Source organism: Chanodichthys erythropterus, chromosome 23 (genome assembly GCF_024489055.1).
Source record: "Chanodichthys erythropterus isolate Z2021 chromosome 23, ASM2448905v1, whole genome shotgun sequence".
Classification (NCBI taxonomy): domain Eukaryota; kingdom Metazoa; phylum Chordata; class Actinopteri; order Cypriniformes; family Xenocyprididae; genus Chanodichthys; species Chanodichthys erythropterus.
In genome coordinates, this window is record NC_090243.1 from 21,913 (window position 1) to 82,860 (window position 60,948).

General features: G+C 40.2%; 1 protein-coding gene across 2 annotated transcripts; it reads left to right on the forward strand.

The window, feature by feature from the left end:
* The first annotated feature begins 48,098 nt into the window (after positions 1-48,098).
* Positions 48,099-52,832, forward strand: ccr9b (chemokine (C-C motif) receptor 9b). Of its 2 annotated transcripts, XM_067377917.1 has the most exons (4): positions 48,099-48,174; positions 48,861-49,057; positions 49,411-49,451; positions 51,181-52,832. In XM_067377917.1, the coding sequence occupies exons 2-4, from the start codon at positions 49,033-49,035 to the stop codon at positions 52,216-52,218; spliced, it is 1,104 nt and encodes a 367-aa protein (XP_067234018.1). In that variant the 5' UTR covers positions 48,099-48,174; positions 48,861-49,032; the 3' UTR covers positions 52,219-52,832. The 2 variants fall into 2 exon arrangements, with proteins under 2 accessions (XP_067234018.1, XP_067234019.1); XM_067377918.1 differs by lacking the exon at positions 49,411-49,451.
* Positions 52,833-60,948: the final 8,116 nt, after the last annotated feature.

A 60,948-nucleotide genomic window follows, 5' to 3' on the forward strand; every position in this document is an offset into this window, starting at 1 on the left:
GTGACTGTAGGAAAAACTAACCCCCACTTTTGTCAAAAGGTGGCGCTACTGAGCCCCTCCACCACGCCCATTTCTATGGCTTTGTCCATGTCTACTGGTTGACAATATTGATGTGTGTGTCGAGTTTCATGCAATTTGAAGCATGTTAAGAGCCTCAAAAACACTCAAGAATATTATTACAGTTTGACCTGTTGCCATGGCAACAATATTTCAAATATCAAAAATCCTGTCATAGGTCTACATCTGCTGTGTATTGACATTACACTGATGAAGTTTGAAGCAAATCAGGTAAAAATAAGAGGGTGATCTCAAAACATTTCAAAAAGTGATACACTTCCTGCTGCCAGTTGGTGGCGCTATAACTTTGACTCACAATAGTCACATCCATGTGATCAGACTCCTATAACGAACACACTCGTGAAGTTTCATAAAGATCAATATATGTATTAAGACGTTATAACACATTTCCTGTTTCCTTTTTCTCGCCATAAATTCGTTGCCTCGCCACGGCCAAACCGTTCGAGATATCAAAAATCCCCTGGCAATTTTTAATCATCAGTGTCTTGACTTCATGCTGACCGAGTTTGGTGGCGATCGGATTAATCGTCTAGGAGGAGTATATCAAATTCCAGAGCATGCGTTTTTCAAACAACCCTTAATAGCTGACTTCCTGTTGGCGTGGCGATTAACTTAGAGCGCGAAAGTTGTTCGGCCCGATGAGGTCTATATGTGTACCGAGTTTCATACTAATACGTGCAAGCATGTTTAATATATGGACCAAATTTTCAGACTTTTTTCAAGGGGCGCTGTCGAGCCCCTGCCACGCCCGGGTACCAGCCTCTCCGGCGTCCTAATGGCCGCGGATTCCAATGTGTGTGCCAATTTTCAAGAGTTTTTGAGCATGTTAAGGCCCCCAAAAAGCCCCGGAAGACGGAAAAAAATAAAAAATAAAAAAAAATAAATAATAATAATAAATATAGCTGCGAGCAGCGATGGCGGGCCCAAGCCCGGTGGCACCGCCACCCCGGTGGCTTCAGGGCAACTGTGCACAGCGGGCAATAGGCACTTAAAACGGTTAAACATCAAAGGACTATGTCAAATTCACTCCACATTTACTGCACTACAAGGTGCCGTTATAGAGCCCCTCCTCCCTGCCCATTTTCAAAGGATTACATGTGCCAAGTTTTAACATTATTCTGATGAATTTTGAAGCAAATCAGGTAAAAATAAGAGGGTGATCTCAATGTATGCTGAAAGTGACACATTTTCTGCTTCCAGTTGGTGGCGCTATGACTTTGAATCACAATAGTCAAATCCATGTGATCAGCCTTGTACAACGAAGACTAAGCCAAAGTTTCATCAAAATCAATTAATGTATGCAGAAGTTATAACACTTTGTTTCCCTTTTCTTGCCATAAATTCGTTGCCTCGCCACGGCCAAACCGTTTGAGATATCCAAAATCCGTTTGCAATTAAACAACTTCAATGTGTTAGCAACAAGTTAAAAAAGCTTGGTGTAAATTGGATAAACCCTGTAGGAGTAGTAGTATAAAATTCATAGCCTGTTTTTCAAAAAATTAACATTCAAACCAAAATAGCTGACTTCCTGTTGGTCGGAGCTAATGAATGTAAATTAGAAAATTGTCCGGCTTGATGAGAATAATATGTGTACCGAGTTTGGTGACTGTAGGAAAAACTAACCCCCACTTTTGTCAAAAGGTGGCGCTACTGAGCCCCTCCACCACGCCCATTTCTATGGCTTTGTCCATGTCTACTGGTTGACAATATTGATGTGTGTGTCGAGTTTCATGCAATTTGAAGCATGTTAAGAGCCTCAAAAACACTCAAGAATATTATTACAGTTTGACCTGTTGCCATGGCAACAATATTTCAAATATCAAAAATCCTGTCATAGGTCTACATCTGCTGTGTATTGACATTACACTGATGAAGTTTGAAGCAAATCAGGTAAAAATAAGAGGGTGATCTCAAAGCATTTTAAAAGTGATACACTTCTTGCTGCCATTTGGTGGCGCTATAACTTTGACTCACAATAGTTACATCCATGTGATCAGACTACTACAACCAACACACTCCTGAAGTTTCATAAACATCAATCAATGTATGCAGAAGTTATAACACATTTCCTGTTTCCCTTTTCTCGCCATAAATTCGTTGCCTCGCCACGGCCAAACCGTTTGAGATATCCAAAATCCGTTTGCAATTAAACAACTTCAATGTGTTCGCAACAAGTTAAAAAAAGCTTGGTGTAAATTGGATAAACCCTGTAGGAGTAGTAGTATAAAATTCATAGCCTGTTTTTCAAAAAATTAACATTCAAACCAAAATAGCTGACTTCCTGTTGGTCGGAGCTAATGAATGTAAATTAGAAAATTGTCCGGCTTGATGAGAATAATATGTGTACCGAGTTTGGTGACTGTAGGAAAAACTAACCCCCCCACTTTTGTCAAAAGGTGGCGCTACTGAGCCCCTCCACCACGCCCATTTCTATGGCTTTGTCCATGTCTACTGGTTGACAATATTGATGTGTGTGTCGAGTTTCATGCAATTTGAAGCATGTTAAGAGCCTCAAAAACACTCAAGAATATTATTACAGTTTGACCTGTTGCCATGGCAACAATATTTCAAATATCAAAAATCCTGTCATAGGTCTACATCTGCTGTGTATTGACATTACACTGATGAAGTTTGAAGCAAATCAGGTAAAAATAAGAGGGTGATCTCAAAACATTTCAAAAAGTGATACACTTCCTGCTGCCAGTTGGTGGCGCTATAACTTTGACTCACAATAGTCACATCCATGTGATCAGACTCCTATAACGAACACACTCGTGAAGTTTCATAAAGATCAATATATGTATTAAGACGTTATAACACATTTCCTGTTTCCTTTTTCTCGCCATAAATTCGTTGCCTCGCCACGGCCAAACCGTTCGAGATATCAAAAATCCCCTGGCAATTTTTAATCATCAGTGTCTTGACTTCATGCTGACCGAGTTTGGTGGCGATCGGATTAATCGTCTAGGAGGAGTATATCAAATTCCAGAGCATGCGTTTTTCAAACAACCCTTAATAGCTGACTTCCTGTTGGCGTGGCGATTAACTTAGAGCGCGAAAGTTGTTCGGCCCGATGAGGTCTATATGTGTACCGAGTTTCATACTAATACGTGCAAGCATGTTTAATATATGGACCAAATTTTCAGACTTTTTTCAAGGGGCGCTGTCGAGCCCCCCTGCCACGCCCGGGTACCAGCCTCTCCGGCGTCCTAATGGCCGCGGATTCCAATGTGTGTGCCAATTTTCAAGAGTTTTTGAGCATGTTAAGGCCCCCAAAAAGCCCCGGAAGACGGAAAAAAAAAAAAAAAAAAAAAAAAAAAAAAAAAAAAAAAATAATAATAATCCTTAGAAGAACAAGAGGGCCCTGCGGGTAGAAGAACAAGAGGGCCCTGCGCGAATTTTCGCTTGGGCCCTAAATATAGCTGCGAGCAGCGATGGCGGGCCCAAGCCCGGTGGCACCGCCACCCCGGTGGCTTCAGGGCAACTGTGCACAGCGGGCAATAGGCACTTAAAACGGTTAAACATCAAAGGACTATGTCAAATTCACTCCACATTTACTGCACTACAAGGTGCCGTTATAGAGCCCCTCCTCCCTGCCCATTTTCAAAGGATTACATGTGCCAAGTTTTAACATTATTCTGATGAATTTTGAAGCAAATCAGGTAAAAATAAGAGGGTGATCTCAATGTATGCTGAAAGTGACACATTTTCTGCTTCCAGTTGGTGGCGCTATGACTTTGAATCACAATAGTCAAATCCATGTGATCAGCCTTGTACAACGAAGACTAAGCCAAAGTTTCATCAAAATCAATTAATGTATGCAGAAGTTATAACACTTTGTTTCCCTTTTCTTGCCATAAATTCGTTGCCTCGCCACGGCCAAACCGTTTGAGATATCCAAAATCCGTTTGCAATTAAACAACTTCAATGTGTTAGCAACAAGTTAAAAAAAGCTTGGTGTAAATTGGATAAACCCTGTAGGAGTAGTAGTATAAAATTCATAGCCTGTTTTTCAAAAAATTAACATTCAAACCAAAATAGCTGACTTCCTGTTGGTCGGAGCTAATGAATGTAAATTAGAAAATTGTCCGGCTTGATGAGAATAATATGTGTACCGAGTTTGGTGACTGTAGGAAAAACTAACCCCCACTTTTGTCAAAAGGTGGCGCTACTGAGCCCCTCCACCACGCCCATTTCTATGGCTTTGTCCATGTCTACTGGTTGACAATATTGATGTGTGTGTCGAGTTTCATGCAATTTGAAGCATGTTAAGAGCCTCAAAAACACTCAAGAATATTATTACAGTTTGACCTGTTGCCATGGCAACAATATTTCAAATATCAAAAATCCTGTCATAGGTCTACATCTGCTGTGTATTGACATTACACTGATGAAGTTTGAAGCAAATCAGGTAAAAATAAGAGGGTGATCTCAAAACATTTCAAAAAGTGATACACTTCCTGCTGCCAGTTGGTGGCGCTATAACTTTGACTCACAATAGTCACATCCATGTGATCAGACTCCTATAACGAACACACTCGTGAAGTTTCATAAAGATCAATATATGTATTAAGACGTTATAACACATTTCCTGTTTCCTTTTTCTCGCCATAAATTCGTTGCCTCGCCACGGCCAAACCGTTCGAGATATCAAAAATCCCCTGGCAATTTTTAATCATCAGTGTCTTGACTTCATGCTGACCGAGTTTGGTGGCGATCGGATTAATCGTCTAGGAGGAGTATATCAAATTCCAGAGCATGCGTTTTTCAAACAACCCTTAATAGCTGACTTCCTGTTGGCGTGGCGATTAACTTAGAGCGCGAAAGTTGTTCGGCCCGATGAGGTCTATATGTGTACCGAGTTTCATACTAATACGTGCAAGCATGTTTAATATATGGACCAAATTTTCAGACTTTTTTCAAGGGGGCGCTGTCGAGCCCCCCTGCCACGCCCGGGTACCAGCCTCTCCGGCGTCCTAATGGCCGCGGATTCCAATGTGTGTGCCAATTTTCAAGAGTTTTTGAGCATGTTAAGGCCCCCAAAAAGCCCCGGAAGACGGAAAAAAAAAAAAATAAAAAAAAAAAATAAAAAAAATAATAATAAATATAGCTGCGAGCAGCGATGGCGGGCCCAAGCCCGGTGGCACCGCCACCCCGGTGGCTTCAGGGCAACTGTGCACAGCGGGCAATAGGCACTTAAAACGGTTAAACATCAAAGGACTATGTCAAATTCACTCCACATTTACTGCACTACAAGGTGCCGTTATAGAGCCCCTCCTCCCTGCCCATTTTCAAAGGATTACATGTGCCAAGTTTTAACATTATTCTGATGAATTTTGAAGCAAATCAGGTAAAAATAAGAGGGTGATCTCAATGTATGCTGAAAGTGACACATTTTCTGCTTCCAGTTGGTGGCGCTATGACTTTGAATCACAATAGTCAAATCCATGTGATCAGCCTTGTACAACGAAGACTAAGCCAAAGTTTCATCAAAATCAATTAATGTATGCAGAAGTTATAACACTTTGTTTCCCTTTTCTTGCCATAAATTCGTTGCCTCGCCACGGCCAAACCGTTTGAGATATCCAAAATCCGTTTGCAATTAAACAACTTCAATGTGTTAGCAACAAGTTAAAAAAAGCTTGGTGTAAATTGGATAAACCCTGTAGGAGTAGTAGTATAAAATTCATAGCCTGTTTTTCAAAAAATTAACATTCAAACCAAAATAGCTGACTTCCTGTTGGTCGGAGCTAATGAATGTAAATTAGAAAATTGTCCGGCTTGATGAGAATAATATGTGTACCGAGTTTGGTGACTGTAGGAAAAACTAACCCCCACTTTTGTCAAAAGGTGGCGCTACTGAGCCCCTCCACCACGCCCATTTCTATGGCTTTGTCCATGTCTACTGGTTGACAATATTGATGTGTGTGTCGAGTTTCATGCAATTTGAAGCATGTTAAGAGCCTCAAAAACACTCAAGAATATTATTACAGTTTGACCTGTTGCCATGGCAACAATATTTCAAATATCAAAAATCCTGTCATAGGTCTACATCTGCTGTGTATTGACATTACACTGATGAAGTTTGAAGCAAATCAGGTAAAAATAAGAGGGTGATCTCAAAGCATTTTAAAAGTGATACACTTCTTGCTGCCATTTGGTGGCGCTATAACTTTGACTCACAATAGTTACATCCATGTGATCAGACTACTACAACCAACACACTCCTGAAGTTTCATAAACATCAATCAATGTATGCAGAAGTTATAACACATTTCCTGTTTCCCTTTTCTCGCCATAAATTCGTTGCCTCGCCACGGCCAAACCGTTTGAGATATCCAAAATCCGTTTGCAATTAAACAACTTCAATGTGTTCGCAACAAGTTAAAAAAAGCTTGGTGTAAATTGGATAAACCCTGTAGGAGTAGTAGTATAAAATTCATAGCCTGTTTTTTCAAAAAATTAACATTCAAACCAAAATAGCTGACTTCCTGTTGGTCGGAGCTAATGAATGTAAATTAGAAAATTGTCCGGCTTGATGAGAATAATATGTGTACCGAGTTTGGTGACTGTAGGAAAAACTAACCCCCACTTTTGTCAAAAGGTGGCGCTACTGAGCCCCTCCACCACGCCCATTTCTATGGCTTTGTCCATGTCTACTGGTTGACAATATTGATGTGTGTGTCGAGTTTCATGCAATTTGAAGCATGTTAAGAGCCTCAAAAACACTCAAGAATATTATTACAGTTTGACCTGTTGCCATGGCAACAATATTTCAAATATCAAAAATCCTGTCATAGGTCTACATCTGCTGTGTATTGACATTACACTGATGAAGTTTGAAGCAAATCAGGTAAAAATAAGAGGGTGATCTCAAAACATTTCAAAAAGTGATACACTTCCTGCTGCCAGTTGGTGGCGCTATAACTTTGACTCACAATAGTCACATCCATGTGATCAGACTCCTATAACGAACACACTCGTGAAGTTTCATAAAGATCAATATATGTATTAAGACGTTATAACACATTTCCTGTTTCCTTTTTCTCGCCATAAATTCGTTGCCTCGCCACGGCCAAACCGTTCGAGATATCAAAAATCCCCTGGCAATTTTTAATCATCAGTGTCTTGACTTCATGCTGACCGAGTTTGGTGGCGATCGGATTAATCGTCTAGGAGGAGTATATCAAATTCCAGAGCATGCGTTTTTCAAACAACCCTTAATAGCTGACTTCCTGTTGGCGTGGCGATTAACTTAGAGCGCGAAAGTTGTTCGGCCCGATGAGGTCTATATGTGTACCGAGTTTCATACTAATACGTGCAAGCATGTTTAATATATGGACCAAATTTTCAGACTTTTTTCAAGGGGGCGCTGTCGAGCCCCCCTGCCACGCCCGGGTACCAGCCTCTCCGGCGTCCTAATGGCCGCGGATTCCAATGTGTGTGCCAATTTTCAAGAGTTTTTGAGCATGTTAAGGCCCCCAAAAAGCCCCGGAAGACGGAAAAAAAAAAAAAAAAAAAAAAAAAAAAAAAAATAATAATAATAAATATAGCTGCGAGCAGCGATGGCGGGCCCAAGCCCGGTGGCACCGCCACCCCGGTGGCTTCAGGGCAACTGTGCACAGCGGGCAATAGGCACTTAAAACGGTTAAACATCAAAGGACTATGTCAAATTCACTCCACATTTACTGCACTACAAGGTGCCGCTATAGAGCCCCTCCTCCCTGCCCATTTTCAAAGGATTACATGTGCCAAGTTTTAACATTATTCTGATGAATTTTGAAGCAAATCAGGTAAAAATAAGAGGGTGATCTCAATGTATGCTGAAAGTGACACATTTTCTGCTTCCAGTTGGTGGCGCTATGACTTTGAATCACAATAGTCAAATCCATGTGATCAGCCTTGTACAACGAAGACTAAGCCAAAGTTTCATCAAAATCAATTAATGTATGCAGAAGTTATAACACTTTGTTTCCCTTTTCTTGCCATAAATTCGTTGCCTCGCCACGGCCAAACCGTTTGAGATATCCAAAATCCGTTTGCAATTAAACAACTTCAATGTGTTAGCAACAAGTTAAAAAAAGCTTGGTGTAAATTGGATAAACCCTGTAGGAGTAGTAGTATAAAATTCATAGCCTGTTTTTTCAAAAAATTAACATTCAAACCAAAATAGCTGACTTCCTGTTGGTCGGAGCTAATGAATGTAAATTAGAAAATTGTCCGGCTTGATGAGAATAATATGTGTACCGAGTTTGGTGACTGTAGGAAAAACTAACCCCCACTTTTGTCAAAAGGTGGCGCTACTGAGCCCCTCCACCACGCCCATTTCTATGGCTTTGTCCATGTCTACTGGTTGACAATATTGATGTGTGTGTCGAGTTTCATGCAATTTGAAGCATGTTAAGAGCCTCAAAAACACTCAAGAATATTATTACAGTTTGACCTGTTGCCATGGCAACAATATTTCAAATATCAAAAATCCTGTCATAGGTCTACATCTGCTGTGTATTGACATTACACTGATGAAGTTTGAAGCAAATCAGGTAAAAATAAGAGGGTGATCTCAAAGCATTTTAAAAGTGATACACTTCTTGCTGCCATTTGGTGGCGCTATAACTTTGACTCACAATAGTTACATCCATGTGATCAGACTACTACAACCAACACACTCCTGAAGTTTCATAAACATCAATCAATGTATGCAGAAGTTATAACACATTTCCTGTTTCCCTTTTCTCGCCATAAATTCGTTGCCTCGCCACGGCCAAACCGTTTGAGATATCCAAAATCCGTTTGCAATTAAACAACTTCAATGTGTTCGCAACAAGTTAAAAAAAGCTTGGTGTAAATTGGATAAACCCTGTAGGAGTAGTAGTATAAAATTCATAGCCTGTTTTTTCAAAAAATTAACATTCAAACCAAAATAGCTGACTTCCTGTTGGTCGGAGCTAATGAATGTAAATTAGAAAATTGTCCGGCTTGATGAGAATAATATGTGTACCGAGTTTGGTGACTGTAGGAAAAACTAACCCCCACTTTTGTCAAAAGGTGGCGCTACTGAGCCCCTCCACCACGCCCATTTCTATGGCTTTGTCCATGTCTACTGGTTGACAATATTGATGTGTGTGTCGAGTTTCATGCAATTTGAAGCATGTTAAGAGCCTCAAAAACACTCAAGAATATTATTACAGTTTGACCTGTTGCCATGGCAACAATATTTCAAATATCAAAAATCCTGTCATAGGTCTACATCTGCTGTGTATTGACATTACACTGATGAAGTTTGAAGCAAATCAGGTAAAAATAAGAGGGTGATCTCAAAACATTTCAAAAAGTGATACACTTCCTGCTGCCAGTTGGTGGCGCTATAACTTTGACTCACAATAGTCACATCCATGTGATCAGACTCCTATAACGAACACACTCGTGAAGTTTCATAAAGATCAATATATGTATTAAGACGTTATAACACATTTCCTGTTTCCTTTTTCTCGCCATAAATTCGTTGCCTCGCCACGGCCAAACCGTTCGAGATATCAAAAATCCCCTGGCAATTTTTAATCATCAGTGTCTTGACTTCATGCTGACCGAGTTTGGTGGCGATCGGATTAATCGTCTAGGAGGAGTATATCAAATTCCAGAGCATGCGTTTTTCAAACAACCCTTAATAGCTGACTTCCTGTTGGCGTGGCGATTAACTTAGAGCGCGAAAGTTGTTCGGCCCGATGAGGTCTATATGTGTACCGAGTTTCATACTAATACGTGCAAGCATGTTTAATATATGGACCAAATTTTCAGACTTTTTTTCAAGGGGGCGCTGTCGAGCCCCCCTGCCACGCCCGGGTACCAGCCTCTCCGGCGTCCTAATGGCCGCGGATTCCAATGTGTGTGCCAATTTTCAAGAGTTTTTGAGCATGTTAAGGCCCCCAAAAAGCCCCGGAAGACGGAAAAAAAAAAAAAAAAAAAAAAAAAAATAATAATAATCCTTAGAAGAACAAGAGGGCCCTGCGCGAATTTTCGCTTGGGCCCTAAATATAGCTGCGAGCAGCGATGGCGGGCCCAAGCCCGGTGGCACCGCCACCCCGGTGGCTTCAGGGCAACTGTGCACAGCGGGCAATAGGCACTTAAAACGGTTAAACATCAAAGGACTATGTCAAATTCACTCCACATTTACTGCACTACAAGGTGCCGCTATAGAGCCCCTCCTCCCTGCCCATTTTCAAAGGATTACATGTGCCAAGTTTTAACATTATTCTGATGAATTTTGAAGCAAATCAGGTAAAAATAAGAGGGTGATCTCAATGTATGCTGAAAGTGACACATTTTCTGCTTCCAGTTGGTGGCGCTATGACTTTGAATCACAATAGTCAAATCCATGTGATCAGCCTTGTACAACGAAGACTAAGCCAAAGTTTCATCAAAATCAATTAATGTATGCAGAAGTTATAACACTTTGTTTCCCTTTTCTTGCCATAAATTCGTTGCCTCGCCACGGCCAAACCGTTTGAGATATCCAAAATCCGTTTGCAATTAAACAACTTCAATGTGTTAGCAACAAGTTAAAAAAAGCTTGGTGTAAATTGGATAAACCCTGTAGGAGTAGTAGTATAAAATTCATAGCCTGTTTTTTCAAAAAATTAACATTCAAACCAAAATAGCTGACTTCCTGTTGGTCGGAGCTAATGAATGTAAATTAGAAAATTGTCCGGCTTGATGAGAATAATATGTGTACCGAGTTTGGTGACTGTAGGAAAAACTAACCCCCACTTTTGTCAAAAGGTGGCGCTACTGAGCCCCTCCACCACGCCCATTTCTATGGCTTTGTCCATGTCTACTGGTTGACAATATTGATGTGTGTGTCGAGTTTCATGCAATTTGAAGCATGTTAAGAGCCTCAAAAACACTCAAGAATATTATTACAGTTTGACCTGTTGCCATGGCAACAATATTTCAAATATCAAAAATCCTGTCATAGGTCTACATCTGCTGTGTATTGACATTACACTGATGAAGTTTGAAGCAAATCAGGTAAAAATAAGAGGGTGATCTCAAAGCATTTTAAAAGTGATACACTTCTTGCTGCCATTTGGTGGCGCTATAACTTTGACTCACAATAGTTACATCCATGTGATCAGACTACTACAACCAACACACTCCTGAAGTTTCATAAACATCAATCAATGTATGCAGAAGTTATAACACATTTCCTGTTTCCCTTTTCTCGCCATAAATTCGTTGCCTCGCCACGGCCAAACCGTTTGAGATATCCAAAATCCGTTTGCAATTAAACAACTTCAATGTGTTCGCAACAAGTTAAAAAAAGCTTGGTGTAAATTGGATAAACCCTGTAGGAGTAGTAGTATAAAATTCATAGCCTGTTTTTTCAAAAAATTAACATTCAAACCAAAATAGCTGACTTCCTGTTGGTCGGAGCTAATGAATGTAAATTAGAAAATTGTCCGGCTTGATGAGAATAATATGTGTACCGAGTTTGGTGACTGTAGGAAAAACTAACCCCCACTTTTGTCAAAAGGTGGCGCTACTGAGCCCCTCCACCACGCCCATTTCTATGGCTTTGTCCATGTCTACTGGTTGACAATATTGATGTGTGTGTCGAGTTTCATGCAATTTGAAGCATGTTAAGAGCCTCAAAAACACTCAAGAATATTATTACAGTTTGACCTGTTGCCATGGCAACAATATTTCAAATATCAAAAATCCTGTCATAGGTCTACATCTGCTGTGTATTGACATTACACTGATGAAGTTTGAAGCAAATCAGGTAAAAATAAGAGGGTGATCTCAAAACATTTCAAAAAGTGATACACTTCCTGCTGCCAGTTGGTGGCGCTATAACTTTGACTCACAATAGTCACATCCATGTGATCAGACTCCTATAACGAACACACTCGTGAAGTTTCATAAAGATCAATATATGTATTAAGACGTTATAACACATTTCCTGTTTCCTTTTTCTCGCCATAAATTCGTTGCCTCGCCACGGCCAAACCGTTCGAGATATCAAAAATCCCCTGGCAATTTTTAATCATCAGTGTCTTGACTTCATGCTGACCGAGTTTGGTGGCGATCGGATTAATCGTCTAGGAGGAGTATATCAAATTCCAGAGCATGCGTTTTTCAAACAACCCTTAATAGCTGACTTCCTGTTGGCGTGGCGATTAACTTAGAGCGCGAAAGTTGTTCGGCCCGATGAGGTCTATATGTGTACCGAGTTTCATACTAATACGTGCAAGCATGTTTAATATATGGACCAAATTTTCAGACTTTTTTCAAGGGGGCGCTGTCGAGCCCCCCTGCCACGCCCGGGTACCAGCCTCTCCGGCGTCCTAATGGCCGCGGATTCCAATGTGTGTGCTAATTTTCAAGAGTTTTTGAGCATGTTAAGGCCCCAAAAAGCCCCGGAAGACGGAAAAAAAAAAAAATAAAAAAAATAAAAAAAATAATAATAATAATCCTTAGAAGAACAAGAGGGCCCTGCGCGAATTTTCGCTTGGGCCCTAATAATCCTTAGAAGAACAAGAGGGCCCTGCGCGAATTTTCGCTTGGGCCCTAATAATCCTTAGAAGAACAAGAGGGCCCTGCGCGAATTTTCGCTTGGGCCCTAAATATAGCTGCGAGCAGCGATGGCGGGCCCAAGCCCGGTGGCACCGCCACCCCGGTGGCTTCAGGGCAACTGTGCACAGCGGGCAATAGGCACTTAAAACGGTTAAACATCAAAGGACTATGTCAAATTCACTCCACATTTACTGCACTACAAGGTGCCGCTATAGAGCCCCTCCTCCCTGCCCATTTTCAAAGGATTACATGTGCCAAGTTTTAACATTATTCTGATGAATTTTGAAGCAAATCAGGTAAAAATAAGAGGGTGATCTCAATGTATGCTGAAAGTGACACATTTTCTGCTTCCAGTTGGTGGCGCTATGACTTTGAATCACAATAGTCAAATCCATGTGATCAGCCTTGTACAACGAAGACTAAGCCAAAGTTTCATCAAAATCAATTAATGTATGCAGAAGTTATAACACTTTGTTTCCCTTTTCTTGCCATAAATTCGTTGCCTCGCCACGGCCAAACCGTTTGAGATATCCAAAATCCGTTTGCAATTAAACAACTTCAATGTGTTAGCAACAAGTTAAAAAAAGCTTGGTGTAAATTGGATAAACCCTGTAGGAGTAGTAGTATAAAATTCATAGCCTGTTTTTTCAAAAAATTAACATTCAAACCAAAATAGCTGACTTCCTGTTGGTCGGAGCTAATGAATGTAAATTAGAAAATTGTCCGGCTTGATGAGAATAATATGTGTACCGAGTTTGGTGACTGTAGGAAAAACTAACCCCCACTTTTGTCAAAAGGTGGCGCTACTGAGCCCCTCCACCACGCCCATTTCTATGGCTTTGTCCATGTCTACTGGTTGACAATATTGATGTGTGTGTCGAGTTTCATGCAATTTGAAGCATGTTAAGAGCCTCAAAAACACTCAAGAATATTATTACAGTTTGACCTGTTGCCATGGCAACAATATTTCAAATATCAAAAATCCTGTCATAGGTCTACATCTGCTGTGTATTGACATTACACTGATGAAGTTTGAAGCAAATCAGGTAAAAATAAGAGGGTGATCTCAAAGCATTTTAAAAGTGATACACTTCTTGCTGCCATTTGGTGGCGCTATAACTTTGACTCACAATAGTTACATCCATGTGATCAGACTACTACAACCAACACACTCCTGAAGTTTCATAAACATCAATCAATGTATGCAGAAGTTATAACACATTTCCTGTTTCCCTTTTCTCGCCATAAATTCGTTGCCTCGCCACGGCCAAACCGTTTGAGATATCCAAAATCCGTTTGCAATTAAACAACTTCAATGTGTTCGCAACAAGTTAAAAAAAGCTTGGTGTAAATTGGATAAACCCTGTAGGAGTAGTAGTATAAAATTCATAGCCTGTTTTTTCAAAAAATTAACATTCAAACCAAAATAGCTGACTTCCTGTTGGTCGGAGCTAATGAATGTAAATTAGAAAATTGTCCGGCTTGATGAGAATAATATGTGTACCGAGTTTGGTGACTGTAGGAAAAACTAACCCCCACTTTTGTCAAAAGGTGGCGCTACTGAGCCCCTCCACCACGCCCATTTCTATGGCTTTGTCCATGTCTACTGGTTGACAATATTGATGTGTGTGTCGAGTTTCATGCAATTTGAAGCATGTTAAGAGCCTCAAAAACACTCAAGAATATTATTACAGTTTGACCTGTTGCCATGGCAACAATATTTCAAATATCAAAAATCCTGTCATAGGTCTACATCTGCTGTGTATTGACATTACACTGATGAAGTTTGAAGCAAATCAGGTAAAAATAAGAGGGTGATCTCAAAACATTTCAAAAAGTGATACACTTCCTGCTGCCAGTTGGTGGCGCTATAACTTTGACTCACAATAGTCACATCCATGTGATCAGACTCCTATAACGAACACACTCGTGAAGTTTCATAAAGATCAATATATGTATTAAGACGTTATAACACATTTCCTGTTTCCTTTTTCTCGCCATAAATTCGTTGCCTCGCCACGGCCAAACCGTTCGAGATATCAAAAATCCCCTGGCAATTTTTAATCATCAGTGTCTTGACTTCATGCTGACCGAGTTTGGTGGCGATCGGATTAATCGTCTAGGAGGAGTATATCAAATTCCAGAGCATGCGTTTTTCAAACAACCCTTAATAGCTGACTTCCTGTTGGCGTGGCGATTAACTTAGAGCGCGAAAGTTGTTCGGCCCGATGAGGTCTATATGTGTACCGAGTTTCATACTAATACGTGCAAGCATGTTTAATATATGGACCAAATTTTCAGACTTTTTTCAAGGGGGCGCTGTCGAGCCCCCCTGCCACGCCCGGGTACCAGCCTCTCCGGCGTCCTAATGGCCGCGGATTCCAATGTGTGTGCCAATTTTCAAGAGTTTTTGAGCATGTTAAGGCCCCCAAAAAGCCCCGGAAGACGGGAAAAAAAAAAAAAAAAAAAAAATAATAATAATCCTTAGAAGAACAAGAGGGCCCTGCGCGAATTTTCGCTTGGGCCCTAATAATCCTTAGAAGAACAAGAGGGCCCTGCGCGAATTTTCGCTTGGGCCCTAATAATCCTTAGAAGAACAAGAGGGCCCTGCGCGAATTTTCGCTTGGGCCCTAATAATCCTTAGAAGAACAAGAGGGCCCTGCGCGAATTTTCGCTTGGGCCCTAATAATAATAATCCTTAGAAGAACAAGAGGGCCCTGCGCAAATTTTCGCTTGGGCCCTAAATATAGCAGCGATGGCGGGCCCAAGCCCGGTGGCACCGCCACCCCGGTGGCTTCAGGGCAACTGTGCACGGCGGGCAATAGGCATTTAAAATGGTTAAACATCAAAGGACTATGTCAAATTCACTCCACATTTACTGCACTACAAGGTGCCGCTATAGAGCCCCTCCTCCCTGCTCATTTTCAAAGGTTTACATGTGCCAAGTTTTAACATCATTCTTATGAATTTTGAAGCAAATCAGGTAAAAATAAGAGGGTGATCTTAATGTATGCTGAAAGTGACACATTTTCTGCTTCCAGTTGGTGGCGCTATGACTTTGAATCACAATAGTCACATCCATGTGATCAGCCTTGTACAACGAAGACTAAGCCGAAGTGTCATCAAAATCAATTAATGTATGCAGAAGTTATAACACTTTGTTTCCCTTTTCTTGCCATAAATTCGTTGCCTCGCCACAGCCAAACTGTTTGATGTATCCAAAATCCGTTTGCAATTAAATAACTTCAATGTGTTAGCAACGAGTTAAAAAAAGTTTGCTGTAAATTGGATAAACCCTGTAGAAGTAGTAGTATAAAATTCATAGCCTGTTTTTTCAAAAAATTAACATTCAAACAAAAATAGCTGACTTCCTGTTGGTCGGAGCTAATGAATGTAAATTAGAAAATTGTCCGGCTTGATGAGAACAATATGTGTACCGAGTTTGGTGACTGTAGGAAAAACTAACCCCCCCACTTTTGTCAAAAGGTGGCGCTACTGAGCCCCTCCACCACACCCATTTCTATGACTTTGTCCATGTCTACTGGTTGACAATATTGATGTGTGTGTCGAGTTTCATGCAATTTGAAGCATGTTAAGAGCCTCAAAAACACTCAACAATATTATTACAGTTTGACCTGTTGCCATGGCAACAATATTTCAAATATCAAAAATCCTGTCATAGGTCTACATCTGCTGTGTATTGACATTACACTGATGAAGTTTGAAGCAAATCAGGTAAAAATAAGAGGGTGATCTCAAAGCATTTCAAAAAGTGATACACTTCCTGCTGCCATTTGGTGGCGCTATAACTTTGAATCACAATAGTCACATCCATGTGATCAGACTACTACAACCAACACACTCGTGAAGTTTCATAAAGATCAATATATGTCTGCAGACGTTATAACACATTTCCTGTTTCCTTTTTCTTGCCATAAATTTGTTGCCTCGCCATGGCCAAACCGTTTGAGATATCCAAAATCCGTTTGCAATTAAACAACTTCAATGTGTTAGCAACAAGTTAAAAAAAGCTTGGTGTAAATTAGATAAATCCTGTAGGAGTAGTAGTATAAAATTCATAGCCCATTTTTTCAAAAAATTAACATTCAAACCAAAATAGCCGACTTCCTGTTGGTCGGACGTAATGAATGTAAATTAGAAAATTGTCCGGCTTGATGAGAAAAATATGTGTACCGAGTTTGGTGACTGTAGGAAAAACTAACGCCCCCACTTTTGTCAAAAGGTGGCGCTACTGAGCCCCTCCACCACGCCCATTTCTATGGCTTTGTCCATGTCTACTGGTTGACAATATTGATGTGTGTGTCGAGTTTCATGCAATTTGAAGCATGTTAAGAGCCTCAAAAACACTCAAGAATATTATTACAGTTTGACCTGTTGCCATGGCAACAATATTTCAAATATCAAAAATCCTGTCATAGGTCTACATCTGCTGTGTATTGACATTACACTGATGAAGTTTGAAGCAAATCAGGTAAAAATAAGAGGGTGATCTCAAAGCATTTTAAAAGTGATACACTTCTTGCTGCCATTTGGTGGCGCTATAACTTTGACTCACAATAGTTACATCCATGTGATCAGACTACTACAACCAACACACTCCTGAAGTTTCATAAACATCAATCAATGTATGCAGAAGTTATAACACATTTCCTGTTTCCCTTTTCTCGCCATAAATTCGTTGCCTCGCCACGGCCAAACCGTTTGAGATATCCAAAATCCGTTTGCAATTAAACAACTTCAATGTGTTCGCAACAAGTTAAAAAAAGCTTGGTGTAAATTGGATAAACCCTGTAGGAGTAGTAGTATAAAATTCATAGCCTGTTTTTTCAAAAAATTAACATTCAAACCAAAATAGCTGACTTCCTGTTGGTCGGAGCTAATGAATGTAAATTAGAAAATTGTCCGGCTTGATGAGAATAATATGTGTACCGAGTTTGGTGACTGTAGGAAAAACTAACCCCCCCCCTTTTGTCAAAAGGTGGCGCTACTGAGCCCCTCCACCACGCCCATTTCTATGGCTTTGTCCATGTCTACTGGTTGACAATATTGATGTGTGTGTCGAGTTTCATGCAATTTGAAGCATGTTAAGAGCCTCAAAAACACTCAAGAATATTATTACAGTTTGACCTGTTGCCATGGCAACAATATTTCAAATATCAAAAATCCTGTCATAGGTCTACATCTGCTGTGTATTGACATTACACTGATGAAGTTTGAAGCAAATCAGGTAAAAATAAGAGGGTGATCTCAAAACATTTCAAAAAGTGATACACTTCCTGCTGCCAGTTGGTGGCGCTATAACTTTGACTCACAATAGTCACATCCATGTGATCAGACTCCTATAACGAACACACTCGTGAAGTTTCATAAAGATCAATATATGTATTAAGACGTTATAACACATTTCCTGTTTCCTTTTTCTCGCCATAAATTCGTTGCCTCGCCACGGCCAAACCGTTCGAGATATCAAAAATCCCCTGGCAATTTTTAATCATCAGTGTCTTGACTTCATGCTGACCGAGTTTGGTGGCGATCGGATTAATCGTCTAGGAGGAGTATATCAAATTCCAGAGCATGCGTTTTTCAAACAACCCTTAATAGCTGACTTCCTGTTGGCGTGGCGATTAACTTAGAGCGCGAAAGTTGTTCGGCCCGATGAGGTCTATATGTGTACCGAGTTTCATACTAATACGTGCAAGCATGTTTAATATATGGACCAAATTTTCAGACTTTTTTCAAGGGGGCGCTGTCGAGCCCCCCTGCCACGCCCGGGTACCAGCCTCTCCGGCGTCCTAATGGCCGCGGATTCCAATGTGTGTGCCAATTTTCAAGAGTTTTTGAGCATGTTAAGGCCCCCAAAAAGCCCCGGAAGACGGGAAAAAAAAATAAAAAATAAAAAAAAATAATAATCCTTAGAAGAACAAGAGGGCCCTGCGCGAATTTTCGCTTGGGCCCTAATAATCCTTAGAAGAACAAGAGGGCCCTGCGCGAATTTTCGCTTGGGCCCTAATAATCCTTAGAAGAACAAGAGGGCCCTGCGCGAATTTTCGCTTGGGCCCTAATAATCCTTAGAAGAACAAGAGGGCCCTGCGCGAATTTTCGCTTGGGCCCTAATAATAATAATCCTTAGAAGAACAAGAGGGCCCTGCGCAAATTTTCGCTTGGGCCCTAAATATAGCAGCGATGGCGGGCCCAAGCCCGGTGGCACCGCCACCCCGGTGGCTTCAGGGCAACTGTGCACGGCGGGCAATAGGCATTTAAAATGGTTAAACATCAAAGGACTATGTCAAATTCACTCCACATTTACTGCACTACAAGGTGCCGCTATAGAGCCCCTCCTCCCTGCTCATTTTCAAAGGTTTACATGTGCCAAGTTTTAACATCATTCTTATGAATTTTGAAGCAAATCAGGTAAAAATAAGAGGGTGATCTTAATGTATGCTGAAAGTGACACATTTTCTGCTTCCAGTTGGTGGCGCTATGACTTTGAATCACAATAGTCACATCCATGTGATCAGCCTTGTACAACGAAGACTAAGCCGAAGTGTCATCAAAATCAATTAATGTATGCAGAAGTTATAACACTTTGTTTCCCTTTTCTTGCCATAAATTCGTTGCCTCGCCACGGCCAAACCGTTTGAGATATCCAAAATCCGTTTGCAATTAAACAACTTCAATGTGTTAGCAACAAGTTAAAAAAAGCTTGGTGTAAATTGGATAAACCCTGTAGGAGTAGTAGTATAAAATTCATAGCCTGTTTTTTCAAAAAATTAACATTCAAACCAAAATAGCTGACTTCCTGTTGGTCGGAGCTAATGAATGTAAATTAGAAAATTGTCCGGCTTGATGAGAATAATATGTGTACCGAGTTTGGTGACTGTAGGAAAAACTAACCCCCCCACTTTTGTCAAAAGGTGGCGCTACTGAGCCCCTCCACCACGCCCAGTTCTATGGCTTTGTCCATGTCTACTGGTTGACAATATTGATGTGTGTGTCTAGTTTCATGCAATTTGAAGCATGTTAAGAGCCTCAAAAACACTCAAGAATATTATTACAGTTTGACCTGTTGCCATGGCAACAATATTTCAAATATCAAAAATCCTGTCATAGGTCTACATCTGCTGTGTATTGACATTACACTGATGAAGTTTGAAGCAAATCAGGTAAAAATAAGAGGGTGATCTCAAAGCATTTTAAAAGTGATACACTTCTTGCTGCCATTTGGTGGCGCTATAACTTTGACTCACAATAGTTACATCCATGTGATCAGACTACTACAACCAACACACTCCTGAAGTTTCATAAACATCAATCAATGTATGCAGAAGTTATAACACATTTCCTGTTTCCCTTTTCTCGCCATAAATTCGTTGCCTCGCCACGGCCAAACCGTTTGAGATATCCAAAATCCGTTTGCAATTAAACAACTTCAATGTGTTCGCAACAAGTTAAAAAAAGCTTGGTGTAAATTGGATAAACCCTGTAGGAGTAGTAGTATAAAATTCATAGCCTGTTTTTTCAAAAAATTAACATTCAAACCAAAATAGCTGACTTCCTGTTGGTCGGAGCTAATGAATGTAAATTAGAAAATTGTCCGGCTTGATGAGAATAATATGTGTACCGAGTTTGGTGACTGTAGGAAAAACTAACCCCCACTTTTGTCAAAAGGTGGCGCTACTGAGCCCCTCCACCACGCCCATTTCTATGGCTTTGTCCATGTCTACTGGTTGACAATATTGATGTGTGTGTCGAGTTTCATGCAATTTGAAGCATGTTAAGAGCCTCAAAAACACTCAAGAATATTATTACAGTTTGACCTGTTGCCATGGCAACAATATTTCAAATATCAAAAATCTTGTCATAGGTCTACATCTGCTGTGTATTGACATTACACTGATGAAGTTTGAAGCAAATCAGGTAAAAATAAGAGGGTGATCTCAAAACATTTCAAAAAGTGATACACTTCCTGCTGCCAGTTGGTGGCGCTATAACTTTGACTCACAATAGTCACATCCATGTGATCAGACTCCTATAACGAACACACTCGTGAAGTTTCATAAAGATCAATATATGTATTAAGACGTTATAACACATTTCCTGTTTCCTTTTTCTCGCCATAAATTCGTTGCCTCGCCACGGCCAAACCGTTCGAGATATCAAAAATCCCCTGGCAATTTTTAATCATCAGTGTCTTGACTTCATGCTGACCGAGTTTGGTGGCGATCGGATTAATCGTCTAGGAGGAGTATATCAAATTCCAGAGCATGCGTTTTTCAAACAACCCTTAATAGCTGACTTCCTGTTGGCGTGGCGATTAACTTAGAGCGCGAAAGTTGTTCGGCCCGATGAGGTCTATATGTGTACCGAGTTTCATACTAATACGTGCAAGCATGTTTAATATATGGACCAAATTTTCAGACTTTTTTCAAGGGGGCGCTGTCGAGCCCCCCTGCCACGCCCGGGTACCAGCCTCTCCGGCGTCCTAATGGCCGCGGATTCCAATGTGTGTGCTAATTTTCAAGAGTTTTTGAGCATGTTAAGGCCCCAAAAAGCCCCGGAAGACGGAAAAAAAAAAAAAAATAAAAAAATAAAAAAAATAATAATAATAATCCTTAGAAGAACAAGAGGGCCCTGCGCGAATTTTCGCTTGGGCCCTAATAATCCTTAGAAGAACAAGAGGGCCCTGCGCGAATTTTCGCTTGGGCCCTAAATATAGCAGCGATGGCGGGCCCAAGCCCGGTGGCACCGCCACCCCGGTGGCTTCAGGGCAACTGTGCACGGCGGGCAATAGGCATTTAAAATGGTTAAACATCAAAGGACTATGTCAAATTCACTCCACATTTACTGCACTACAAGGTGCCGCTATAGAGCCCCTCCTCCCTGCTCATTTTCAAAGGTTTACATGTGCCAAGTTTTAACATCATTCTTATGAATTTTGAAGCAAATCAGGTAAAAATAAGAGGGTGATCTTAATGTATGCTGAAAGTGACACATTTTCTGCTTCCAGTTGGTGGCGCTATGACTTTGAATCACAATAGTCACATCCATGTGATCAGCCTTGTACAACGAAGACTAAGCCGAAGTGTCATCAAAATCAATTAATGTATGCAGAAGTTATAACACTTTGTTTCCCTTTTCTTGCCATAAATTCGTTGCCTCGCCACAGCCAAACTGTTTGATGTATCCAAAATCCGTTTGCAATTAAATAACTTCAATGTGTTAGCAACGAGTTAAAAAAGTTTGCTGTAAATTGGATAAACCCTGTAGAAGTAGTAGTATAAAATTCATAGCCTGTTTTTTCAAAAAATTAACATTCAAACAAAAATAGCTGACTTCCTGTTGGTCGGAGCTAATGAATGTAAATTAGAAAATTGTCCGGCTTGATGAGAACAATATGTGTACCGAGTTTGGTGACTGTAGGAAAAACTAACCCCCCCACTTTTGTCAAAAGGTGGCGCTACTGAGCCCCTCCACCACGCCCATTTCTATGACTTTGTCCATGTCTACTGGTTGACAATATTGATGTGTGTGTCGAGTTTCATGCAATTTGAAGCATGTTAAGAGCCTCAAAAACACTCAACAATATTATTACAGTTTGACCTGTTGCCATGGCAACAATATTTCAAATATCAAAAATCCTGTCATAGGTCTACATCTGCTGTGTATTGACATTACACTGATGAAGTTTGAAGCAAATCAGGTAAAAATAAGAGGGTGATCTCAAAGCATTTCAAAAAGTGATACACTTCCTGCTGCCATTTGGTGGCGCTATAACTTTGAATCACAATAGTCACATCCATGTGATCAGACTACTACAACCAACACACTCGTGAAGTTTCATAAAGATCAATATATGTCTGCAGACGTTATAACACATTTCCTGTTTCCTTTTTCTTGCCATAAATTTGTTGCCTCGCCATGGCCAAACCGTTTGAGATATCCAAAATCCGTTTGCAATTAAACAACTTCAATGTGTTAGCAACAAGTTAAAAAAAGCTTGGTGTAAATTAGATAAATCCTGTAGGAGTAGTAGTATAAAATTCATAGCCTATTTTTTCAAAAAATTAACATTCAAACAAAAATAGCCGACTTCCTGTTGGTCGGACGTAATGAATGTAAATTAGAAAATTGTCCGGCTTGATGAGAAAAATATGTGTACCGAGTTTGGTGACTGTAGGAAAAACTAACCCCCCCACTTTTGACAAAAGGTGGCGCTACTGAGCCCCTCCACCACGCCCATTTCTATGGCTTTGTCCATGTCTACTGGTTGACAATATTGATGTGTGTGTCGAGTTTCATGCAATTTGAAGCATGTTAAGAGCCTCAAAAACACTCAAGAATATTATTACAGTTTGACCTGTTGCCATGGCAACAATATTTCAAATATCAAAAATCCTGTCATAGGTCTACATCTGCTGTGTATTGACATTACACTGATGAAGTTTGAAGCAAATCAGGTAAAAATAAGAGGGTGATCTCAAAGCATTTTAAAAGTGATACACTTCTTGCTGCCATTTGGTGGCGCTATAACTTTGACTCACAATAGTTACATCCATGTGATCAGACTACTACAACCAACACACTCCTGAAGTTTCATAAACATCAATCAATGTATGCAGAAGTTATAACACATTTCCTGTTTCCCTTTTCTCGCCATAAATTCGTTGCCTCGCCACGGCCAAACCGTTTGAGATATCCAAAATCCGTTTGCAATTAAACAACTTCAATGTGTTCGCAACAAGTTAAAAAAAGCTTGGTGTAAATTGGATAAACCCTGTAGGAGTAGTAGTATAAAATTCATAGCCTGTTTTTTCAAAAAATTAACATTCAAACCAAAATAGCTGACTTCCTGTTGGTCGGAGCTAATGAATGTAAATTAGAAAATTGTCCGGCTTGATGAGAATAATATGTGTACCGAGTTTGGTGACTGTAGGAAAAACTAACCCACCTTTTGTCAAAAGGTGGCGCTACTGAGCCCCTCCACCACGCCCATTTCTATGGCTTTGTCCATGTCTACTGGTTGACAATATTGATGTGTGTGTCGAGTTTCATGCAATTTGAAGCATGTTAAGAGCCTCAAAAACACTCAAGAATATTATTACAGTTTGACCTGTTGCCATGGCAACAATATTTCAAATATCAAAAATCCTGTCATAGGTCTACATCTGCTGTGTATTGACATTACACTGATGAAGTTTGAAGCAAATCAGGTAAAAATAAGAGGGTGATCTCAAAACATTTCAAAAAGTGATACACTTCCTGCTGCCAGTTGGTGGCGCTATAACTTTGACTCACAATAGTCACATCCATGTGATCAGACTCCTATAACGAACACACTCGTGAAGTTTCATAAAGATCAATATATGTATTAAGACGTTATAACACATTTCCTGTTTCCTTTTTCTCGCCATAAATTCGTTGCCTCGCCACGGCCAAACCGTTCGAGATATCAAAAATCCCCTGGCAATTTTTAATCATCAGTGTCTTGACTTCATGCTGACCGAGTTTGGTGGCGATCGGATTAATCGTCTAGGAGGAGTATATCAAATTCCAGAGCATGCGTTTTTCAAACAACCCTTAATAGCTGACTTCCTGTTGGCGTGGCGATTAACTTAGAGCGCGAAAGTTGTTCGGCCCGATGAGGTCTATATGTGTACCGAGTTTCATACTAATACGTGCAAGCATGTTTAATATATGGACCAAATTTTCAGACTTTTTTCAAGGGGGCGCTGTCGAGCCCCCCTGCCACGCCCGGGTACCAGCCTCTCCGGCGTCCTAATGGCCGCGGATTCCAATGTGTGTGCCAATTTTCAAGAGTTTTTGAGCATGTTAAGGCCCCCAAAAAGCCCCGGAAGACGGGAAAAAAAAAAAAAAAAAAAAAAAAAAATAATAATCCTTAGAAGAACAAGAGGGCCCTGCGCGAATTTTCGCTTGGGCCCTAATAATCCTTAGAAGAACAAGAGGGCCCTGCGCGAATTTTCGCTTGGGCCCTAATAATCCTTAGAAGAACAAGAGGGCCCTGCGCGAATTTTCGCTTGGGCCCTAATAATCCTTAGAAGAACAAGAGGGCCCTGCGCGAATTTTCGCTTGGGCCCTAATAATAATAATCCTTAGAAGAACAAGAGGGCCCTGCGCAAATTTTCGCTTGGGCCCTAAATATAGCAGCGATGGCGGGCCCAAGCCCGGTGGCACCGCCACCCCGGTGGCTTCAGGGCAACTGTGCACGGCGGGCAATAGGCATTTAAAATGGTTAAACATCAAAGGACTATGTCAAATTCACTCCACATTTACTGCACTACAAGGTGCCGCTATAGAGCCCCTCCTCCCTGCTCATTTTCAAAGGTTTACATGTGCCAAGTTTTAACATCATTCTTATGAATTTTGAAGCAAATCAGGTAAAAATAAGAGGGTGATCTTAATGTATGCTGAAAGTGACACATTTTCTGCTTCCAGTTGGTGGCGCTATGACTTTGAATCACAATAGTCACATCCATGTGATCAGCCTTGTACAACGAAGACTAAGCCGAAGTGTCATCAAAATCAATTAATGTATGCAGAAGTTATAACACTTTGTTTCCCTTTTCTTGCCATAAATTCGTTGCCTCGCCACGGCCAAACCGTTTGAGATATCCAAAATCCGTTTGCAATTAAACAACTTCAATGTGTTAGCAACAAGTTAAAAAAAGCTTGGTGTAAATTGGATAAACCCTGTAGGAGTAGTAGTATAAAATTCATAGCCTGTTTTTTCAAAAAATTAACATTCAAACCAAAATAGCTGACTTCCTGTTGGTCGGAGCTAATGAATGTAAATTAGAAAATTGTCCGGCTTGATGAGAATAATATGTGTACCGAGTTTGGTGACTGTAGGAAAAACTAACCCCCCCACTTTTGTCAAAAGGTGGCGCTACTGAGCCCCTCCACCACGCCCAGTTCTATGGCTTTGTCCATGTCTACTGGTTGACAATATTGATGTGTGTGTCTAGTTTCATGCAATTTGAAGCATGTTAAGAGCCTCAAAAACACTCAAGAATATTATTACAGTTTGACCTGTTGCCATGGCAACAATATTTCAAATATCAAAAATCCTGTCATAGGTCTACATCTGCTGTGTATTGACATTACACTGATGAAGTTTGAAGCAAATCAGGTAAAAATAAGAGGGTGATCTCAAAGCATTTTAAAAGTGATACACTTCTTGCTGCCATTTGGTGGCGCTATAACTTTGACTCACAATAGTTACATCCATGTGATCAGACTACTACAACCAACACACTCCTGAAGTTTCATAAACATCAATCAATGTATGCAGAAGTTATAACACATTTCCTGTTTCCCTTTTCTCGCCATAAATTCGTTGCCTCGCCACGGCCAAACCGTTTGAGATATCCAAAATCCGTTTGCAATTAAACAACTTCAATGTGTTCGCAACAAGTTAAAAAAAGCTTGGTGTAAATTGGATAAACCCTGTAGGAGTAGTAGTATAAAATTCATAGCCTGTTTTTTCAAAAAATTAACATTCAAACCAAAATAGCTGACTTCCTGTTGGTCGGAGCTAATGAATGTAAATTAGAAAATTGTCCGGCTTGATGAGAATAATATGTGTACCGAGTTTGGTGACTGTAGGAAAAACTAACCCCCACTTTTGTCAAAAGGTGGCGCTACTGAGCCCCTCCACCACGCCCATTTCTATGGCTTTGTCCATGTCTACTGGTTGACAATATTGATGTGTGTGTCGAGTTTCATGCAATTTGAAGCATGTTAAGAGCCTCAAAAACACTCAAGAATATTATTACAGTTTGACCTGTTGCCATGGCAACAATATTTCAAATATCAAAAATCTTGTCATAGGTCTACATCTGCTGTGTATTGACATTACACTGATGAAGTTTGAAGCAAATCAGGTAAAAATAAGAGGGTGATCTCAAAACATTTCAAAAAGTGATACACTTCCTGCTGCCAGTTGGTGGCGCTATAACTTTGACTCACAATAGTCACATCCATGTGATCAGACTCCTATAACGAACACACTCGTGAAGTTTCATAAAGATCAATATATGTATTAAGACGTTATAACACATTTCCTGTTTCCTTTTTCTCGCCATAAATTCGTTGCCTCGCCACGGCCAAACCGTTCGAGATATCAAAAATCCCCTGGCAATTTTTAATCATCAGTGTCTTGACTTCATGCTGACCGAGTTTGGTGGCGATCGGATTAATCGTCTAGGAGGAGTATATCAAATTCCAGAGCATGCGTTTTTCAAACAACCCTTAATAGCTGACTTCCTGTTGGCGTGGCGATTAACTTAGAGCGCGAAAGTTGTTCGGCCCGATGAGGTCTATATGTGTACCGAGTTTCATACTAATACGTGCAAGCATGTTTAATATATGGACCAAATTTTCAGACTTTTTTCAAGGGGGCGCTGTCGAGCCCCCCTGCCACGCCCGGGTACCAGCCTCTCCGGCGTCCTAATGGCCGCGGATTCCAATGTGTGTGCTAATTTTCAAGAGTTTTTGAGCATGTTAAGGCCCCAAAAAGCCCCGGAAGACGGAAAAAAAAAAAAAAAAAAAAAAAAAATAATAATAATAATCCTTAGAAGAACAAGAGGGCCCTGCGCGAATTTTCGCTTGGGCCCTAATAATCCTTAGAAGAACAAGAGGGCCCTGCGCGAATTTTCGCTTGGGCCCTAATAATCCTTAGAAGAACAAGAGGGCCCTGCGCGAATTTTCGCTTGGGCCCTAAATATAGCTGCGAGCAGCGATGGCGGGCCCAAGCCCGGTGGCACCGCCACCCCGGTGGCTTCAGGGCAACTGTGCACAGCGGGCAATAGGCACTTAAAACGGTTAAACATCAAAGGACTATGTCAAATTCACTCCACATTTACTGCACTACAAGGTGCCGCTATAGAGCCCCTCCTCCCTGCCCATTTTCAAAGGATTACATGTGCCAAGTTTTAACATTATTCTGATGAATTTTGAAGCAAATCAGGTAAAAATAAGAGGGTGATCTCAATGTATGCTGAAAGTGACACATTTTCTGCTTCCAGTTGGTGGCGCTATGACTTTGAATCACAATAGTCAAATCCATGTGATCAGCCTTGTACAACGAAGACTAAGCCAAAGTTTCATCAAAATCAATTAATGTATGCAGAAGTTATAACACTTTGTTTCCCTTTTCTTGCCATAAATTCGTTGCCTCGCCACGGCCAAACCGTTTGAGATATCCAAAATCCGTTTGCAATTAAACAACTTCAATGTGTTAGCAACAAGTTAAAAAAAGCTTGGTGTAAATTGGATAAACCCTGTAGGAGTAGTAGTATAAAATTCATAGCCTGTTTTTTCAAAAAATTAACATTCAAACCAAAATAGCTGACTTCCTGTTGGTCGGAGCTAATGAATGTAAATTAGAAAATTGTCCGGCTTGATGAGAATAATATGTGTACCGAGTTTGGTGACTGTAGGAAAAACTAACCCCCACTTTTGTCAAAAGGTGGCGCTACTGAGCCCCTCCACCACGCCCATTTCTATGGCTTTGTCCATGTCTACTGGTTGACAATATTGATGTGTGTGTCGAGTTTCATGCAATTTGAAGCATGTTAAGAGCCTCAAAAACACTCAAGAATATTATTACAGTTTGACCTGTTGCCATGGCAACAATATTTCAAATATCAAAAATCCTGTCATAGGTCTACATCTGCTGTGTATTGACATTACACTGATGAAGTTTGAAGCAAATCAGGTAAAAATAAGAGGGTGATCTCAAAGCATTTTAAAAGTGATACACTTCTTGCTGCCATTTGGTGGCGCTATAACTTTGACTCACAATAGTTACATCCATGTGATCAGACTACTACAACCAACACACTCCTGAAGTTTCATAAACATCAATCAATGTATGCAGAAGTTATAACACATTTCCTGTTTCCCTTTTCTCGCCATAAATTCGTTGCCTCGCCACGGCCAAACCGTTTGAGATATCCAAAATCCGTTTGCAATTAAACAACTTCAATGTGTTCGCAACAAGTTAAAAAAAGCTTGGTGTAAATTGGATAAACCCTGTAGGAGTAGTAGTATAAAATTCATAGCCTGTTTTTTCAAAAAAATTAACATTCAAACCAAAATAGCTGACTTCCTGTTGGTCGGAGCTAATGAATGTAAATTAGAAAATTGTCCGGCTTGATGAGAATAATATGTGTACCGAGTTTGGTGACTGTAGGAAAAACTAACCCCCACTTTTGTCAAAAGGTGGCGCTACTGAGCCCCTCCACCACGCCCATTTCTATGGCTTTGTCCATGTCTACTGGTTGACAATATTGATGTGTGTGTCGAGTTTCATGCAATTTGAAGCATGTTAAGAGCCTCAAAAACACTCAAGAATATTATTACAGTTTGACCTGTTGCCATGGCAACAATATTTCAAATATCAAAAATCCTGTCATAGGTCTACATCTGCTGTGTATTGACATTACACTGATGAAGTTTGAAGCAAATCAGGTAAAAATAAGAGGGTGATCTCAAAACATTTCAAAAAGTGATACACTTCCTGCTGCCAGTTGGTGGCGCTATAACTTTGACTCACAATAGTCACATCCATGTGATCAGACTCCTATAACGAACACACTCGTGAAGTTTCATAAAGATCAATATATGTATTAAGACGTTATAACACATTTCCTGTTTCCTTTTTCTCGCCATAAATTCGTTGCCTCGCCACGGCCAAACCGTTCGAGATATCAAAAATCCCCTGGCAATTTTTAATCATCAGTGTCTTGACTTCATGCTGACCGAGTTTGGTGGCGATCGGATTAATCGTCTAGGAGGAGTATATCAAATTCCAGAGCATGCGTTTTTCAAACAACCCTTAATAGCTGACTTCCTGTTGGCGTGGCGATTAACTTAGAGCGCGAAAGTTGTTCGGCCCGATGAGGTCTATATGTGTACCGAGTTTCATACTAATACGTGCAAGCATGTTTAATATATGGACCAAATTTTCAGACTTTTTTCAAGGGGGCGCTGTCGAGCCCCCCTGCCACGCCCGGGTACCAGCCTCTCCGGCGTCCTAATGGCCGCGGATTCCAATGTGTGTGCCAATTTTCAAGAGTTTTTGAGCATGTTAAGGCCCCCAAAAAGCCCCGGAAGACGGGAAAAAAAAAAAAAAAAAAAAAAAAAATAATAATCCTTAGAAGAACAAGAGGGCCCTGCGCGAATTTTCGCTTGGGCCCTAATAATCCTTAGAAGAACAAGAGGGCCCTGCGCGAATTTTCGCTTGGGCCCTAATAATCCTTAGAAGAACAAGAGGGCCCTGCGCGAATTTTCGCTTGGGCCCTAATAATCCTTAGAAGAACAAGAGGGCCCTGCGCGAATTTTCGCTTGGGCCCTAATAATAATAATCCTTAGAAGAACAAGAGGGCCCTGCGCAAATTTTCGCTTGGGCCCTAAATATAGCAGCGATGGCGGGCCCAAGCCCGGTGGCACCGCCACCCCGGTGGCTTCAGGGCAACTGTGCACGGCGGGCAATAGGCATTTAAAATGGTTAAACATCAAAGGACTATGTCAAATTCACTCCACATTTACTGCACTACAAGGTGCCGCTATAGAGCCCCTCCTCCCTGCTCATTTTCAAAGGTTTACATGTGCCAAGTTTTAACATCATTCTTATGAATTTTGAAGCAAATCAGGTAAAAATAAGAGGGTGATCTTAATGTATGCTGAAAGTGACACATTTTCTGCTTCCAGTTGGTGGCGCTATGACTTTGAATCACAATAGTCACATCCATGTGATCAGCCTTGTACAACGAAGACTAAGCCGAAGTGTCATCAAAATCAATTAATGTATGCAGAAGTTATAACACTTTGTTTCCCTTTTCTTGCCATAAATTCGTTGCCTCGCCACAGCCAAACTGTTTGATGTATCCAAAATCCGTTTGCAATTAAATAACTTCAATGTGTTAGCAACGAGTTAAAAAAAGTTTGCTGTAAATTGGATAAACCCTGTAGAAGTAGTAGTATAAAATTCATAGCCTGTTTTTTCAAAAAATTAACATTCAAACAAAAATAGCTGACTTCCTGTTGGTCGGAGCTAATGAATGTAAATTAGAAAATTGTCCGGCTTGATGAGAACAATATGTGTACCGAGTTTGGTGACTGTAGGAAAAACTAACCCCCACTTTTGTCAAAAGGTGGCGCTACTGAGCCCCTCCACCACGCCCATTTCTATGACTTTGTCCATGTCTACTGGTTGACAATATTGATGTGTGTGTCGAGTTTCATGCAATTTGAAGCATGTTAAGAGCCTCAAAAACACTCAACAATATTATTACAGTTTGACCTGTTGCCATGGCAACAATATTTCAAATATCAAAAATCCTGTCATAGGTCTACATCTGCTGTGTATTGACATTACACTGATGAAGTTTGAAGCAAATCAGGTAAAAATAAGAGGGTGATCTCAAAGCATTTCAAAAAGTGATACACTTCCTGCTGCCATTTGGTGGCGCTATAACTTTGAATCACAATAGTCACATCCATGTGATCAGACTACTACAACCAACACACTCGTGAAGTTTCATAAAGATCAATATATGTCTGCAGACGTTATAACACATTTCCTGTTTCCTTTTTCTTGCCATAAATTTGTTGCCTCGCCATGGCCAAACCGTTTGAGATATCCAAAATCCGTTTGCAATTAAACAACTTCAATGTGTTAGCAACAAGTTAAAAAAAGCTTGGTGTAAATTAGATAAATCCTGTAGGAGTAGTAGTATAAAATTCATAGCCTATTTTTTCAAAAAATTAACATTCAAACAAAAATAGCCGACTTCCTGTTGGTCGGACGTAATGAATGTAAATTAGAAAATTGTCCGGCTTGATGAGAAAAATATGTGTACCGAGTTTGGTGACTGTAGGAAAAACTAACCCCCCCACTTTTGACAAAAGGTGGCGCTACTGAGCCCCTCCACCACGCCCATTTCTATGGCTTTGTCCATGTCTACTGGTTGACAATATTGATGTGTGTGTCGAGTTTCATTCAATTTGAAGCATGTTAAGAGCCTCAAAAACACTCAAGAATATTATTACAGTTTGACCTGTTGCCATGGCAACAATATTTCAAATATCAAAAATCCTGTCATAGGTCTACATCTGCTGTGTATTGACATTACACTGATGAAGTTTGAAGCAAATCAGGTAAAAATAAGAGGGTGATCTCAAAGCATTTAAAAAAGTGATACACTTCCTGCTGCCAGTTGGTGGCGCTATAACTTTGACTCACAATAGTCACGTCCATGTGATCAGAATACTACAACCAACACACTTGTGAAGTTTCATAAAGATCAATATATGTATGCAGACGTTATAACACATTTCCTGTTTCCTTTTTCTCGCCATAAATTCGTTGCCTCGCCACGGCCAAACCGTTCGAGATATCAAAAAACCCCTGGCAATTTTTAATCATCAGTGTCTTGACTTCATGCTGACCGAGTTTGGTGGCGATCGGATTAATCGTCTAGGAGGAGTATATCAAATTCCAGAGCATGCGTTTTTCAAACAACCCTTAATAGCTGACTTCCTGTTTGCGTGGCGTTTAACTTAGAGCGCGAAAGTTGTTCGGCCCGATGAGGTCTATATGTGTACCGAGTTTCATACTAATACGTGCAAGCGTGTTTAATATATGGACCAAATTTTCAGACTTTTTTCAAGGGGGCCCTGTCGAGCCCCCCTGCCACGCCCGGGTACCAGCCTCTCCGGCATCCTAATGGCCGCGGATTCCAATGTGTGTGCCAATTTTCAAGAGTTTTTGAGTATGTTAAGGCCCCCAAAAAGCCCCGGAAGATGAAAAAAAAAAAAAAAAAAAAAAAAAATAATCCTTAGAAGAACAAGAGGGCCCTGCGCGCTTAATTCGCTTGGGCCCTAATAATAATCCTTAGAAGAACAAGAGGGCCCTGCGCGAATTTTCGCTTGGGCCCTAATAATCCTTAGAAGAACAAGAGGGCCCTGCGCGAATTTTCGCTTGGGCCCTAATAATAATAATAATAATAATAATAATAAACGGAGCAATTCCAATAGGGTCCTCACACCATCGGTGCTCGGGCCCTAATAACCTCTGCTTTCTGCCTTGTGATAGATGACAAGTGAGACACACCGAAGATGGCAACTATAGGACATGGGGATAAAGAAACATGCAAAGCCCTAGACATGAAGTCAAAAAAAGAAGCCCAAAATGAGGCCAGTTTTGGGCAGCTAAAGAATGTATGAGTGTGATCAGCGGGAGAGAAGGAGCATCTGGTACAAGAGTCTTCTGTTTGTGGGAACAATTTATGAAGTCTAGCTTTGGTCAAATAAATTCGATGCAAGACTTTTAACTGAATGAGACTTAGTCGAGCACATACAGTGGTAGAGTTAACTCTAGCAAGGGCCTCAGACCATAGCTCTTGCGATAACTTGATTTGCAACTCATTCTCCCAAGTTATCTTCAAGCAGTTAAGAGAGGATGTACGATATTGAGATATCTTTAATACTTTTATATTTACAGTCATGCAAACTTTGGAAAAATACTATTTATGGCACTCAGACAGGAATGTCCAATTGTGTTGATAGAAAAAAAACGAGATACATTTATAGTTTCAACATTATTTGTTCTTCAGAAAAATGTGTACCAATTTTCATTATTGGAGGTGCACTGAGATCCCTTTCTCTGGAAATTAACCATATTGGGACTTAAAAATTAAGAAAAGAAAAAAAGTCAAGAATTATAATCTAAAAGGATATCTGTAATATGAGTTATAGAAATGCAAACTTTGGGCGAAAAACACAAGTTTTTTGAACTGTTGGCATATAATGCAACAAAGATTGCTAACGTCCTACAGATTTAACTAACAGTCCTACCAATCTCTGTGTAAAATATGTTGTTCTAAAGTCATTTTACCCCCCCTGTAATCTGACTCCAAATCTCAGGTGAAAATTGTAATTCTGCTGTGTTGCACGATATACTGGTACTAGAAAGGTATCGCGATACCCTGCTTTTAAAAATGGTCCGGTTCTTAATTTTATTAGTACCGGTACTTTGAGTGCCAGCTGTATTTCCTAATGTGATCGTGCGCTGACAGCAGAAGTGATGTCTCACGCATATACTTAAGTATCGGTATCGTGATATTTAAGTTGGGTATCGTATCGAAGTCCAAATTTTGGTATCTTGACAACACTAGTAACTTGTATAACCAACATGTGTAACCTTTGGCTAAAAAAAAACAGACTACGCCACCTAGGTTATTTCTCTACCCAAGGAAAAATAAAATAAATATACCAAAACGAGAATTCAACCAAAAGGAAGTACAATAGGATGAAGGACCCTGCTGGTTCGGATGGAATCAAAGACAGAGATGTGACTTTACAAAAATAGTATAAATTTACTTATACAAAAATTACTTATACAAACAAAATAAAGAAAGAAAATAAAATAGATACACAACAACAGTAGATAAAAATCACAATTAATATTTAAAAATAATCCAAGCTACTTCACTTTAGCAGAACACTTATTCAAAACTTGTCGTACAGATAAATTGGGCAGATTAATCTTTAGAACACTGTAAATCAGCGGTTCGATCGGCAGTGGGCGTGTCACCCGAGTTGAGATATACACCATTAACAAATAAAGAAACAAATATTAAAGAAACTTAACCCGTCACATATGGTTGGTCTGCTAATATCACAAAACCCATCACAGTGAGTGCTGTTCACAGGAATGGATATCTTTTCCTAGGCACTTACAGTATATGCTCATAAATGGAGAGAGTTTATGAATTGGTGTGCAGCATGAAATGATGACCTGGTAAATTGTCCAATGTCAGCCATATTATAATTTTTACAAGAGTGCTTACACAGCGGGTGTGCGTCTTCCATGCTCGAAGTCTATGTCATTGTTTCCCAACCAGGGTCATGATGAAGAGGGCAAAAGTGTCTGAGAAAGCACTGAAGGCTAGCTCTTTTTTGGTAGAAATAGTAGCCAAGTCGAAAACATCACACACAATCACGAGACTTACCAGCAAGAAAAGCCATTGGGCTTCATTCATACATTGGGCTTCATTCATAAAACTTTCCTAAATATATGAGTAAATTTGGAGCAATTTACGTGTAAAATGGACCTTCCCGAAAACTCTCCTCCAGATTCACAAATGCTTAGTAAACATCAGATTTGATAGTTAAATGTTTTTATGTTAATGAATTCCAGACTAATAGGCCATATGCCTAACAAAGAAAATATTAATTTAACGTGTCCAACAAAGCGTTTTTAGCTAGCTGAAAAATTGCCAAGCACTCTTTTGAAAATGGCCAGCTGGTGGTGCTTGAGAGTGCTTTGGAAGCACAGCGTTTTTCCAGCTGTGACGCTTTGGTTGCTATGATTTTGGAATATCCACAGCAGTAATGTGTTTAGTGTCTCATTTTGAAGAATTACTGAATATAAAAATGCAGTAACCAACAATATTAACTTCTGTTGTTCAATCATTTGTACAATGAGGATGGTTGGTCACTGAAGTAATTTGTACTGCCCCTCCTCCACTGTGATTGGACGGCTGGGTAAAAGGTGACAGTGATGAGCTCTGCGTTTTACCCACTGTTCAACTCTCAGCTACAAAAAACAAAACAAAAAGGTAAACAAACACGTGAAATATTACTATGGTACATAGTGCATCAAAATGTAGTGTCATCAGTTTGCCTCAAAGAACACAGAACTTAACATAGCATAACAGGTTGCCCTTCGTCTGCCATGTTTATTTACTCTAAAGTCACATTTGACCGTTAGAGATTTGGCAAGATTTCCCATGTTCACAGTTGGGAATCTGGTTATTTGTGATAGGAATCTGTGTTAATGTGCGATGTGCTGTCTTGGTCACATCATGGCACTCCACACACTATAGGAACAAAACTGTTCTCTATGATAATAAAAATCTATGATTCTCTTACATTTCAAAAATCTTTTGGTGTGGGCCAGCCTTAACCAGAGACAGTGCTTTGCAAGGCTGTAGCCAATTTTAGTAAATCCAATGTAGCGTTTATCAAAATGATCAATATGCAGTTTGAGTTCATTCTTTGAGCAAGAAACTAATATAAATAAAGTCTTATTAAAAAATCACTTCATGAAAACTGTTACAGTTATGTTATGTTTGTTTTAGTTTTCATAGACTTTTAGTTTGTTTTCATATGTCACATGTGTTCCTTTGTTCGGTTTTCCTGCCACCTTTTAGTTATCATGGTAATTAATTTAATCATTACAGGCTGGGATGGACAGTATTTATGATACATGTATTTCAAATACAAATTGTATTTTGTAATTTGTATTTGATAGGGTTGATGAAAATGGCTTCGTATTTTGTATCAAAATACATTACTTTTACAAAATACTAGTGTTTTGTATTTTTGTATTTTTAAAATACTGTAAAATACTTTGTAAGAAGTCTACATGATGACATCATAAAATTGCGTCCTCTGATTGGTTCTTACTCAGAACAGAACAGAAAAATTGATCCATATGGAAGAAGGTGGTCAAGAAACGTGTAGGCTGCCAACTTTCCATCAAGTTTTTGCATAAATTGCTATAATTTTTAAAAGTTCATGTAAGTTTCGGTGTTCGTTTTGGTAGCATAGGCTAAATAGTTCACCAATTGACATAATGTTCTTGTAAACTATTATACAGAGCAGCACCCCCCTATATTTATGATTAACAATCAAATGATTAATTAGTTCGAAAAAAGTTGCTATGAATACAGGTGCCATCAGTTGTTCTTATGAATGACTTGTTTGTCATTGAGTCAGTGTTGCTGATGTAAAGTAGGCCCTTCATTACTGAACACCAAGTAACTAAATTAGGAAACTGTTGGTTACTTTAAAAGTAACCTTCATCTGGGAGATCACAGGGATATGTTAATATTGGATATGTTAAAACCACAATATGTAAATTTTCACCCTAGAGGTCACTTCTTCAAAACAAAGGCATAGCTTGATGACACCTTGATTTCATGGAATCATGGGAGGTGTTGTCTTCACCTCTACAGTAGGTGGAAGAGAATCAGGATGAAACTCAGGCAGAAATAATGTTCATGGATGAGATTAATAATGGTACTATAATATGAAGCAGTGCATGGCCGAGTGTTGTGGGAGCTGAACGAGGCCGCTGGAGCAATTGCTAATGATAGATGAGTGCAAGACACACCTCGACAGCAGCGGGACTTTTATTATGCCACAGTCGCTGCTTCCGCTTCTTCCGGTCAAATGTATGTGGGGTAAAGCAGCACTGTTTATCATATAGATACATCTGTGTGTTGAAAGTTGTTATAGTGCTACTCTGTGCATTTGCTCAGCAGCTGCTATGAGACACTTGTTGCACACTGCAGTAAGCTAGATCAATGATAGGCATGGTAAAACATGGTACTCGCTGTAAATCAAGAAAACAAGATTCAAACAAAAAGACTTAATGTGTTGAGCTATATAACATGATTAGTTTTCTGTTAATTAATGTATCCAAACAGTTGCTCATCCGTCGAATAAAACACATAATATACTAAAGTGTCTTTGATGTTTCCATGGTTTTGACAAAATAAAACTGGAAATCGAGGGTAATGATGCAATTGATACGCACGGACACGGTCTGTGTCTTGGTTAAAATTGCTTATTTCTCTGGATTTAAACAATTTTGGAAAAAAATTGGGATAATGTAAGTACACAAGTCAACAAAATATATAAAATTGTTCTAGTGGTTTTTGGACATTTTGATCCAAAAATCCTACATATTGTGCCTTTAACTGGTTGCACATATCAGTTCCCTTTCAAGGGAACTCGCGCTGCGTAAAAACGCTATGGGAACGCCTCTGCGTGATGTCGTCTGAAGCACGTATACAATCTGTCCAATCAGGAGACGGAACGTCATAGGCGGGTGACGTCACTGACCAGGAACCACAAAGCCAGCCCGAAAACACTGTCATTCAGCTTCTGTGTCTTCAGCAAGCGCTTCGTGTGATACTGTCTAACCTATTTATTGTTGTCTGTCTATTGCAAAACTGCTTTTTGATATGGCGAGTGAAAAACTCTACAGGAAGTGTGTGCACCCTTGTCCGCGTTTTATCCCGGACGGCGACACACATGTAATGTGTGTTGTTTGTTTGGGAGTGCAGCATGCCCAGGCAGCTCTCGAGGGGGCTGCTTGTGTGCATTGTGAGCAGATGCCTCTGCGAGCCCTCTTTGAGGAGGGTGGCTCGGCTCGCGTTCCTCAAGGCTCGGGTCCCGCTTCTGCTGAGGCAGGGCGGCGCCTTATGTCTTGGGGTTCGCAGATGGATGTAACAGAGGGGTTAGAGACGGGGCCCAGCCTTATCTCTGCCCTCACCTGTTGCATCTGGAAGTGTATCTATCCGGAGGCAGGAAGCACGCGTTGCGGTTTCTTCCGCTCCGGTGGATACGGTCACGTTAATGGCGTCTAGTTCTGAGGAGCTAGATGTTGTTAGCGTGGCCACGAGGGAGTCTGAAGATCCACTACTTCAGTCTCCCGCCAGCGAGGAGCTTATAGAGGTGCTTTCTCGTGCTGTCGCTAAGTTAAACATCGACTGGCCAGCCGAAAATCAAGAACAGACCGTGAAAAGTAAACTGGATGAACGCTTTCTGCCATCTTGGTCTGCTCAGCCTCCACGTCGGGCATTACCCTTCTTTCCAGATCTCCACACTGAGGTGTCGAGATCCTGGAAGAAGCCGGTATCTACACGTGTTTACACACCTCAGGTGAAGATGGGCAAGACGGATCTGAGGGCCGTCATTGCCGCTAAGAGGGCTTCGAAGAAATCCTGACGCCATAAGAACCGTCAGGATTCTGAGGGCAGTCCCTACCGAAGTCACACAGCATTCACCTCATTACACGGTGCCTGTGTGTCCTCAGTGCCCTCAGGGGAGTGCTCTGCCAACCCCGCCGCTATGCCGGGGCGCAGTGCTTCCCCGTGTGTCACCCGAGGGTGGTGCGCGATCTCTAAATATGAGTCATCCAGATCAGTTGTTCCCTGCCGGTCAGCTGTTACAGGGCACTGTGCTGGGTGCTCATGTTCCACCAGAGGCCAGCCTCGAGGGGCTGGTTCCCTTAGTAGATTTTTTGTCAGAGTGGAAAAATCTGTCAAAAGTATCTCAGTGGGTCCTGCGAACTATAGAAAAGGGGTATGCAATTCAGTTTCGAACACGCCCACCCTGATTCAGCGGGATTCTGACCACAGTGGTGGATCCCGAGCAGGCTCTGGTGTTGGCACAGGAAGTTCAGACACTCTTGCAAAAAGGAGCAATAGAAAGGGTTCCTCCTCCCAGCAAGGAGTCGGGTTTTTACAGCCGTTACTTCATTGTGCCAAAGAAAGACGGGGGATTACGTCCGATTTTAGATCTACGACAACTAAATCGAACAGTAGCAAAGCTCAAGTTCAAAATGCTCACAATAAAGCATGTCGTGTCACAAATCAGATCCGAGGACTGGTTTGTGACAATAGATCTGAAAGACGCGTATTTCCATGTGTCAATACTCCCACATCACAGAGAATTCCTGAGGTTTGCTTTCGGGGGCGAAGCATACCAATATCGGGTTCTCCCCTTCGGCCTAGCATTGTCACCCCGAACATTTACCAAATGTGTAGATGCGGCGCTGGCGCCCTTGTGCATGCAGGGCATCCGCATTCTGAACTACATAGACGATTGGTTGATTCTCGCTCAATCAGAGCAGATAGCGGTTCAACATCGAGGTGTTGTTCTCGCTCATATGGAAAAGTTGGGGTTGAGACTAAGCGCAAAGAAAAGTGTGCTTTCTCCTGCACAGAGAACCACTTATCTGGGCGTGGTATGGGACTCGGTGATTATGAGAGCCCGTTTATCTCCGGCTCGAATAACATCAATCCTCAATACCGTCTCGGACATAAGGCAAGGCCAGTCACTCACTGTAAAACAGTTCCAGAGACTGTTGGGTCTGATGGCAGCAGTGTCCAACGTTATACCTTGCGGCCTGCTGTACATGAGACCGCTGCAGTGGTGGCTCAAAACCAAGGGGTTCTCACCGAGGGGGAATCCGTTTCGTATGATCAGAGTCACGCGGCGATGCTTACGTGCTCTAGACATATGGAAGCAACCTTGGTTTCTGCCCCAGGGACCTGTGCTGGGGGCTCTCAGTCGTCGCGTCACGCTAACGACAGATGCATCCCTCACGGGCTGGGGGGCGATCATGAGTGGTCGTTCGACACGGGGTCTGTGGCAGGAACATCATCTCACTTGGCACATAAATTGTCTAGAAATGATGACGGTATTTCTAGCATTGAGATACTTCCTCCCAGACCTCAGAGACAAACATGTGCCTGTCAGAACAGACAACACATCAGTAGTCTCATACATAAATCACCAGGGGGGTCTGAGATCACGCCCGCTTTACAAGCTGGCGAATCAGATTCTCCTGTGGTCCCTAGGGAAACTGCTATCCCTCAGAGCAGTTTACATCCCAGGGTACCTGAATGTGGGAGCAGACATCCTGTCGAGGCAGGGGCTGAGGCCCGGGGAATGGAGACTTCATCCCGAGGTGGTGAAGCTCCTTTGGGAGAACTACGGCGAAGCCCAAGTGGATCTGTTTGCGTCTCGAGGGACGACTCACTGTCCACTGTGGTTCTCCATGTCAAACCCAGCACCTCTTGGGCTGGATGCTATGGTACAACCGTGGCCGAGGCTACCGCTGTACGCATTTCCCCCGATTGCTCTGCTCCCGGGGGTTCTGGAGAGAGTTCGCCGGGATGGGGTTTGGCTGTTATTGGTAGCCCCGTACTGGCCGGCCCGAGTATGGTTCTCGGACCTGGTATCTCTCCTGGACGGATCTCCGATGGAGATGCCGCTCAGGGAGGACCTTCTCTCACAGACGGGCGGTCTGATACTGCACCCCCGCCCGGAGTTATGGAAGTTGTGGGCGTGGCCTCTGAGGGGGCACGTCTCAGAGATTCCGGTCTCTCAACTGAGGTTGTTGAGACCATACTCCAATCTAGAGCTCCCTCCACGAGGAAACTGTATGCTCTGAAGTGGAGATTATTCACTTCTTGGTGCGAGAATCATCAGTGGGATCCAGTTAACAGCCCGGTTAGCGCGGTGCTGGACTTCCTGCAGGAGAGATTTTCCACAGGGCTATCCCCCTCCACACTAAAGGTTTAAGTGGCGGCCTTAGCTGCTTACCACGCTCCTTTCAGTGGAGTCTCTTTGGGGAGACACCCACATATAACACGTTTCCTTCGTGGCACTATGAGGATAAGACCTGCAGTTCACACGAGGGTACCGACATGGGATTTGGCCACTGTGTTACAGGGTCTATCTATGGCTCCCTTCGAACCCATCGAAGAGGTTGCAGAAAAGTTTCTAACACTAAAAACAGTGTTTCTCATCACTATCTCGTCTCTCAAAAGAATTGGAGACATTCAAGCCCTGTCGGTTGCTCCATCGTGTCTTGAATTTGCGCCTGGTAATATGAAGGCATTTCTACATCCCAAACCGGGATATATTCCGAAGGTTCTCACTAATACTGCGAGACCTATCATGCTGCAGGCCTTCTCTCCTCCTCCGTTTACGTTGTCGGACCAGGAAAAGCTAAATCTGCTATGTCCAGTACGGGCATTGGATGGGTATGTTCATAGAACTGCCAACTGGAGAAAAGATGAACAGCTGTTCATATGTTTCGGTGCACCAAGAAAAGGTCTACCAGCATCTAAGCAGAGAATGAGCAAGTGGGTGGTCGAGGACATTTCACTTGCTTATGAGGCGGTCGGACAGCCTTCACCATTGGCTGTCCGAGCGCACTCGACTAGGAGTATGGCTGCCTCCAATGCATTTATTTCGGGGGTCTCCCTTTCTGACATTTGTGATGCGGCAGGCTGGTCCTCACCGCACACATTTGTAAAATTTTACGAGTTGGATCTCGGCTCCGCTCCAGGGGCACAGGTGTTATTGTGAGTTGTGCGTTTCGGCTTCACACGATCGGTCACTTGTTACTATGGCGACGTTGGTATGGCGTTCCCATAGCGTTTTTACGCAGCGCGAGTTCCCTTGAAAGGGAATGTCTCGGTTATGTATATAACCTTAGTTCCCTGATAGGGAACGAGATGCTGCGTAACTTTGCCATACTCCCTGTGTGTCCGAGAGCGACTTGCTTCAGACTTTGAGAAGCTGAATGACAGTGTTTTCGGGCTGGCTTTATGGTTCCTGGTCAGTGACGTCACCTGCCTATGACGTTCCGTCTCCTGATTGGACAGATTGTATACGTGCTTCAGACGACATCACGCAGAGGCGTTCCCATAGCGTTTTTACGCAGCGTCTCGTTCCCTATCAGGGAACTAAGGTTATATACATAACCGAGACGATTTATTGCATGACTTGGGCAGAGAAAAGCTGTTGCTATCAAACATCGTTTACTTAATCATCTAAGTCAGTGTAATGGTGAAGGGATAGATCAAATAGGCCAGTTGATGGAAGGTTTGCAAATCAATTTCATGCTCCCTTGTAAAATATTTTGTAGTATTTTTAAAATACAAAAATACAGTAATTTATTATGATACATGGTGTGGCTGTTCTATTTTGTAGTTTATTTTGATACACTTAAAATTAAGGTATTCGATATTTTATTTTAAAATACATTTTGATGTATTTTTTGCCCAACCCTGATTACAGGTGTTCATAATTAGTTCCCTCATTTGCTATGTATTTAAGTTCCTGCCTTTGCACTCTTCAGTTGTTTGGTATTACTTGTGTTTGTAGCACACTGTTGCACTTTTGGATTATCTTTGAGTCTTCTAAATAAACCTTGTTGGATTTTTGTACTCTTCGTCATCTTCATTGGCGCTACTGTAACAAAAACAGGCACGGAAACTTCAGTGCTGCTTGATGCTTGAAACGTCAGTGCTTGATGCTGTTAAGACACTGGGCCAGAGCCTCAAACTTCTAAATGGGAGACATGCACATATACAGGAAAGCTATTTTTGCATCTTTACATTTTCATTTGTTTCAAATTCAACACATTAATAGTATATCTCATTACCAAATAAAAACTTCTGAGCACATGCCTTATCATCATTACATCAATTTGAGAAACAAATCTCGGCATAGAGCACAAACAAGAAACAGGAAGTGGTTTATTGCTGCTGTGCTTCTCAATTTCATTTCCTGAGTAACACTGGATTTTGAAACAGGCAAATTCCAGAAAAAAACAACGAAAAATTTAGGGTAATTTTTAAAGTGTTTGCTTTTGCTGACCCTTATTACTGCTCTTGTGCGGTACAGTTCCTGTACTGTGCCAAAAGACCACTAGAACTCCAAGGGATTTTTGAATGACCAAAATCAACTCTGTTTTAGATACACTGGCTTCACAGTGAGCTCTTGTGCTTGGGGACACTTTCATGACTAATGCAGTTAGAAAGTGTTTTGGTGTATAGTGTGGTAGAATTTTAGTTTTAGTTGTTTGGCCAGAAGGGAGTTTTTTATCATTATTTTCATCTCTCCTCTAAAACTTGAATTGCTAAGTAGGCTACATAAGTATGTTATTTTCAAAGCAATAGAGCATTTAACCTTTCAGTGCCACTCACTGGACATTTCTGAACTACCTTGTACATAAACAACCAACATATTAAACTATGGCCAGATTCATAAATGAAAATCGCCACTCACTGGCTTTGAAAGTGTTGTGAAATGTGCAAGAACCATAGTACAGAATTATTTTGCCAAAATGTAACCACAGTCCAGTTTTTCCAATGAACCCAGGTTGGTAAACTACATAAAGCAAAAAAAAAAAAAAAAAAAAAAAAAACTAAACCAAAATAAACAAACAAACAACAACAACAACAACAAAAAAAACACTTGGTTACTTTTAGAAACATTGATCTGTCTTCTAGGTCTTTCCGGGTCACCACTGCTTTATCTGCATTAAGAGTAGGAGACAGTGATTAACAAATATTCTGTTTTCATAGCTTAGGTCTTAAAACGGTTGCTGGAGGCCGTTGTTGTTTTGCCTCAGTCCGTTTGTGGTTATGCCCTATGCAGAACTCATCTCATACCAGATCTAGTATTTAGATGAGTAAGTACATGCATGCCATGTGCCTGGACTTTCAGTTTAACTACAGTGAATAAAATGTGGAGTAATGACTACAGATAAGTTTCACAAGTAGTTTTCTCACAGAAACAGGTTTAAACTCTCTAACCTCTGACTTATTCACTGACTAGCTAGCAAGATTATATGAACACCCTACACATTCAGTTACACCGCTCAGCGTACTAGCCTAGAATTCTGTTTTTCAATAGCCTGTCTTTACCTTATATAAATGTTCAAATATAAAATATTAGTTTATAATTCCATTTGCTGATTACCCGGTTAGCCTATAACCTACACTAATGTTCAGTTATACCATTTGTGTAGTAGCTTAACATTCCGTTCTATTAACCTGCTAGCTTAGCCGATACCTTACACAAATATGCAATTATATGTTGTTTTTTTACACAGAGGCCTTTAACCTTGCTCTTGGAGACCCATTGCCCTGCATGCAAAGTATTACAAATGGCAACCACTTGAGGTCCTAGGCAGATTCAATTCAGTGGACAGATCAAATTGTTTAGATCACCGGCTTTAAGAAAATAGAATATTCTGATTTTAGAAGAAAAATACAAAATTACGTAGTGCATGAAAATTTTTTAATCAGAGAGAATATGCATGTTATTTACATTTGAATGTGTGTATGTCTATTCTATCTGGTGAACACTGGTGATTTCTTTTGGCTCATGCACACTTGTATTAGCTTTGAATATGTCACATCCTGTGAGAAAACTTTCCCAGACTCTTCACTGCCCGGTCCCGAACATGGCTGTTTCATTTTGAGTTACTGTGGTCTAAACTGAGAAAGAAAAACGACAAACCTGTGGGCACGACACCTCACTTTCTTAATACCATGTTGGGTTCCTTCGCAGAAAAAAACAACGCTTTTTACCTGATTAGTGAAACTGTCAAATCAGGTTTTGGTGCTGAAACCCCTGTGCATATGGGCATGGCAGATGTTTTTAGATGTACAACTTTCACACCAAGCAGACTTGGCACTGTTTCTTGAGAAAAGTTAGAACACAAGACCACATTTGTACATCTGTTACCTAAGGACATTGTTCCCGCAAATTGAATTTACACATTGTAAAAATAATAAATTGTGACAACACTAGGTTACACCAGCAAAAGTCATTTTTATGGGTCAGCTCAGATTTAAATAGCTAACAATGTTGCAATATTCTTACAACAGATCTGCAATCCTCATCAACACCATTGACCATTTAATCCTGAGTTGAATTGAGTAAAGATCTGTTTCATCTGGTTTTCAATAGTGCTGTGCCTTGTGACAGGAATGAGGCAACTATTTGTGATGGGTAAACATATAAAAGGAACTAAAAATTTAGAGAAGAACAAGAGAAAGTGGAAGTAAACATGGCCTAGGGGTTTTCTAACCTGTCCTGGAGCACCCCCAGCACTTCACATTTTATGTCCCCCTCATCTAACTCAACTGATTCAACTCATCAACTCATCAGCTCATTAGTAGAGACTACAAGACCTGAAGTGTCAGATAAGGGAGACATACAAAATGTACAGTGCAGGGGTGCTCCAAGGACAAATTTGAAAACTCCTGGCCTAAGGCCTTAACTCCAAATTAAAACTGGATTTTCCAAATCTGTTGTATCTGACTGATTATTATCTGATGCTATATATTGTCACGATCACCATCTGTTCCTGTCATGTTCCTGTCACATCCCGGACTACATTTCCCATGATCCTCCATTGCTCATCACCTGCACTCACTTCACAATCATTCCACACTAATCACCACACCCAGCTGCAGCTCATTATCAGGACTATTAAGGACTTTCACTCACACCACCTCACCGCGAAGTCTTGTTTTCCCAGTGTAACATTTCCAAGCGTTTGTCCTGTTTATCCTGTCGGTTCCGGTTCCGGTTCCTGTTTCTGATCCCTGTCTGGTTCTCCTGTCCTGTGATTGATAGCTGCCTGCCTTTTGACCACTGCCTGTTCTCTGACTACGATCCTGCCTGTCTCTGATGTTCCTGTTTACCCCGTTTGACCACGCCTGTACGACCACGCTCAACATTTAATAAAGCTTCGCATGTGGATCTTACTCTGAGTCCCGCCTTCGTTACATATATACTGTACTTCTAAAGAAGCAACTCAGGCTACTTTTCACATGAAGAAGTTATATGTAACTGTTATGAGTAAAAGTCCAATTACACTGTTGCGGCTTTATATAACGGTTTCAAACTCTTGGTTTTCAAACTCCTCAGGGTATTTTATGAATGTCAATTTTGGTCAGGTTGTCACGTGTTTTATTGTATTTTATTAAAATTCTTCTCCATTAATTAATTATACTGTCATTTCTGTTGATCAAAATAATGGTTTGATATTTTGTATATACATTTAACATTTTTGCTGTTTTATAAATGTTTTGTACAGAGCCCCTAAACGGACATTGTGATGATAAATTAGATGGGAGGAAAAACTATATTTTAATATTTTATTTACGTTCCTTTGCAAAACTTTTGCACTCACTCTAAATATAGGCTATTCAATTACAGGTCCCCAATATGACCAGTTACCGGCATATATAGTGCAATGACATCACCACTGGATTTTTTAATGCTCACGTCACAGCTGTTTATTATAGACTGTTCATATGACAGTTAAAGGGTGCTCAGCGCTCAGAGGTATGTTTAGTTCTACAGAAAGTTCAATCAAAACATGATGAAGGGAAGTCTGGTACATTACAATTACAAAATTAAATTTTTTTGTTTCACTTTCTTATTATTTTTAAATCTGTTGGTTTCTCTTCCTCCTCTCAAAGCCATGTTGTTCTAGTATTCCTATATTAAATTATATTGAATGAACAAGCATAGTAGCTGAATTGACTTAATGCATTTTTCAGTTCAAACAGGCCTACAAAAATGTGTTTGTGTTTCAGTCCCATTCGCTCTTTTCCCAGCATGCACTGGGGCATGATTAATTACTATGGTTACAACCAGTGGTGTAGTCCTAAAAAAATAAGTGGTGTACTATTACCCCCCCCCCAAAAAAAAAAAACAACAACAACAACAACAACAATTATATATAAATATATAAATATGTTTTATGTTTTTGTTCACTAGTAACATGTTTCATTCAATACAAATAAATACAGTGCATTCTAAAATTGGTTGACATTTTTAATGTTTTACAGTTTGACTTATTTAAACATGTTGCTTTGGAATTATATTCACTGTGAAAAGTGATATATCTGAAATTAAAGTTTCATTTTATTCAAAAGGGTATAAAAAAAGCAAATTATTCAAAATCTAATTTATAAACAGTATAAAAATGTGGTCACAAACAAACAAAAACAGTAGTCAGGCTGAATGGAAATTTAATCCACTCTCTGTCAGTAGGTGGCGCTTATGGAACAGCAGAAATGGAGCTGTTTCCCCGGAAACCTCTTTAAACTCAGTTTTATATTATTTATGCACATGTAAGCTTATCAGTTTGACTGAATTTTCTATTTCATTGTGTCATGAGAAGTCAAACTATATAATTTTCCATTATCATAGCATTTATTATGAATAATAGCAACCTACACATAGCCAATAGAAACAACAGAACATGTCACAGGTGTAATATAAATCTAGTGAAAATATTCCCTTAATAGATTATAAATTCTACAAGTTAGCCAAATTTACCATAAATACTACAATTAAACGATATAAATTCTAGTAAGGGTGGGTGATGAATAGTTTAAAAAGCTTCCTAATAAATGTTGGCGCAAGGTGATGTTTGTTCTCTTTTCAGACTTCTGTTCATTTTTGTCCATCAGTCTAAATCGCGTTTGACTTTCTCTATAGCGTTTTAAAGTGTTTCACTCTCAATATATATTCAAATGGATCGCACATTTTATCATCAGTGTCGGGATGGCTCGTGGAAATCTTATCACACTTTTGGAGCCTGATAAGATTCAGAGTTGCCTATGTTTATGATTCCCGCACCACTCATGCATTAAATAAACAAGCTTCAGTTTCGCTGACGGTCTTTTGTACGGGAACTTAGCGCTTAAAAGCACCGAACGCATGATGTAGGCTATATAATTAATTAAGTCTTATTTATTCACCATATTTCTCACGCCGTGACCGCTGCAGTGAGAGATCTGTGCTCAATGCAAGGCTCAAAACACCGAGTGGCTTTGATCGGAGTTCTCTCACTGCAGCGCGAACACGCACTGTGAAGCCTTTTTTAGCCGACAATGATGAGCGGGCAAATGACAGAAGTGCTCATGCACCAATTACAACAAAGAATCGCGAGTTTACACAACAGCATTGGACGCACAGTTAAGGGGGAAGCTAACAGGAGAATATTGGGTATACGCAAATACTGATCCTTACAAGTCGTAATACGCAAACAGCCCTGAGCAAAAAGTAAGCAAGTTGTAACCACCACTGGTTACAACTGTTTGTCAGTTTTATTTACATCATTGTCATTAATTTTGTTGTCACATTTAGTAATGCATTGTCTTGTGATGTGCTTGTTCCTCTTTTTAAGAGATCACCCTTTTGTTTACCCAGTTGTTATCCTTGTTGTGTTTCATACCATGTGTCTCATGTGTAAGTCTTAAGGTCTATTATGTTTAAGGTTTATAAGATGAGGTTTATAATCTTATGAGCGTTTATGTGATGTGCCGATTATTTATATATATGTGTGTGTGTGTGTGTGTGTGTTTGTGTGTTTGCTAACTTAAACAGTAGAAATACTTAGAAAACCTTCTTAGTCACTTAATCTGAATGGTAAAGAAAGCAGATTTGAAGTCTTGACAATTGAAGCTCAGTGAAGACAAGTATTTGAATAATTAATAATATACACAGAAATGTCATGCAAGCTATCATTTTTAATGTTCAATAAACAATTGAGAACTTTTTCTTACTACATGGTGAAAGCAGCACCAAGTCAGAAAGTTTCATCTTTTGAGTCATAAGGGTATGCAATAACAACCCAAATCTCCATAAAGCAACTTCAGTGAAATGACAAAGGATAGAACAGTTTAGAGCAGAAGGCAACATATATCTGTTCTTCACCTAAAATGCATTTTTGTACATCTTCTATGCAGAATAGTCACATGACACCAACGTGAGGAGCCTCTGAAGTGGCTGACATCACTTTGCCCTGACACGTGACATTTGGTGTTATAAACTAGTCTAAGACAATCGGGGAAGCTTATTCATCACTGAACCACTGAAATACTCTTGGTTATCTGTTGTGATTCTACCAAGAGACAGAACATGAATGTCTCTACAACCTCAGACTGTAAGTATCAAAAATCATGAAAAATTGTATTTCATTTACTATGATTGTGTATATAATAAACACCTTGTTTAAAGACGTTAGGTATATAGGCATATTAGGCCATTATGTGAGATTTTTTTATGAACTGTTACCTGCTTTGGTCCTGTGATGAATTTGAATCGTTGAATCATATAATTTGAAAATATTCTGTGTGTATATATTACCTGAATGTGGTTATTTGTGGTTACATTAAACCTTTTTTTTTTTTTTTTACATACATAATTACATTTACTTATTGCTGAAGGGCTTTGAGGAGGCTGTTTCACTCTTCCATATGATATTTTGGACTGATAATATGATTTGTCTCTCAATAGATGAAAGTGAAGCTGTGAATTTCACATATTTTACAGACTTGGTGAGTAGTATTATTATTGTGTATATATATATATATATATATATATATATATATATATATATATATATATATATATATATATATATATATATATATATATATATATAATACATAATATATATATTAATAATATTCATATTTTTGGGGTCCAAAATTCGGGAAAATTCTAAAAGGGTTCTATTTTGTGTATTTGGGTTAAAAAGTTTAATGACATATATCTAGTCAAATTTTGTAACACTTTTAAACTTTAAAGTTCTAAGATGTCATCAAGCTTTTTTGTCATAACACAACTCTTCAAGCCAAAATTAAAATGCCACCCACAGCTAATGTTATCAGTAAGCAGAGGTTGAGCTTCTTTTAGTGCTGCATGCTTATTTGGACATTTGATGTGTCAGTCAAGTAAAACTATCTATACTAATTCATATCTTTGTCTCTTATTATCTGATGCACCTCTTGAATTGAGATCATACAGACAGATTTGACTGTTACCACATTGTGCACAATGAAATGATTTCCCAAGGTGTGCGTCACATATCCTTTATCTGTTATCTGTATATAGGATGGAACAGAATCTAGTGTTTGACATGCTCCGAAGGGGCTCTGTTTATGTCGACCCCCAGGGCGGGTGCCACTTTACCTGTTTGTGCACGCTTCAGAAAGGGTTGAAAGAGGATGTGGATGCGGTGTACTTGTGTGGTTTCTCCAATAGAGACACCTGCACCTGATCTGAGCAGCGGAATATGTTTCGTAAATTTAGATTGTCAAAGTTAGCAGGGATGTGATGTCACACTGATTCACACTTTACTGATCAACTGGATTACAGCTGCAAAATGGTGAGAGACTATTTTACCACTGTAGACAGGAAGTGGCTGTCAGTTGAGTTGAAGATTGTCTGAAAAGACAGTGGGAAACAAACTTCTTAGCTTCATAGTCAGCATTCTGAGAGGATTTAGAAGAAAAGCTAATAAGAGAATGTAAAGGAATATTAAACCCAGAAATCTTTTACTCACCCTCATGTTGTTTCAATCCCGTTCTTCTGTGGAACACAAAAGAAGATATTTTGAAGAATGTACAGGCCACTCTTTACCATATAATGAAAATGACTGAAGGCTGTCAAGCTCCAAAAGGATGACAAATGAAATAAAAGTGGTTCACATGACTCATTCACAATATTCCAAGTCTTGTGAAACCATATAACTGTTGAACAGACCAAAATTTTCTTGTTATATTAATTTAAATATTTGTCCATTGTTGCCATCCATTGCAATATGTGCCTTAAGACAAAACACACCAGTTTTAATGGCAATAATGTTGTGATGTCAATGGAATGTGACCAATTGTGCTGTGGCAAATTTTAATATTAGTGGAAGGGCAAATCAAATGCGTTAGGGAAGAATATAAGTGAATAAACTTAAATTTCATGTCACATGAATGTACCGTCTTGAGAAGACAAAATACTTTTAGAAAGTTTTTTTGCATGAACTGCTTTTGTGCTTATGAATCTTTTGCAGCTTTTTGTCATTTTGGAGCTTGACATTCCAAATCTCCATTCATTTTCATTACATGAAAAACAAAGGCCAGTGTGTTTTTTCAGAACTCCTCTTTTTGTGCTCTACAGAGGAAAAATGTTCCTTTAGATAATTGGAATGTTTTTAAGTAAATCTAAATCAAATGAAATGGACATTGCTCAGAATTCAAAGTACCTAAATATATACTTTTTTCATTTCAGACAACTGATGACTATGAATCAGATCTGGGTGGATTATGTAACAAAGAACTAGTGCGACAGTTCAGTAAGACATTCGAGCCCCCTCTCTATTGGATCATCTTTGTCGTGGGGGCTTTGGGCAACCTACTGGTCGTCTGCATCTTCACAACTGTGCGAAACCGTCTCAAAACCATGACTGACGTCTATCTGCTGAACCTGGCAGTGGCTGATCTTCTCTTCCTTGGCACATTGCCCTTCTGGGCAACAAATGCGGCTCAGGGCTGGGTGTTCAGCCAGGCCATTTGCAAAGGAGTTTCTGCAGTCTGCAAGATTAACTTCTTTGCCAGCATGCTTTTACTCACTTGTATTAGCGTGGATCGTTACATTGCCATCGTCCATGTAACCGAAGCGCACAACTACAAAAACAAACGCATGCTGTATAGTAAGATAACTTGTTTGTTTGTGTGGCTCGCCTCTTGCCTCTTAGCTCTACCGGAATTTCTCTTTGCCAAAGTGAAAATCATAGGCCCCCAGCACAGTTCCTGTGTCATGGTATACTCCATCACAGACAACAATCTTACTAAAGTCTTGGTGTTGGCTTTACAGATCTGTGTTGGCTTCCTTCTCCCACTGCTGGTCATTGTTTTGTGTTACTCAGTCATTATTCGTAAACTCATGCAGGCTCGAAGCTTTGAAAAACACAAGGCTCTGAGGGTCATCTTTGCAGTTGTGGCTGCTTTTGTTCTCTCACAGTTGCCATTCAACGGATATCTGATTATAGAAGCAGGCCAAGCCAGCAATGCCACAATAACGGACTGTGAAGTCATGCAAAGCTTAGATATGGCTGGCCAAATTGTGAAGTGTCTTGCCTACACACATTGTTGCCTGAATCCCATTCTGTACGTCTTTATCGGGGTTCGCTTCCGGAAGGATCTCTTGAGCCTGCTTCAGCGCATGTCCTGTAACCTAGGACTGGTCGACAACAGCAAACTGCAACAAGTTCCCAAGAGGCCTTCTGTTATGTCCGACACTGACACCACCCCTGTTTTTTCCTTATAGATCTGTCTACTGTACTTACCATATCGACAACTTCTTCAAAAACATTTTCTTCATCTAGTGTGTTATTGGCATGTTAATGGCATGATAGACTTATTTTTCAGAGTTATAGGTCCTTATAAACACAAACATTATTGTGCAAGCTCTATGAAATGTGCTTCATTATAGTACTATTCCTATATAGTTCACTGGAAGTACATGCTGGGAAATTGTGGAGATTTATGTACATAGATTCTGTTCATGAGCATTTAATCAGCATTTTACGGATGATTCTAGTCAGAGCTGTATATTGTGTCCTAGAGGTATACTATCATGCTTTTCATACTTTTCTAGCAAAAAATGATGCAAAATTGCTATTGTACAGTGTACATATATTTTGAGAATTTGTAGAATTTGTTGAGTGTAATGGATTTCATTTTGTATTAAAAAAAATGGGATAATGACATGAGTTCTGATTTTCTTTTTCTTTTTTATAAAATCTCTATTTACTCATATCAACTATAGGGTCAACTTTGGTCCCATGAACATTTTGAAAACAAAGTCTTTTAAAATTTTTGTTATTTATTTTTTACATGCACTAGTTTAAATTGTTGACTTAAATTGCTGGTTGTAAAAGAAATGTGGGACAATAAAACATGTACAAAAACATTCAAATATTGGAACTGTTTGATTATTTCAGTCTTTGTTTATATATTTAGAAAATATATATACATACAGTATATTTAAAAAAAAAATATTTAGTTTGAGTTGAAGTAGCAGAAATAAGTAGCAAAAATAAGTGATGAAGGCATGCATGATAAAAACTTACAAGACAGTTTTAATATAATTGAAATCTGGTAGTTTTAATCGAAATCAGCCCCTGTATCACTGAATGAATTGCCTAATGTTGAAGAAACACCCACATATGTCTAACAAGACATACAAAAAACCTTGTGTGCCCAGGAATGGACAACAAGTGGTTGGTCACTATTGTGGTTAACTCATTCAGTTGTAAACGGAAATAGTAGGCTTTGCACCAGATCAGGAGCACTCCAAGGCACTGACGTTGGTTAATTTATGCCTGTACAAACAGATGGTGTACCACAAGACACAACCGCAAGAAAATATCAAGAAATAAATGGCATGAATACAGCTTGCTGATAGAATCTGATGGAAAGCTTGCTAAAAATTATGCTTAATGCTGAAAATAATTGTGATTAATCTGGAATCACTTACAGGAAATATAAAAAATAAAAGTGTTCCATGATTTAAAAGTATAGTTTGCCCAGAAATTAAAATTGTCATCATTTACTTTCCTTCATGTCGTTCCAAACAGTATGATTTTCTTTCTTCTGTGGAACACAAAAGATGAATTTTTATGAATATCCTGGCCCTGGTTTTCAATACATATTTCAATTATATTTCCCATACAATTTTGCTAATTATATTTTCTGTTATCAATGATCTTATTCATAAACAAATGATCATATATGATTATCAGGCCACCGTTTTTTTTTTTGTTCAATCCCAAGTGAAAGCCACATGGTGTTTTTTATCTGTGTATAAGTGAAGTTCCTAAACGTAATTTAGGGAGGAGCGAGCCCATCTAATCTTCCAATCAACAGCCAGAGTATATAAGCAGCTGCTTACCTCTCTTCAGTCTCAGCTGTTTCAGCATCCCTCCACCTCCCCAAACTCCACCTTCATTTCAGGTACCTTCCCCTTTGTAATCACATCCTATTTATTCACTGGGGGGTGTATCAGAGCTTGAGTTGAAGATGCTTCATCGAGCCCCTCCTCAGTGGACAGCAAGCCAAATTAGCTAACCTAATACCCTAAAGATTATATAGGCAAACAAACTTGTTAACGTATTTTCTGTGGTAAGAGAAAAGTTTGTGAATGTGGCTTCTGTGCACTGCCATATTTTCACTATGACTGTTATGATGTCTCGTGTGGAAAACGTTAAATAATGAAAAAACTGGTTGGCATGCACTGTGGGTTATGGTAAAGCAAAAGTGACACAGCAGTTTCAGATGGTATTAGAAGCAGAATGAGACCATGCATGCAGAGTATATTGCACTGATATATCATCTGCCACAGCAGTAATGCAGATTTATGCAACTCCAGGAAAAGGCCATTGTAACACACATACCAAAGTCCACTTTCGCTCAAGAGACAATGGCTTCAACAGTGAAAGAGAAAATGACTACATGAAACAAGTTTCAAATAAACATTTCATTAAAATAAATTCTTTATAATGGACCTCTTGAGTTTAGTTGCTTTTTGAGGTAAGATACTATCTTATATATTAATTTCTATTCACTTATTTTTGAATGCTATTATTACTATTAATAATATTTTCTCTTCCAATCAAATAATTGTATATTTATTACTATTTTAAAGCCTATTTTTTATTTGCCCTGGAGCCAAATTAGCTATATTAATTAATTTATTAGATTAATTAGATAATTTACTCATTTAGTTTAAACTTAATCTTCTCTAGTTATACCTTTTTTCTTTACCTTGCGTCACTTTTGCAGTACCAAATGTGACACTTGTTACCCAAGCTTTGAATTACCTCTTTTATGGAATCCCTTTTAGAATGAAGAAAATTAAAAAACAAAACAAAACAAAAAAACAATGAAAGGATTCACAGGTAAGATGACCTTGTTTACATGAACTAAATGCTCATTCAATTTGAATATTCTTATGTTATGCATACAAAGTGTCCAATAAGACAGAAGTTGGAACTCAAATTCAGTTCCAATATGATGTTTTTTTTTCTAGTTTTACACTCCTACTCCACTGTGTTTCAGCACCCTGTTTGGTTTACAGAGCAATATTGTTCTAAATTCCCTGTAAGAGTATACGGGAAGGTCTTTTGTCATGAAACATCTTATAGTGTATTTCCACTGGGTGGCGCTAGTTTCCGCTATTCCGCTATTGTGTTTTTACTTTCACTTTTGCCAGCCGTTTGCTACTCCATTTCTTCAGGTGTTAATGTGCGTGATTGAATGTAAGTTTATTATTTAATTATACAAATTATAAGTGATATATGTTTATTATGTTGTTGTGTTTAAATATTCAGTTTGTGCAACCGAATTTTAATATGTGTACTATGTTGTAATATGAGAGCTATATACAGTGATTCACGTGCATATGTTCACTGCTGTTAATCCCCTCTCTGTGACATTGGTACATGCATAACTTGTGAGTAGTGTGTTACTGTTTGTTTATGTAAATTAATGTTATTGGACATACACTGATGTATATTTTTATTTTGTTCATTTCAGAAAGACCACATTTAATACCTTGCACATAACTGAATGATGCCAAATATGCAAACAAATATAAAGAGTTGAACTGTTTCATGTCTCCTGTCATGCTTCTTACCGGAGCCCCATAGTGGATGAGCATTCACCTAGCTATATTATTAGTTATAGTTCTTTTCATTTGGTCCTTCGAGCCGGAGTTTTTATGTAGACAATTGTCTGCAGAGTTTCGCCACTGCTAAGCAACTGATTGACAAGATGAGACCTCTACTAGCCTCAGGGGACTTTGAAATAAGACAGTGGGCTTCTAATGTACCTTCAGTCATTCAGCACTTACCTTCCACAGTTCGCTCAGAGAGCATTGAACTGTGGTTGCAGCAGTATAATTTGGATCCCCTGGAACCAGCTCTGGGCTTGGTGTGGCACTGTCTAGAAGACCATGTGGGCTTCCGGAATCGTGAAATGATAAATCACCCCCCAACAATGAGACACATTTATAAGGTCTTGGCATCACAATATGACCCCCTGGGGTTTATCATCCCCTTTACCACACGGGCCAAGATTCTTGTCCAGAAGCTCTGGGCCAAACCAAGGAATTCTGATGATCCAAACCTTCCCACAGACTTGCTAGAGAAATGGAATAGGTGGGAGGAGGAGTTGCCCGACCTCAGCAAGATCAAGCTTCCCAGATGCTACATCCCTTCCAACTTTGATGTGGAGACATCAAAATTTAATTTGCATGTGTTCGGTGATGCATCGGAAGTGGCCTATGGATCGTTGACTTACCTCCTTATTGAGCAGCATGGGAAGATCCACACCTCCTTTGTTATGGCCCGCTCTAGGGTAGCCCCCAAACGGCAGCTGTCAATGCCACGTCTCGAACTTTGCGCGGCTCTGACCAGTGCCCAGCTTGCCAATTTCCCCAGTCAGGAACTGACCATCACCATAGAGAAGGTGACATTATGGACTGACTCTACTACTGTCCTGACATGGATACAGTCAGAGTCTTGTAAATATAAAGTTTTTGTTGGGACAAGAGTGGCGGAAATCCAAGAGTTGACCGAGCTTCACTCATGGAGGTATGTAGATTCCTCCAATAACCCGGCGGATGATATCACCAGAGGGAGGAAACTTACAGAGCTGGCAAACCCAGGTAGATGGAGTCAGGGTCCAAAATTCCTTTGTGAACCACCAGATCACTGGCCAGTCACGCCCTTGTTAGAGGCCCAAGATGACATATCAGAGAAAAGGAAAGCTGTCTTCTGTGGTCTGGTTGGGAATGGGGATCAAAGTTCTGGGATTCCTGATGCATCCCAGTATACTTCCTGGAGAGACTTGGTAAATGCTACTTACCAGTTTCTTCACGGGGCAGCTACCCAAACCATGAGCACACAACACCCTGACTACCAGAGTGCGGAAGTACTCATATTGAGTCAATGTCAGGAGGAGACCTTCCCAGAGGAGCTTAGAGCCCTGAAGTCAGCGAAACCTGTGCCTGTTTCCAGTCGTCTGAACACACTTGCACCAGAGTTGGATTCCACACTGAGATTGATCCGTGTGGGAGGAAGACTGCGGAAACTGGATGACTTAAGTCAAATTGAGATCCACCCAGTGGTTTTAGACCCGCACCATAAAGTAACTAAACTTCTTATAAAGCACTTTGATGAACGCCTTCTCCACCCAGGACCTGACAGGGTTTTCGCCGAACTCCGTCGCCATTACTGGATCCTGAGAGGCAGACAAGCGGTAAAGCAACATCAGAGAGAGTGTGTAGAATGCCAAAAGTGGAGAGCCAAGCCAACTGTGCCTATCATGGCTGACTTACCTTTAGCTCGTCTGCGACTATACCAACTGCCTTTTTTCTCAACTGGAGTTGACTGCTTTGGGCCCTTCATTGTGAAGATTGGCCGTCGCACTGAAAAACGATGGGGAGTCATCTTCAAGTGCTTGACGACCAGATGCATTCACCTTGACCTCCTCAATAGCATTGATACCGATGCATTTTTGTTGGCACTTAGACGGTTTATAGCTCGCAGAGGAACCCCATCCGAAATTTTCTCGGATCAGGGGACCAATTTCCGAGGAGCTGCAACTGAATTACGGGAAGCCTTCAAAGTAATGGAACCCAAACTGCAAGAGTTGTTGGCTAACTATCAGATCAACTTTAGGATGAATCCTCCCGCCGCACCACATTTCGGAGGTGCATGGGAAAGGGAGATCAGATCAGTAAAGTCTGCCCTGCAGGTAGTTGTTGGTAGCCAGTCGGTTCCAGAGGAAGTACTACGCACAGTACTGATCGAAGTCGAGGGCATCCTTAACAGCAAGCCATTGGGATATGTCTCATCCGATGTGGCAGACATAGACCCGGTTACCCCTAACATGCTGCTCATGGGGCGGCGAGACACCTCACTCCCCCAGGTAATCTACACTCCTGAACCGCTATCCAAGCGTCGCTGGCGTCACTCTCAAACCATTGTGGATCACTTCTGGTCATACTAAACCCGGCATTACCTCCCAAGCCTTCAGACTCGCCAGAAGTGGCAGCGAGAAACCCAAGATTTAACTGAGAATATGGTAGTGATGATTATGGATCCGCAGCTTCCTAGAGCCCATTGGCCAACTGGTCAGGTAGTCAAGTTGATACCCATTGCTGATGGACACATTAGATCAGCTCAAATCAAGGTCAGTGATCGCTTATACATACGACCTGTGGCCAAACTCGTCAGACTTCCAGCACTTCCGGATGGAGGTGACGCTGACCCCAAGGACTAGGGAATTTATTCTCACACATATTAGCTATGCTAATCTGGGGGCGGCTGTTCTAAATTCCCTGTAAGAATATACGGGAAGGTCTTTTGTCATGAAACATCTTATAGTGTATTTCCACTGGGTGGCGCTAGTTTCCGCTATTCCGCTATTGTGTTTTTACTTTCACTTTTGCCAGCCGTTTGCTACGCCATTTCTTCAGGTGTTAATGTGCGTGATTGAATGTAAGTTTATTATTTAATTATACAAATTATAAGTGATATATGTTTATTATGTTGTTGTGTTTAAATATTCAGTTTGTGCAACCGAATTTTACATTGTGCACTATGTTATAATATGAGAGCTATATACAGTGATTCACGTGCATATGTTCACTGCTGTTAATCCCCTCTCTGTGACATTGGTACATGCATAACTTGTCAGTAGTGTGTTACTGTTTGTTTATGTAACTTAATGTTATTGGACATACACTGATGTATATTTTTATTTTGTTCATTTCAGAAAGACCACATTTAATACCTTGCACATAACTGAATGATGCCAAATATGCAAACAAATATAAAGAGTTGAACTGTTCCATGTCTCCTGTCACGCTTCTTACCGGAGCCCCATAGTGGATGAGCATTCACCTACCTATATTATTAGTTATAGTTCTTTTCAAATATAGTCCTTTGGAAGTTGGCGTGGCTCCGGAATAGAATACAGTTCTTGTTTACCACTGAGGCAAGTGTTCAGTGATGTATCAATATATATTCCAAATACTCTTGACGTTTTAGTATAATACACTTCCTTTTAAGGCTCAGGCATATGATGGGTGGCTCGCCAGTCCTTGCACAGCATTTTGACACTGTTTCGCTCATCTGCTGGAACAATTTGGATTCAAGATTTTTCCTAAAGGAATCAAGACCAAGAAAATAGAAGGACAGAAGATGAAAAATCACATTCTATGACTATTTGGCTGCTCAAACATGTGAAGAGGAGGTGGGAATGCAGCCGATATACAGTGCTTAGCATAAATGAGTACACCCCCTTTAAAAAGAAACATTTTAAACAATATCTCAATGAACACAAAAACAATTTCCAAAATGTTGACCAGACTAAGTTTTATATAACATCTGTTTAACTTATAACATGAAAGTAAGGTTAATAATATCACTTAGAGAACAAAATTTTCAGTTTTACTCAAATTAAGGTGATGCAAAAATGAGTACACCCCACTGAAAGTCTCTGAAGCAAAGCTAAATTTTAGACTACAAGTGTCTATTTGAACAAGAATTCAATCACAGGTGAGTCTAATTATTCATTACACAGGTGTCCAGCAGACAGTTGACTATAAAAGGGTGTTAAAACCCTTTCCCATTTCATGCTGTCAGCAATGGCACCACATGGAAGAGAAATGTTATAAGACCTGAGAACGAAAATAATTTCTTTACACCAGAAAGGTAAAGGCTACAAGAAGATCAGCAAAGCTTTACTTATCAGTCAGAATACTGTAGCAAAAGTGGTACAAAAATTAAAAAATATGGAACTGCAACCATCTCACAGAAACGTCCAGGAGGTCCATGGAAGTAAAGACATTGACAGGAGTGTCTTCTGATGAGAAGGGTTGAAGAAAATCAGCATGCAAGTTCACTGCAGTTATCTAAAGAAGTAGAAAGCCAAACTGGGGTGACTATTTCCCGTGACACAATACGGCGTACACTGCAGAGGAATGGCATGCATTGCAGGCACAAAAAAGCCCACCTATAGCTTGCCAGGGCCCATGCTGACAAAGATGAAGACTGCTGGGACTCTATACTCTGGAGTGATGAGACCAAGATAAATGTATTTGGAACTTGTGGCTTCAAAACTGTATGGAGTTGCATAGGTGAGGAATACAAAAAAAAAATGCATGGTGCCTACAGTGAAACATGGTAGTGGCAGTGTCCTTATGTGGGGCTGCGTGAGTGCTGCTGGTGTCGGGGAGCTGCATTTCATTGATGGCATCATGAATTCACAGATGTACTGCTCTATACTGAAAGAGAAGGTGCTACCATCACTCTGTGCCCTTGGTCGTTGTGCACTTTTCCAACATGACAATGATCCTAAACACACATCTAAGGCCACTGTTGGATGGAGGGAATTCTGAAAAGACAAGTTGAGCATCACTCTCCATCCAGCATCCAGTCTCTAAAAGAGGTCATTCTTGAAGAATGGAAAAAGACAGATGTTACAAAATGTTGCCAACTTGTTCATTCCATGCCTAGAAGACTCTGTATGGCCTCCATGATTTTTAATGACAGCACCAAGTACTAGATGTAGTAGTTTTTGTTGTGGGATGTCCTCATTTTTGCATCCCCCTAATTTGAGTAAAACTGAAAAATGTGTAATCTAAAAATTGTTTTTGTGTTCACTGAGATATTGTTCAAAATGTTACTTTTCAAAGGGGGTGTACTCATTTATGCTGAGCACTGTAGGGCGGCGATGAGCGACACTCCCCAAAATCTTTTGATTGCAAGTCAGTTTCGGCAAGACCTACAGTATGGATTTCAAGCAGTGTGAAGTCTGTGTGAGTCCCATAGACCCCCCAATGATCATGACGTGTATTTTGCCTGGGCTGTGTCCATGCAGAGGCTGCCACTGAGGAGCCTAACTGCCCTCAGTGCAACACCATGAATGTTAGGACTCTCTGCAGAAGGATAGCCCTCTTGTTCAATGAAATGTCTACCTCCAGTCA

What these genes read in the sequence shown, in the direction of transcription:
- ccr9b (XM_067377917.1), top strand. Translation starts at nt 49,033, where the DNA reads ATGAATGTCTCTACAACCTCAGACT. An exon ending in TGTCTCTACAACCTCAGACT is followed by an intron (nt 49,058 to 49,410) that starts GTAAGTATCAAA and finishes GTCTCTCAATAG; the next exon opens with ATGAAAGTGAAGCTGTGAAT. An exon ending in TCACATATTTTACAGACTTG is followed by an intron (nt 49,452 to 51,180) that starts GTGAGTAGTATT and finishes TTTTCATTTCAG; the next exon opens with ACAACTGATGACTATGAATC.